This window comes from Heptranchias perlo, chromosome 17, assembly GCF_035084215.1.
Source record: "Heptranchias perlo isolate sHepPer1 chromosome 17, sHepPer1.hap1, whole genome shotgun sequence".
NCBI classification, from domain to species: domain Eukaryota; kingdom Metazoa; phylum Chordata; class Chondrichthyes; order Hexanchiformes; family Hexanchidae; genus Heptranchias; species Heptranchias perlo.
The window spans coordinates 53183866-53255954 of NC_090341.1; the positions used below are offsets into that span (position 1 = coordinate 53183866).

Below are 72089 nucleotides of genomic sequence, written 5' to 3' on the forward strand. Positions count from 1 at the left end.
AATCACTGACACTCATACTGTGACCCTCAATCACTGACCCCCATACCATGACCCTCAATCACTGACACCCATATTGTGACCCTCAATCACTGACACCCATTCTGTGACCCTCAATCACTGACCCCCATACCGTGACCCTCAATCACTGAACCCCATACCGTGACCCTCAATCACTGACCCCCATACTGTGACCCTCAATCACTGAACCCCATACCGTGACCCTCAATCACTGACCCCCATACTGTGACCCTCAATCACTGACCCCCATACTGTGACCCTCAATCACTGACACCCATGCTGTGGCCCTCAATCACTGACACTCATACCGTGACCCTCAATCACTGACCCCCATACTGTGACCCTCAATCACTGACACTCATACTGTGACCCTCAATCACTGACACTCATACTGTGACCCTCAATCACTGACCCCCATACCGTGACCCTCAATCAATAACCTCCATACCGTGACCCTCAATCACTGACACCCATACAGTGACCCTCAATTACTGACACCCATACAGTGACCCTCAATCACTAACACCCATACTGTGACCCTCTATCACTAACCCCCATACCGTGACCCTAAATCATTAACACTCATGCCGTGACCCTCAATCACTGACACCCATACCGTGACCCTCAATCACTGACCCCCATACCGTGACCCTCAATCACTGACCCCCATACTGTGACCCTCAATCACTGACACTCATACTGTGACCCTCAGTCACTGACACTCATACTGTGACCCTCAATCACTGACCCCCATACCATGACCCTCAAACACTGACACCCATTCTGTGACCCTCAATCACTGACCCCCATACCGTGACCCTCAATCAATGACACCCATACCGTGACCCTCAATCACTGACTCCCATACTGTGACCCTCAATCACTGAACCCCATACCGTGACCCTCAATCACTGACCCCCATATTGTGACCCTCAATCACTGACCCCCATACTGTGACCCTCAATCACTGACACTCATACTGTGACCCTCAATCACTAACCCCCATACCGTGACCCTCAGTCACTAACACTCATGCTGTGACCCTCAATCACCGACACCCATACGGTGACCCTCAATCTCTGACACCCATTCTGTGACCCTCAATCACTAACCCCCATACCGTGACCCTCAATCACTAACCCCCATACCGTGACCCTCAGTCACTAACACTCATGCTGTGACCCTCAATCACTGACACCCATACGGTGACCCTCAATCACTGACACCCAATCACTAACCCCCATACCGTGACCCTCAATCACTAACACTCATGCCGTGACCCTCAATCACTGACACCCAGACCGTGACCCTCAATCACTGACACCCATACGGAGACCCTCAATGGCTGACACTCATACTGTGACCCTCAATCACTAACCCCCACACCGTGACCCTCAATCACTAACACTCATGCCGTGACCCTCAATCACTGACACCCATACCGTGACCCTCAATCACTGACACCCATAACGTGATCCTCAATCACTGACACCCATACGGTGACCCTCAATCAATGACCCCCATACCGTGACCCTCAATCAATGACACCCATACCGTGACCCTCAATCACTGTCCCCCATACTGTGACCCTCAATCAATGACCCCCATACTGTGACCCTCAATCACTGACCCCCATCCCGTGACCCTCAATCAATGACCCCCATACTGTGACCCTCAATCATTAACACTCATGCCGTGACCCTCAATCACTGACACCCAGACCGTGACCCTCAATCACTGACCCCCATACCGTGACCCTCAATCACTGACCCCCATACTGTGACCCTCAATCACTAACCCCCATAGCGTGACCCTAAATCATTAACACTCATGCCGTGACCCTCAATCACTGACACCCATACCGTGACCCTCAATCACTGACCCCCATACCGTGACCCTCAATCACTGACCCCCATACTGTGACCCTCAATCACTGACACTCATACTGTGACCCTCAGTCACTGACACTCATACTGTGACCCTCAATCACTGACCCCCATCCTGTGACCCTCAATCACTGACCCCCATACCATGACCCTCAAACACTGACACCCATATTGTGACCCTCAATCACTGACACCCATTCTGTGACCCTCAATCACTGACCCCCATACCGTGACCCTCAATCAATGACACCCATACCGTGACCCTCAATCACTGACTCCCATACTGTGACCCTCAATCACTGAACCCCATACCGTGACCCTCAATCACTGACCCCCATATTGTGACCCTCAATCACTGACCCCCATACTGTGACCCTCAATCACTGACACTCATACTGTGACCCTCAATCACTAACCCCCATACCGTGACCCTCAGTCACTAACACTCATGCTGTGACCCTCAATCACCGACACCCATACGGTGACCCTCAATCTCTGACACCCATTCTGTGACCCTCAATCACTAACCCCCATACCGTGACCCTCAATCACTAACCCCCATACCGTGACCCTCAGTCACTAACACTCATGCTGTGACCCTCAATCACTGACACCCATACGGTGACCCTCAATCACTGACACCCAATCACTAACCCCCATACCGTGACCCTCAATCACTAACACTCATGCCGTGACCCTCAATCACTGACACCCAGACCGTGACCCTCAATCACTGACACCCATACGGAGACCCTCAATGGCTGACACTCATACTGTGACCCTCAATCACTAACCCCCACACCGTGACCCTCAATCACTAACACTCATGCCGTGACCCTCAATCACTGACACCCGTACCGTGACCCTCAATCACTGACACCCATAACGTGATCCTCAATCACTGACACCCATACGGTGACCCTCAATCAAAGACCCCCATACCGTGACCCTCAATCAATGACACCCATACCGTGACCCTCAATCACTGTCCCCCATACTGTGACCCTCAATCAATGACCCCCATACTGTGACCCTCAATCACTGACCCCCATCCCGTGACCCTCAATCAATGACCCCCATACTGTGACCCTCAATCATTAACACTCATGCCGTGACCCTCAATCACTGACACCCATACCGTGACCCTCAATCACTGACCCCCATACCGTGACCCTCAATCACTGACAGCCATACTGTGACCCTCAATCACTGACACTCATACTGTGACCCTCAGTCACTGACCCCCATACTGTGACCCTCAATCACTGACCCCCATACCATGACCCTCAAACACTGACACCCATATTGTGACCCTCAATCACTGACACCCATTCTGTGACCCTCAATCACTGACCCCCATACCGTGACCCTCAATCAATGACACCCATACCGTGACCCTCAATCACTGACTCCCATACTGTGACCCTCAATCACTGAACCCCATACCGTGACCCTCAATCACTGACCCCCATATTGTGACCCTCAATCACTGACCCCCATACTGTGACCCTCAATCACTGACACTCATACTGTGACCCTCAATCACTAACCCCCATACCGTGACCCTCAGTCACTAACACTCATGCTGTGACCCTCAATCACCGACACCCATACGGTGACCCCCAATCACTGACACCCATACGGTGACCCTCAATCACTAACCCCCATACCGTGACCCTCAGTCACTAACACTCATGCTGTGACCCTCAATCACTGACACCCATACGGTGACCCTCAATCACTGACACCCAATCACTAACCCCCATACCGTGACCCTCAGTCACTAACACTCATACCGTGACCCTCAATCACTGACACCCAGACCGTGACCCTCAATCACTGACACCCATACGGAGACCCTCAATGGCTGACACTCATACTGTGACCCTCAATCACTAACCCCCACACCGTGACCCTCAATCACTAACACTCATGCCGTGACCCTCAATCACTGACACACATACCGTGACCCTCAATCACTGACACCCATAACGTGATCCTCAATCACTGACACCCATACGGTGACCCTCAATCAATGACCCCCATACCGTGACCCTCAATCAATGACACCCATACCGTGACCCTCAATCACTGTCCCCCATACTGTGACCCTCAATCAATGACCCCTATACTGTGACCCTCAATCACTGACCCCCATACCGTGACCCTCAATCAATGACCCCCATACTGTGACCCTCAATCACTGACCCCCATATCGTGACCCACAATCACTGACCCCCATACCGTGACCCTCAATCACTGACCCCAATACCGTGACCCTCAATCACTGACCCCCATACTGTGACCCTCAATCACTGACACTCATGCCGTGACCTCAATCACTGACACCCATACCGTGACCCTCAATCACTGACACTCATACTGTGACCCTCAATCGCTGACACTCATACTGTGACCCTCAATCACTAACCCCCATACCGTGACCCTCAATCACTAACACTCATGCCGTGACCCTCAATCACTGACACCCATCCCGTGACCCTCAATCACTGACACCCATACCGTGATCCTCAATCACTGACACCCATACGGTGACCCTCAATCACTGACCCCCATACCATGACCCTCAATCAATGACCCCCATACTGTGACCCTCCATCACTGACCCCCATACCGTGACCCTCAATCAATAACCCCCAGACCGTGACCCTCAATCACTGACACCCATACGGTGACCCTCAATCACTGACACCCATACAGTGACCCTCAATCACTAACACCCATACTGTGACCCTCAATCACTGATACTCATACTGTGACCCTCAATCACTTACCCCCATACCATGACCCTCAATCGCTGACACTCATACAGTGACCCTCAATCACTAACACCCATACTGTGGCCCTCAATCACTAACCCCATACCGTGACCCTCAATCACTAACACTCATGACGTGACCCTCAATCACTGACACCCATACCGTGATCCTCAATCACTGACACCAATACGGTGACCCTCAATCACTGACACCCATACCGTGACCCTCAATCACTGACACTCATACTGTGACCCCCAATCACTAACACTCATACCGTGATCCTCAATCACTGACACCCATACCGCGACCCTCAATCACTGACACTCACACTGTGACCCTCAATCACTGACACCCATACCGTGACCCTCAATCACTGACACTCATACAGTGACCCTCAATCACTGACACCCATACTGTGGCCCTCAATCACTGACACTCATACAGTGACCCTCAATCACTGACCCCCATACTGTGACCCTCAATCACTGACACTCATACTGTGACCCTCAATCACTGACAGCCATACTGTGGCCCTCAATCACTAACACTCATACCGTGACCCTCAATCACTGACACCCATACCGTGACCCTCAATCACTGACACCCATACCGTGACCCTCAATCACTGACACCCATACTGTGGCCCTCAATCACTGACACTCATACTGTGACCCTCAATCAATGACACCCATACCGTGACCCTCAATCACTGACCCCCATACTGTGACCCTCAATCACTGAACCCCATACCGTGACCCTCAATCACTGACCCCCATACTGTGACCCTCAATCACTGACCCCCATACTGTTACCCTCAATCACTGACACTCATACTGTGACCCTCAATCACTAACCCCCATACCGTGACCCTCAGTCACTAACACTCATGCTGTGACCCTCAATCACTGACACCCATACGGTGACCCTCAATCACTGACACCCATTCTGTGACCCTCAATCACTAACCCCCATACCGTGACCCTCAATCACTAACCCCCATACCGTGACCCTCAGTCACTAACACTCATGCTGTGACCCTCAATCACTGACACCCATACGGTGACCCTCAATCACTGACACCCAATCACGAACCCCCATACCGTGACCCTCAATCACTCACACTCATGCCGTGACCCTCAATCACTGACACCCAGACCGTGACCCTCAATCACTGACACCCATACGGTGACCCTCAATCGCTGACACTCATACTGTGACCCTCAATCACTAACCCCCATACCGTGACCCTCAATCACTAACACTCATGCCGTGACCCTCAATCACTGACACCCATACCGTGACCCTCAATCACTGACACCCATACCGTGATCCTCAATCACTGACACCCATACGGTGACCCTCAATCAATGACCCCCATACCGTGACCCTCAAACAATGACACCCATACCGTGACCCTCAATCACTGACCCCCATACTGTGACCCTGAATCAATGACCCCCATACTGTGACCCTCAATCAATGACCCCCATACTGTGACCCTCAATCAATGACCCCCATACCGTGACCCTCAATCAATGACACCCATACCGTGACCCTCAATCACTGACCCCCATACTGTGACCCTCAATCACTGACCCCCATACTGTGACCCTCAATCACTGACCCCCATACCGTGACCCTCAATCAATGACCCCCATACCGTGACCCTCAATCACTGACCCCCATACCGTGACCCTCAATCACTGACACCCATACGGTGACCCTCAATCACTGACACCCATACAGTGACCCTCAATCACTAACACCCATACTGTGACCCTCAATCACTGACACTCATACTGTGACCCTCAATCACTGACCCCCATACCATGACCCTCAATCGCTGACACTCATACTGTGACCCTCAATCACTGACACCCATACTGTGACCCTGAAGCACTGATACCCAGTCTGTGACGCTCAATCAATGACACCCATGCTGTGACCCTCAATCACTGACACTCATACTGTGACCCTCAATCACTAACACTCATACTGTAACCCTCAATCACTGACCCCCATACTGTGACCCTCAATCAATGACACCCATACTGTGACCCTCAATCACTGACACTCACACTGTGACCCTCAATCACAAACACTCATACTGTGACCCTCAATCACTGACACCCATACTGTGACCCTCAATCACTGACACTCATACTGTGACCCTCAATCACTAACACTCATACTGTAACCCTCAATCACTGACACCCATACTGTGACCCTCAATCAATGACACCCATACTGTGACCCTCAATCACTGACACCCATGCTGTGACCCACAATCAATGACACCCATACTGTGACCCTCAATCAATGACATCCATACTGTGACCCTCAATCAATGACACCCATACTGTGACCCTCAATCACTGACACTCATACTGTGACCCTCAATCACTAACACTCATACTGTGACCCTCAATTACCGACCCACATAATGTAACCCTCAATGACCCCCATACTGTGACCCTCAATCACTGACACCCATACCGTGACCCTCAATCACTGACACTCATACTGTGACCCTCAATCACTAACACTCATACCGTGATCCTCAATCACTGACACCAATACGGTGACCCTCAATCACTGACACCAATACGGTTACCCTCAATCACTGACACCCATACCGTGACCCGCAATCACTAACACTCATACAGTGACCCTCAATCACTGACACCCATACTGTGGCCCTCAATCACTGACACTCATACAGTGACCCTCAATCACTGACACCCATACTGTGACCCTCAATCACTGACCCTCATACCGTGACCCTCAATCACTGACACCCATACTGTGGCCCTCAATCACTAACACTCATACCGTGACCCTCAATCACTGACACCCATACTGTGGCCCTCAATCACTGACACTCATACCGTGACCCTCAATCACTGACACCCATACCGTGACCCTCAATCACTGACACCCATACTGTGGCCCTCAATCACTGACACTCATACTGTGACCCTCAATCAATGACACCCATACCGTGACCCTCAATCACTGACCCCCATACTGTGACCCTCAATCACTGAACCCCATACCGTGACCCTCAATCACTGACCCCCATACTGTGACCCTCAATCACTGACCCCCATACCGTGACCCTCAATCACTGACCCCCATACTGTGACCCTCAATCACTGACCCCCATACTGTTACCCTCAATCACTGACACTCATACTGTGACCCTCAATCACTAACCCCCATACCGTGACCCTCAGTCACTAACACTCATGCTGTGACCCTCAATCACTGACACCCATACGGTGACCCTCAATCACTGACACCCAATCACTAACCCCCATACCGTGACCCTCAATCCCTAACACTCATGCCGTGACCCTCAATCGCTGACACTCATACTGTGACCCTCAATCACTAACCACCATACCGTGACCCTCAATCACTAACACTCATGCCGTGACCCTCAATCACTGACACCCATACCGTGACCCTCAATCACTGACACCCATACCGTGATCCTCAATCACTGACACCCATACGGTGACCCTCAATCAATGACCCCCATACCGTGACCCTCAATCAATGACACCCATACCGTGACCCTCAATCACTGACCCCCATACTGTGACCCTCAATCAATGACCCCCATACTGTGACCCTCAATCACTGACCCCCATACCGTGACCCTCAATCAATGACCCCCATACTGTGACCCTCAATCACTGACCCCCATACCGTGACCCTCAATCAATGACACCCATACCGTGACCCTCAATCACTGACCCCCATACTGTGACCCTCAATCACTGACCCCCATACTGTGACCCTCAATCACTGACCCCCATACTGTGACCCTCAATCAATGACCCCCATACTGTGACCCTCAATCACTGACCCCCATACCGTGACCCTCAATCAATGACCCCCATACTGTGACCCTCAATCACTGACCCCATACCGTGACCCTCAATCACTGACCCCCATACCGTGACCCTCAATCACTGACCCCCATAATGTGACCCTCAATCACTGACACTCATACTGTGACCCTCAATCACTGACACTCATACTGTGACCCTCAATCACTGACCCCCATACCGTGACCCTCAATCAATAACCCCCAGACCGTGACCCTCAATCACTGACACCCATACGGTGACCCTCAATCACTGACACCCATACAGTGACCCTCAATCACTGACCCCCATACCATGACCCTCAATCGCTGACACTCATACTGTGACCCTCAATCACTGACACCCATACTGTGACCCTGAAGCACTGATACCCTGTCTGTGACGCTCAATCAATGACACCCATACTGTGACCCTCAATCAAAAACACTCATACTGTGACCCTCAATCACTGACACTCACACTGTGACCCTCAATCAAAAACACTCATACTGTGACCCTCAATCACTGACACTCATTCTGTAACCCTCAATCACTGACACCCATACTGTGACCCTCAATCAATGACACCCATACTGTGACCCTCAATCACTGACACCAATACTGTGACCCACAATCAATGACACCCATACTGTGACCCTCAATCACTGACACTCATACTGTGACCCTCAATCACTAACACTCATACTGTAACCCTCAATCACTGACACCCATCCTGTGACCCTCAATCAATGACACCCATACTGTGACCCTCAATCACTGACACCCATACTGTGACCCTCAATCAATGACATCCATACTGTGACCCTCAATCAATGACACCCATACTGTGACCCTCAATCACTGACACTCATACAGTGACCCTCAATCACTAACACTCATACTGTGACCCTCAAGCACTGACACTCATACCGTGACCCTCAATCACTGACACCCATACTGTGACCCTCAATCACTGACACCCATACAGTGACCCTCAATCACTGACACCCATACTGTGACCCTCAATCACTGACACTCAGACCGTGACCCTCAATCACTGACACTCATACTGTGACCCTCAATCACTAACACTCATACCGTGACCCTCAATCACTGACACCCATTCTGTGACCCCCAATCACTGACACCCATACGGTGACCCTCAATCACTGACACCCATTCTGTGACCCTCAATCACTAACCCCCATACCGTGACCCTCAATCACTAACACTCATGCTGTGACCCTCAATCACTGACACCCATACGGTGACCCTCAATCACTGACACCCAATCACTAACCCCCATACCGTGACCCTCAATCACTGACACCCATACCGTGACCCTCAATCACTGACCCCCATACTGTGACCCTCAATCACTGACCCCCATACTGTGACCCTCAATCACTGACCCTCATACCGTGACCCTCAATCAATGACCCCCATACTGTGACCCTCAATCAATGACCCCCATACCGTGACCCTCAATCAATGACACCCATACCGTGACCCTCAATCACTGACCCCCATACTGTGACCCTCAATCATTGACCCCCATACTGTGACCCTCAATCACTGACCCCCATACCGTGACCCTCAATCAATGACCCCCATACTGTGACCCTCAATCACTGACCCCATACCGTGACCCTCAATCACTGACCCCCATACCGTGACCCTCAATCACTGACCCCCATAATGTGACCCTCAATCACTGACACTCATACTGTGACCCTCAATCACTGACACTCATACTGTGACCCTCAATCACTGACCCCCATACCGTGACCCTCAATCAATAACCCCCAGACCGTGACCCTCAATCACTGACACCCATACGGTGACCCTCAATCACTGACACCCATACAGTGACCCTCAATCACTGACCCCCATACCATGACCCTCAATCGCTGACACTCATACTGTGACCCTCAATCACTGACACCCATACTGTGACCCTGAAGCACTGATACCCTGTCTGTGACGCTCAATCAATGACATCCATACTGTGACCCTCAATCAATGACACCCATACTGTGACCCTCAATCACTGACACTCATACTGTGACCCTCAATCACTAACACTCATACTGTGACCCTCAAGCACTGACACTCATACCGTGACCCTCAATCACTGACACCCATACTGTGACCCTCAATCACTGACACCCATACAGTGACCCTCAATCACTGACACCCATACTGTGACCCTCAATCACTGACACTCAGACCGTGACCCTCAATCACTGACACTCATACTGTGACCCTCAATCACTAACACTCATACCGTGACCCTCAATCACTGACACCCATTCTGTGACCCCCAATCACTGACACCCATACGGTGACCCTCAATCACTGACACCCATTCTGTGACCCTCAATCACTAACCCCCGTACCGTGACCCTCAATCACTAACACTCATGCTGTGACCCTCAATCACTGACACCCATACGGTGACCCTCAATCACTGACACCCAATCACTAACCCCCATACCGTGACCCTCAATCACTGACACCCATATGGTGACCCTCAATCGCTGAAACTCATACTGTGACCCTCAATCACTAACCCCCATACCGTGACCCTCAATCACTAACACTCATGCCGTGACCCTCAATCACTGACACCCCATACTGTGACCCTCAATCACTGACCCCATACCGTGACCCTCAATCACTGACACCCATACCGTGATCCTCAATCACTGACACCCATACGGTGACCATCAATCAATGACCCCCATACCGTGACCCTCAATCAATGACACCCATACCGTGACCCTCAATCACTGACCCCCATACTGTGACCCTCAATCAATGACCCCCATACTGTGACCCTCAATCACTGACCCCCATACCGTGACCCTCAATCAATGACCCCCATACTGTGACCCTCAATCACTGACCCCCATACCGTGACCCTCAATCAATGACACCCATACCGTGACCCTCAATCACTGACCCCCATACTGTGACCCTCAATCACTGACCCCCATACCGTGACCCTCAATCACTGACCCCCATACTGTGACCCTCAATCACTGACCCCCATACCGTGACCCTCAATCAATGACCCCCATACTGTGACCCTCAATCACTGACCCCCATACCGTGACCCTCAATCACTGACCCCCATACCGTGACCCTCAATCACTGACCCCCATACTGTGACCCTCAATCACTGACACTCATACTGTGACCCTCAATCACTGACACTCATACTGTGACCCTCAATCACTGACCCCCATACCGTGACCCTCAATCAATAACCCCCAGACCGTGACCCTCAATCACTGACACCCATACGGTGACCCTCAATCACTGACACCCATACAGTGACCCTCAATCACTAACACCCATACTGTGACCCTCAATCACTGACACTCATACTGTGACCCTCAATCACTGACCCCCATACCATGACCCTCAATCGCTGACACTCATACTGTGACCGTCAATCACTGACACCCATACTGTGACCCTGAAGCACTGATACCCAGTCTGTGACGCTCAATCAATGACACCCATACTGTGACCCTCAATCACTGACACTCATACTGTGACCCTCAATCACTAACACTCATACTGTAACCCTCAATCACTGACCCCCATACTGTGACCCTCAATCAATGACACCCATACTGTGACCCTCAATCACTGACACTCACACTGTGACCCTCAATCACAAACACTCATACTGTGACCCTCAATCACTGACACTCATACTGTAACCCTCAATCACTGACACCCATACTGTGACCCTCAATCAATGACACCCATACTGTGACCCTCAATCACTGACACCCATACTGTGACCCACAATCAATGACACCCATACTGTGACCCTCAATCACTGACACTCATACTGTGACCCTCAATCACTAACACTCATACTGTAACCCTCAATCACTGACACCCATACTGTGACCCTCAATCAATGACACCCATACTGTGACCCTCAATCACTGACACCCATACTGTAACCCTCAATCAATGACATCCATACTGTGACCCTCAATCACTGACACTCATACTGTGACCCTCAATCACTAACACTCATACTGTGACCCTCAAGCACTGACACTCATACCGTGACCCTCAATCACTGACACCCATACTGTGACCCTCAATCACTGACACCCATACAGTGACCCTCAATCACTGACACCCATACTGTGACCCTCAATCACTGACACTCAGACCGTAACCCTCAATCACTGACACTCATACTGTGACCCTCAATCACTAACACTCATACCGTGACCCTCAATCACTGACACCCATTCTGTGACCCTCAATCACTGACACTCATACTGTGACCCTCAATCACTGACACCCATTCTGTGACCCTCAATCACTGACACTCATACTGTGACCCTGAATCACTGACATCCATACCGTGACCCTCAGTCACTAACACTCATACTGTGACCCTCAATCACTGACCCCCATACTGTGACCCTCAATCACTGACCCCCATACCGTGACCCTCAATCAATGACACCCATACTGTGACCCTCAATCACTGACACTCATACTGTAACCCTCAATCACCGACCCACATAATGTGACCCTCAATGACCCCCATACTGTGACCCTCAATCACTGACACCCATACCGTGACCCTCAATCACTAACAGCCATACTGTGACCCTCAATCACTAACACTCATACCGTGACCCTCAATCACTACCAGCCATACTGTGACCCTCAATCGCTGACACTCATACTGTGACCCTCAATCACTAACACTCATACTGTGACCCTCAATCGCTGACATCCATACCGTGACCCTCAATCACTAACACTCATACTGTGACCCTCAATCACTGACCCCCATACCGTCACCCTCAATCAATGACACCCATACTGTGACCCTCAATCACTGACACTCATACTGTGACCCTCAATCTCTAACACTCATACTGTAACCCTCAATCACTGACACCCATACTGTGACCCTCAATCAATGACACCCATACTGTGACCCTCAATCACTGACACTCATACTGTGACCCTCAATCAATGACACCCATACTGTGACCCTCAATCACTGACACTCATACTGTGACCCTCAATCACTAACACTCATGCTGTGACCCTCAATCACTGACACCCATACTGTGACCCTCAATCACTGACACTCATACTGTGACCCTCAATCAATGACATCCATACTGTGACCCTCAATCAATGACACCCATACTGTGACCCTCAATCACTGACACTCATACTGTGACCCTCAATCACTGACACTCATACTGTGACCCTCAATCAATGACACCCATACTGTGACCCTCAATCACTGACACCCATACTGTGACCCTCAATCACTGACACTCATACTGTGACCCTCAATCACTAACACTCATACTGTAACCCTCAATTACCGACCCACATAATGTGACCCTCAATGACCCCCATACTGTGACCCTCAATCACTGACACCCATACCGTGACCCTCAATCACTGACACCATACCGTGACCCTCAATCACTGACCCCCATACTGTGACCCTCAATCACTAACAGCCATATTGTGACCCTCAATCCCTCACACTCATACCGTGACCCTCAATCACTGACACCCATACAGTGACCCTCAATCACTGACACTCATACTGTGACGCTCAACCACTAACACTCATACTGTGACCCTCAATCACTGACACCCATACTGCGACCCTCAATCACTGACACCCATTCTGTAACCCTCATTCAATGACTCCCATATTCTGACCCTCAATCAATGACTCCCATACTGTGACCCTTCATGACTCCCATACTGTGACCCTCAATCACTGACACCCAGTCTGTGACACTCATTCAATGACACCCATTCTGTGACCCTCATTCAATGACACCCATATTGTGACCTTCACTTCCGGTTGTTAATTCTCATCGATCCAGTTCCCTTTTAACGGACTTGCACAACTGCAGTGGTTTTGTTCATTCATAGTCTGGAGCACGATTATGGTGCTTAGCCACTAGAATGGAGCTGTGCTTAATCTTGCCTGTCCCTTTTAGACTACCCTTTGGGGATGTGGCATAACTCGGGCATTGCAGACAATTTCAACAGTTTTTTACCGCCTGAGGTCAGTTGGGAGGCTGTTGTAGAACCTTGTACATTTCTGGCTCCAGATCAGAAGAACCAGCATGAAGATTGTTTTCTATCTGTACCAAAGAGTGACGCATGTAAGTGTGGTGTCCGGGGTGTGATGGATGCACACAAGATGCAAGAATTGATACAAGCTAATAGACTCCCACATGTGCCCGCACATGCTGATCTCCTGTGGCATTGCTCATGGTCAGTCTGAGTTTACGCCATTTTCCAACACTTATGGTATCATGGTATGTGATGCACGATGTGTTAATAGAGCTGCTGATTCACGGTGACTGATTAAGAAGATACTGGTTACATTAAATGCTACTTTGGTATTTTTAATTAGTGTTTTGGCATAACAATTCGCAACTTTTTTTAAATTCATTCATGGGATGTGGGCGTCGCTGGCAAGGCCAGCATTTACTGCCCATCCCTAATTGCCCTTGAGAAGGTGGTGATGAGCCGCCTTCTTGTTCATTTTTCTATGAAACTGTAAATCAGGGGCCTTGATTATTCTCATATTTGTAAGTGAATGACCTCTATTTCATATATTCTTTTACCTATTTATTTAACTTTTATCCCTTACATTTTGGAAGGCTGGGGACATGTAGAAACATGTACCAGCTAAGGGTATGTTGAACTCGGAGTGATCATGTGGTTTAGCAGGCTTAGGGGGCGGTCCTGTGCTATTCTAATACTGGGGTTGTGGTCCTGGGCGATGCTAGTAAAGAGGTTGGGGTCCTGGGCGATGATGGTACTGGGGTTGGGGTCCTGGGTGATGGTAGTAAAGGGGATGGGATGCTGGGCGATTGTGGTACTGGGGTTGGGGTCCTGGGCGATGGGAGTATTGGGTGATGGGAGTATTGGGGTTGGGGTTGTGGGCAATGGGATTACTGGGTTTGGGCTCCTGGGCGATGGGAGTACTGGGGTTGGGATCCTGGGTGATGTGGTACTGGAGTTGGGGTTCTGGGTGATGGGAGTACTGGGTTTCGGATCCTGGGCAATGGTGCTACTGGGGTTGGGGTCCTGGGCAATAGTGGTACTGGGGTTGGGGTCCCGGGTGATGGTGATATTGAGTTGGGGTCCTGGGAGATGGCGGTACTGGGGTTGGGGTTCTGGGCGATGGGAGTACTGGAGTTGGGGTCCTGGGTGATGGGGGCACTGGGGTTGGAGTCCTGGGTGATGGGAGTATTGGGGTTGGGATCCTGGGCGATGGTGGTACAAGGATTGGGGTCCTGGGTGATGGTGGTACTGGAGTTGGGGTCCTGGGCGATGGTAGTAATGGCGCTGGGGTTGTGGACAATGGTAGTACTGAGGTTGGGGTCCTGGGCGATGGTGATACTAGGGTAGGGATCTTGGGCGATGGTGGTACTGGGGTTGTGGTCCTGGGTGATGGGAGGACTGGGGTTGGGGTCCTGGGCGATGGTGATACTAGGGTAGGGATCTTGGGCGATGGTGGTACTGGGGTTGTGGTCCTGGGTGATGGGAGGACTGGGGTTGGGGTCCTGGGCTATGGGATTATTGGGGTTGGGGTCCAGGGCAATGGTAGTAATGGGGTTGGGGTCTGGGATGATTCTAGTACTGGGTTTGGGGTCCTGACCCATCGGAGAATTGGAGTTGGGGTCCTGGGCGAAGGAAATACTGGGGTTGGGGATCTGGGAGATATTGATACTGGGGTTAGGGTCCTGGGTGTTGTTAATAATGGGGTTGGGGTCCTGGGCAATGGTAATAATGGGGTTGGGGTCTTGGATGATTGGAGTACTGGGGTTGGGGTCCTGGGCGAAGGGAATACTGGGGTTGGGGCTCTGGGAGATATTGGTAGTGGGGTTGGGTCGTGGGCGATGGTGCTACTGGAGTTGGGTTCCTGGGCGATGGTGGTACTGGAGTTGGGGTCCCGGGCGATGGTGGGACTGGGGTTGTGGTCCTGGGCGACGGGAGTACTGGAGTTGGGGTCCTGGGCAATGGGAGTACTGGGGTTGGGGACCTGGGCAATGGGAGTACTGGAGTTGGGGTCCTCGGCGATGGGATTACTGGGGTTAGGATCCTGGGCGATGGTAGTAATGGGGTTGGGGTCCTGGGCGATGGTATTACTGGGTTAGGGGCCCTGGGCGACGGTGGTACTGGGGCTGGGAATACTGGGGTTGGGGGTCTGGGAGATACTGGTACTGGGGTTGGAGTCCTAAGCGATGATGGGACTGGGGTTGGAGTCCTGAGCGATGGTGGTACTGGATTGGGGTCCTGGGCAATGGTGGTACTGGGGTTGGGGTCCTGGGCGTTGATAGTAATGGGGTTGCGGTCCTGGGCGATGGGACAACTGGGGTTGGGGTTCTAGGCGATGGGAGTACTGAGGTTGGGGACTTGGGAAATGGGAGAACTGGGGTTGGGGTCCTGGGCAATGCGAGTACTGGGGTTGGGGACCTGGGTGATGGTGGTACCGGAGTTGGGGTCCTGGACGAAAGGAATACTGGGGTTGGGGGTCTGGGAGATATTGGTACTGGGGTTGGGTCCTGCGCGATGGTGGTACTGGGTTTGGGGTCGTGGACGACGGTGGTACTGAGGCTGGAGTCCTAAGCGATGGTGGACTGGGGTTGGAGTCCTGAGCGATGGTGATACTGGAGTTGGGGTCTTGGGCGATGGTGATACTGGAGTTGGGGTCTTGGGCGATGGTGATACTGGGGTTGGGGTCTTGGGCGATGGTGATATTGGGGTTGGGGTCCTGGGCAATGGGAGTACTGGAGTTGGGGTCTTGGGCGATGGTGGAACTGGAGTTGGGGTCTTGGGCGATGGTGATACTGGGGTTGGGGTCTTGGGCGATGGTGATACTGGGGTTGGGGTCCTGGGCAATGGGAGTACTGGAGTTGGGGTCCTGGGACATGGGATTATTGGGGTTGGAGTCCTGGGCGATGGTAGTACTGGGGTTGGGGTCCTGGACGATCAGAGTACTGGGGTTGGGGTTCTTGGCACTGTTAGTAATGGGGATGGGGTCCTGGGCAATGGGAGTACTGGAGTTGGGGTCTTGGGCGATGGTGGTACTGGAGTTGGGGTCTTGGGCGATGGTGATACTGGGGTTGGGGTCCTGGGCAATGGGAGTACTGGGGTTGGGGACCTGGGCAATGGGAGTACTGGAGTTGGGGTCCTCGGCGATGGGATTACTGGGGTTAGGATCCTGGGCGATGGTAGTAATGGGGTTGGGGTCCTGGGCGATGGTATTACTGGGTTAGGGGCCCTGGGCGACGGTGGTACTGGGGCTGGGAATACTGGGGTTGGGGGTCTGGGAGATACTGGTACTGGGGTTGGAGTCCTAAGCGATGATGGGACTGGGGTTGGAGTCCTGAGCGATGGTGGTACTGGATTGGGGTCCTGGGCAATGGTGGTACTGGGGTTGGGGTCCTGGGCGTTGATAGTAATGGGGTTGCGGTCCTGGGCGATGGTGGTACTGGGGTTGGGGTTCTAGGCGATGGGAGTACTGGGGTTGGGGTCCTGGGCGATGGGACAACTGGGGTTGGGGTTCTAGGCGATGGGAGTACTGAGGTTGGGGTCTTGGGAAATGGGAGAACTGGGGTTGGGGTCCTGGGCAATGCGAGTACTGGGGTTGGGGACCTGGGTGATGGTGGTACCGGAGTTGGGGTCCTGGACGAAAGGAATACTGGGGTTGGGGGTCTGGGAGATATTGGTACTGGGGTTGGGTCCTGCGCGATGGTGGTACTGGGTTTGGGGTCGTGGACGACGGTGGTACTGAGGCTGGAGTCCTAAGCGATGGTGGACTGGGGTTGGAGTCCTGAGCGATGGTGATACTGGAGTTGGGGTCTTGGGCGATGGTGATACTGGAGTTGGGGTCTTGGGCGATGGTGATACTGGGGTTGGGGTCTTGGGCGATGGTGATATTGGGGTTGGGGTCCTGGGCAATGGGAGTACTGGAGTTGGGGTCTTGGGCGATGGTGGAACTGGAGTTGGGGTCTTGGGCGATGGTGATACTGGGGTTGGGGTCCTGGGCAATGGGAGTACTGGAGTTGGGGTCCTGGGACATGGGATTATTGGGGTTGGAGTCCTGGGCGATGGTAGTACTGGGGTTGGGGTCCTGGACGATCAGAGTACTGGGGTTGGGGTTCTTGGCACTGTTAGTAATGGGGATGGGGTCCTGGGCAATGGGAGTACTGGAGTTGGGGTCTTGGGCGATGGTGGTACTGGAGTTGGGGTCTTGGGCGATGGTGATACTGGGGTTGGGGTCCTGGGCAATGGGAGTACTGGGGTTGGGGACCTGGGCAATGGGAGAACTGGAGTTGGGGTCCTCGGCGATGGGATTACTGGGGTTGGGATCCTGGGCGATGGTAGTAATGGGGTTGGGGTCCTGGGCGATAGTATTACTGGGTTAGGGGCCCTGGGCGACGGTGGTACTGGGGCTGGGAATACTGGGGTTGGGGGTCTGGGAGATACTGGTACTGGGGTTGGAGTCCTAAGCGATGATGGGACTGGGGTTGGAGTCCTGAGCGATGGTGGTACTGGATTGGGGTCCTGGGCAATGGTGGTACTGGGGTTGGGGTCCTGGGCATTGATAGTAATGGGGTTGCGGTCTTGGGCGATGGTGGTACTGGGGTTGGGGTTCTAGGCGATGGGAGTACTGGGGTTGGGGTCCTGGCCGATGGGACAACTGGGGTTGGGGTTCTAGGCGATGGGAGTACTGAGGTTGGGGACTTGGGAAATGGGAGAACTGGGGTTGGGGTCCTGGGCAATGCGAGTACTGGGGTTGGGGACCTGGGTGATGGTGGTACCGGAGTTGGGGTCCTGGACGAAAGGAATACTGGGGTTGGGGGTCTGGGAGATATTGGTACTGGGGTTGGGTCCTGCGCGATGGTGGTACTGGGTTTGGGGTCGTGGACGACGGTGGTACTGAGGCTGGAGTCCTAAGCGATGGTGGACTGGGGTTGGAGTCCTGAGCGATGGTGGTACTGGAGTTGGGGTCTTGGGCGATGGTGATACTGGGGTTGGGGTCTTGGGCGATGGTGATACTGGGGTTGGGGTCTTGGGCGATGGTGATACTGGGGTTGGGGTCTTGGGCGATGGTGATACTGGGGTTGGGGTCCTGGGCAATAGGAGTACTGGAGTTGGGGTCTTGGGCGATGGTGGTACTGGAGTTGGGGTCTTGGGCGATGGTGATACTGGGGTTGGGGTCTTGTGCGATGGTGATACTGGGGTTGGGGTCCTGGGCAATGGGAGTACTGGAGTTGGGGTCCTGGGACATGGGATTATTGGGGTTGGAGTCCTGGGCGATGGTAGTACTGGGGTTGGGGTCCTGGACGATGGTGGTACTGGAGTTGGGGTCTTGGGCGATGGTGATACTGGGGTTGGGGTCCTGGGCAATGGGAGTACTGGGGTTGGGGACCTGGGCAATGGGAGTACTGGAGTTGGGGTCCTCGGCGATGGGATTACTGGGGTTGGGATCCTGGGCGATGGTAGTAATGGGGTTGGGGTCCTGGGCGATGGGGGTACTGGGGTTGGGGACCTGGGTGATGGTGGTATTGAGGTTGGGGTCCTGGGCGATGGGATTACTGGGGCAGGGCTCTGGGGCGATGGTAGTAATGGGATCATTTATAAAACTAAACGTCACCAGCACCAGAACACCACGAGTGACACCAACAGTAGTCAATCAAGATAAAGATGACCATCTGTGCTTTCACAGTATCGGGGTAGCATTCTTACCTCTAAGTCAAGAAGGCTGTGGGTCCCATAGGATGCACATAGTCTAGGCTGACATTCCAGTGTGGTACTGATTTTCAGTCTGTGATTTTCTGCCTATTATATGAATGGCAAATACAAGAGGCCCTGGGCCTAATGTTCAGGTTTGCAGGTGATGCCAAGCTCAATGGAAAATCATCTTGTTTATAGGAACATAGCATCCACAGCCTTTTGGGTGAGAGAGTTCAAGATTTCTACTACCCTTTGTGTGAAGAAATGTTTCCTGATTTCCCTCCTAAATGGCCTCGCTCCAATTTTAAGATTATGTCCCCTTGTTCTGGATTCCCCCACCAGACGAAATAGTTTCTCTGTATCTACCCTATTGATTCCTTTTATCATTTTAAATGCCTCAATTACATCACCTCTCAACCTTGTAAACTCAAGGGAATACAAACCTGGTTTATGCAACCTGTCCTTACAATTTAACCCTTTTAGCCCCGGTATCGTTCTGATGAATCTGTGCTGCACCCCCTCCAAGGCCAACATATCCTTCCGGAGGTGCGGTGACCAGAACTGAATGCAATTTTGCTACTGGATCCTTCCAAGCCACTCCAGGAGATATCAGCTATATCAGGCAGTCTGCAGTGCATGCGTGTATTAAAGAAAGGGCAGGCCGCTGTTTGTAAGGGGCAACAGTTTCATCACTTTTCCTATGGAAAGGTGGCATCAACAGATGAGATGAGGAGAATTTCTTTTACGCAGCGAGTTGTTATGATCTGGAATGCAGTGCCTGAAAGGGTGGTGGAAGCAGATTCAATAGTAACTTTCAAAAGGGAACTGGATAAATACTCGAAAAGGAAAAATTTGCAGGGCCATGGGGAAAGAACAGGGGAGTGAGGTGAATTGGAAAGATCTTTCAAAGAGCTGGCACAGGCACGATGGGCCGATTGGCCTCTTTCTGTGCTGTATGATTCTATGATCTAGACAGGGTGCACAGCTTTCAACAGGAGGCAGGTTTCCTTCAAGGATCTAGAGTCACATGTCAGGGCTCGTCATATCAAAACCGTGGTCTTCACGAGGAGAAAGAGTTTGGAGTCAATTATTGTTCAGGTACTCTGACCACAGAAACAGCATCAAAAAGAAAAGAAATACTTGCACTTATAGAATGTCTTTCACACCTCTGGATGTCCCAAAGCACTTTACAGCCAATGAAGTACTTTTGAAGTGTAGTCACTTTACTGTAGGAAGAATGGCAGCCAATCTGGGCACAGCAAGGTCCCACAAACAGCAACATCATCAACTTGCATTTATATAGCACCTTTAACGTAGTAAAACATCCCAAGGCTGTTCATAGGAGCGTTATCAAACAAATTTTGACACCGAGCTACATAAGGAGGTATTAGGACAGGTGACCAAAAGCTTGGTCAAAGAGGTAGGTTTTAGGGAACGTCTTAAAGGAGGATGGAGAGGCGGAGAGGTTTATGGAGGGAATTCCAGAGCTTATGTCTAGGCAGCTGAAGGCACGGCCATCAATGGTGGAGCGATTAAAATCGGAATTGGCCCAACCATCTTCAGCTGCTTCATCAATGACCTTCCCTCCATCATAAGGTCAGAAATGGGGATGTTTGCTGATGATTGCAGTGTTCAGTTCCATTCGCAACCCCTCAGATAATGAAGCAGTCCGTGCCCGCATGCAGCAAGACCTGGACAACATCCAGGCTTGGGCTGATAAGTGGCAAGTAACATTTGCGCCAGGCAAGTGCCAGGCAATGACCATCTCCAACAAGAATCTAACCACCTCCCCTTGACATTCAACGGCATTACCAATGTCGAATCCCCCACCAGCAACATCCTGGGGGTCACCATTGACCAGAAACTTAACTAGACCAGCCACATAAATACTGTGGCTACAAGAGCAGGTCAGAGGCTGGGTATTCTGTGGCGAGTGACTCACCTCCTGACTCCCCAAAGCCTTTCCACCATCTACAAGGCACAAATCAGGAGTGTGATGGAATACTCTCCACTTGCCTGGATGAGTGCAGCTCCAACAACACTCAAGAAGCTCGATACCATCCAGGACAAAGCAGCCCGCTTGATTGGCACCCCATCCACCACCCTAAACATTCATTCTCTCCACCGGTGCACCGTGGCTGCAGTGTGTACCATCCACAGGATGCATTGCAGCAACTCGCCAAGGCTTCTTCGACAGCACCTCCCAAACCCACGATCTCTACCACCTAGAAAGACAAGAGCAGCAGGCACATGGGAACAACACCACCTGCACATTCCCCTCCAAGTCACACACCATCCCGACTTGGAAATATATCGCCGTTCCTTCATCGTCGCTGGGTCAAAATCATGGAACTCCCTACCTAACAGCACTGTGGGAGAACCTTCATCACAAATTACTGTCGCGGTTCAAGGCGGCTCACCACCACTTCTCAAGGGCAATTAGGGATGGGCAATAAATGCTGGCCTTGCCAGTGACGCCCACATCCCATGAACGAATAAAAGAAAAACTTCTAGTAAAAGCACAGATACCAGCTGAATGGAGGGAGACTGGTCACCAAGTTAATCTGGTATTCCAGGTCCCTGCTATCTGGCCTGCAAATGAGGCAGAAGTATGCTGGTATCAGGAACAAGGTGAAGTGAGTGTGTTCCTCACTTTTTGCACACATTTCTTGCCCAAGAATGGCACAAATCTAAGTTGGGAACTGCCACACTCTCTGGGAGGTACCATTTCAAGCAATGTTTTTAACCATTGCCCTTTTGCACTCACTCTCTCATTTTGTACCACAGCTGCACAACACACTTTTCTTGAAGGTGGAGGAAACATCTAAGGAACGGCAAACAGATGGTGAGGCATCCAAAGTTTGGCTGGTAGGGAGGGGCATTCTCAGGGGAATGAGCAGCTATGGATGCAGAGATTAACTCTGATCTTTGAAGAACCGGCCACCCAGTGACTCTTCACACAATGGTGACACTGTGGATTCTGCTCTATGAAGGCACTGACGCTGTTTCCTGGGTAATGGTCACTGATGTGCCTGATAGGTGTCAGCTGTAGCTCAGTGGGCAGCACTCTCACCTCTTAAGTCAGATAGGTTGTGGGTTCAAATCCTACTCCAGAAGTTTGAGCACAAAATCTGAGTTAACACTCTAATGCAGTACTGAGGGACTGTCAAAGATGCCGTATTTTGGTATGAGATGTTAAACTGAGGCCCCATCTGCCCTCTTAGGTGGATGTAAAAGATCCCATTGCACTGTTTCACAGTGCCCTGGTTAATATTTATCCTTCAAGTAACATCACTAAAAACAGATTATCTGGACCTTATAACATTGCTGTTTGTGGGACCTTGGCTGCTGTGTTTCCCTACATTACAACAGTGACTACACTTATCAAATAAAGTACTTCATTGGCTGTAAAGCGCTTTGGGACGCCCCGAGGTCGTGAAATACAAATGCAAGTTCTTTCTTTAACTGCAGGAGAGATGTGCAACTTTGGTTGCACTCCTGAGAACCAGATAAAAGCAGCTGTAGAGTCACGGGCTTGTTGGTTACTCCAACATTCCAGATCTTCAGTGGGTATACGGTGTTAAATCGCCAGGAGCCTGCACATAAACTTCTGTTTGACTAGTAATAGAATAGGCCCCATCCATCATATCATCATGATAAACACTGAACTTGCCGAATCAGACAGGCTCTCTTCAAGCCTCCAGTCAATCACAGAACATTAGAGACCAAAACTTGGGTGAAGTTGCCAGTCCTCACCGTCTCCTGTTCCACCTGAGCGAGGTGACATGGCAGCAAACAGCCCAATATAACAGAGGAATAGTGTCTAGTGACGACTATGAACATCACTGAGATTCAATGAGCTGAATTTCTTCTACAGTCACCAGACCATAGAACTTCTGATGCAGCTGGCCAGGAAGACCTGCCCATCAATTCCCCGTCCGCCCCCAACACCTCCCCCTGGGGAATTATGCAGCCTCCACTCAAGTTCCTCGCCACTGCTATGGTTAAACCGAGTGAAAATCCACATCTCTTACAAGTATGTGACACAGCACATTGAATCAATAAAACGCTTGCACCACTGCCCCCACTCATTTTCAGAGCTGAGTTCTGCCTCTTTGAGAGCTCACCGACAGCTTCATACAGGAAAACAACTTGCATTTGTACAGCACCTTTAACGTAGTAAAACCTCGCAAAATGCTCACAAGAAGCACAAAGAAAATGGATTCCAAGTTAAAAGGAGAGATTAGGAGGGATGACCAAAAGCTTGGTCAAAGAGGTAATTTTTAAGGACAGGAAGGTAGAGAGGCAGAAGGGTTTATGGAGGGAATACCAGTTTTGGACCAAAGCAGCTGAAGACACAGGGGTTAGGTTAAAGGACTCGAAGAGGTTACAGGGACGGGTGAGGCTATGCAGAGATTTAAACACAAGCACAAGAATATTAAATATGAAGCAATGGGAAACCTACAGCCAGCGAGGACAGGGGTGAGACAAGATACATGCAGCAGAGCTGTGGATGACTTGGAGTTTATGGAGGGTGGAGGATGGGAGGCCGGCCAGGAAAGCACTGCAATAATAGAGTATGGAAGTAACGACAGCATGACTGAGGGTTTCAGTGGTAAATGGACTGAGGTAGAGGCCCGGGTGGAAGTGCCTGTTGTGATGGAAAGGATGTCAGGTGCAGTAACGTGTGGCCAAATACCAGGCACAAACCTGTAAGTAGAGCTGCTGTTTTTGCGGCAGGAAGGTCATTCTCTCTGAAGATGCTGATTTGTGCTGTGGTGCAGTTCGTGTATCACCTAAGTCACAATTTGTTTATGAGGCCTAAAGAGTGAATGTTGGCAGACTGTATAATCCTGGGGGGGGGGGGGGGGGGGGGGAGGTGGTAAGGGTAATCACAGACAAGCCATTATATAATGCATCTCAGACAAAACGAAATGATCAGTGCTACATAAATGTTTTATTTAAAAAATTGTTTAATGATCAAGGAAAAGAATTTTGTAAACACAACAAAAGGTATAGTGGGTTAGTAGATGACTGCACTGAACAGGGAGCTCCGTCTGATGGACTCAAACGGGACAAAGTTTGGCTATTTTTGGTGGGGGGGGGGGCGTGAATAGTGGTGCCCAAAGCAAAGGGCATCAGTGCCAGGCAAGGAAAACAATGCCAGCACTAGCCACCCCAGGTCAACAGTAGAGTAAAGCTCCCTCCACGACTTAGGAGGAACTGCCACAACTTCACTAGTGTGAATTCAGCTTCCTGCACCAGCCTTGCACCTTCTCCAAATTTTTCCTCTTACCCCTTCCTCTATCATTTCCCCCATGCCTATGCTGGGGTAGTCTCTCTATCCTCCTCCTCCCCACCTATGCAGTTCCTCAAAGGGACTGTCCCTCATACTTTGGCCAGTCTTTATGTGCAAGTTTGTCACCGAGCCTCACCAAGCCATGACTGTATTTGGGTGGGGGGGGGGGCAGGGGAGGGGAAGAAAGAGAAAGAGAAGAGATCACAGCCAAGCCTAATCCTGTATTTCCTCAGTGTATACAACATACATTTTCCAGCAAGCATTGTTGTACAAATCAAGATCGCAGATTCGTGCTGATTTTCCCCATCCTAGTCCAGGGGCACCAAAGTCAATTGCCAATCCTTCTTTCACCCCATAGATCAGCTAGCTCAGTGCAGAGCAGAGATTGGAAGTTCCTGGGCTTTATGGCTCATTGCCACAGTGCCTCTCTGAACCGGAGTGCCAATTAATATCCAACTACTGAAAGTTTTGTGCTCAGCACCCTTGCCTGCAGAAACTAAGTTCAGTCTGCCCCAAACCAGTTTCACATGGGATCCTTACTGCAAAAGAGCAGCAACAATCCAATCAATCAGGTCTAGATTTGAACCAAGGGCCTAGAGGATAAAGCATTGTAGAACTGGGCTAACAATGCCGCTATACCCTCAGGCATCTGCTGATGTGACCGCCTTTCACATCGCTGCTCAGAAAACTACTCAACATAAATTTTGGTCCAATCTTTACAAGCATTGCTATGCCTTCCTAACTTTTTTTTCCCCCTCAAAACACCACAAGCTCTACAAGCAGTACTTCCCAAGAATCAGTTTATTTTATAGCAAATCTCAAGACGTTAAAGTCCCCTTTTTATTAATAAATACAAAAAAGGCAAGTGAAAAACCAATGGAAATGTACAATAACGAGGTGGTGGCAGGGCACATTCAGGCTTCACTAGAGCTCACTCCGTGATTTGGCAGCAAGGGGGGCGTATTTCGGCATCAGATCAGTGATTTTCCGGATAAAGTCCGATTTTTCCACGCAGCCTTTACACGACTCGCCCCACTCATCTAGGATCTTCTTCAGCTCCTTCACTCGCAGCTTCTTCAGATCGACCGTGCTCAGGTCCACCTGCTTGTCTGCCGTTTGGTACAGCGGAAAGGAAGAATGGACACATGGTCATTGGCACCATTCTCAACCCCCTTCCCCAATTCCTCCCTCCCACAGCACAATTCTCCATCGGAGATGACAATCTTCTCTCTGTGTACACTAAGGGTTGGCTCACCTTTCTGTGGAACCACCCTACCTCCATCTAACAACCACCTCTGCTAAAATCAAGAATTTATAATGTCAACACACACACACACACACACACACTTTTGGTGCAGTGCAGTGGTACTAAGCCTCTGGAAATAACTGGATCAAACCATCTCCCACCTTCAGCAAGATGTAGCAGCCCTTTGGTCAGCAGCTGCCTGCCAGTGCAGATATGGTTGGTTAAAGAAAGACTTGCATTTCTACAGCACCTTTTATGATCTCAGGACATCCCAAAGTGCTTTACAACCAATGAAGTACTTTTGAAGTGTAGTCACTGCTGCAATGTAGGAAACAGCAGCCAATTTTCAAACAGCAATTAGATAAATGACCAGATAATCTGTGTTAGATTTGGTTGAGGGATAAATACTGGCCAGGACACTCTCTTACTCGTCTATGAAATAGTGTCATGGCATCTTTTACATCCACCCGAGAGTGCAGTCAGGGCCTCGGTTTAACATCTCATTTGAAAGGTGGCAGCTCCAACAGTGCTGCACTGGAGTGTCAGGTTAGATTATGCACTCAAGTCTTTGGAGTGGGGCTTGAACCCACAACCTTCTGAATCAGAGGCAAGGGTGCCACTAGTGAGCCAAGGCTGACACAAAAAAACACAAACAAACATCGAAGCTTCGGTCCCTGAGTGGTTATGAGGGGGCATGGTTAAACCAGGGAGGAGCTGGGTGACTTTACTCTCCCTTCATCCAGAGAGGAGGTACAGAGAAAAAGTCTACTTGGAAATAAATGCTTGTAGCCTCGTAGTTACTGTTAATATTAGCAGGCGAGTGCTAAACTAGTCTGTGTGATGTTCCTCTTCTGTTTAAATGCTTTAAAAAGGACAGTTCTCCTGGAGCCCTGGCCAACATTTATCCTTCAACCAATGCCACTAAAAAAGATTATCTACTCACTCATTCACCTCATTGCTGTTTGTAGGACCTTGCTGTGAGCAAATTAGCTGACAGGTTTCCCTTCAGTGACTATACTTCAAAAGGTAATCTATTGGCTGTGAAGCCTTTTGGGATGTCCCAAAGTTGTGAAAGGCACTATAATGAGCCAACGTCTCTGTTAAAACAGCAGATCAAGGAGTGCAATAAGGATGTGTTGTGTTAATAGTTGATCCACTAATATCATTAATAGTAATTTCTAGCCTTGTACTGGGGAGTGGATTTTGGATTTTTAAAAAAAAAACATTTAGATCACATACACTGTTGTTACACTCCCATACTCCAAAAGTACAAGCATTACAAACACCAGCCAATGCAGTTATTGCACACCATCTGTGTCTGTTTAAATAATTCTAATTAAAGTGAATTAATTCTGTGGATTTGCAATATTTTTCTGTGAACGGCGTGTGCTGATAACTGTTCTGGGATTTCCAGGCGGATGTTGCGAGGGAGTGCAATGGTCCTGTGTACAGCTGGAACAGAGATTACTGGAGCTTCTCAGGTCATTGAGTGACTGATGGTAGTTTCGCTCAATAACTCTCCTCTTATCCCCCATACCCAGCACACAACAAAAGTTGTTACATTTGTTTGTGCTTTTTATGGGGTGGGGTGAGAAATGTTCTATAATATTTGACACAGCAGTGATCGTACGGTGTACGATTGGGTCAGTTTACACAGAGTAGATTAGGAATAAAATACAAGGAAGAAGCCATTAATTGGTTAATACACGGGTATGTAGAACTCAAAAGGAAAACCACCAATAAATTAAAACCAGTCGACTTGATCTCAATACAGAAAAGAGGAAGAGCAGATTCATTGCATCATCTCCTACTCTAATTCTTACCCAGGACCTCTTAACACTAACCCCTCAATCCTCCAAGCTAGGTGTCACTTAACCAGTCCTGGATTTATCCTGACTGCTGTCCTCCCATTTCTACCCCTGGTGATGTTCTGTACTATGGGCCTGAGCTCAATAAAATAAACTATACTGATTAATGAATCCCCATCATCCTCAGGAGTCAGTTTGACACTGGCAGCAATTCAACTACATGCACCTGAGATTACTAAAGCAGCCTGCTGATCCACACTAATTTCCATATACAGAGCCCCAGTTACACATCATTACCGAGGAAATAGTGGCTTACTCACCAGATCAGACTTTGCTACCATATAAAAAAGGGTCAGGAGATCAGCGTTGAACTGAAGCCTTGAAGCAAATCTCAACTCAACAGCAACACCAGCTTGAATTTATAATCACACCTTTGACATGGTAAAGCATCCCAGAGTGTTTCATAAGAGCGTTATCAGACAAAAAATTGACACCGAGCCACATAAGGAGATACTAGGTCAGGTAACCAAAAGCTTGGTTAAAGAGGAAGGTTTTAAAGAGGGTCTTAAAGGAACAGAGAGAGGGGCAGAAAGACAAAGAGGTTTAGAGAGAGAATTCTAGGGCAGAGCAGTCAGCAAATCCCAAATTAGAAGCAGTGTTCAATAATTTACAGCCCAGAACATGCAATGCGAGCAAGGCTCAGCTGCCCCTGTGCATAATGGCCCGTGTGGACCTTCCCAAGCCTCAGGAACCCAGTCATGGGTCCAACTGGGCATCAACTGGCACATGCACAATTGGCAGCGGTGCCCTGAATCCTACTCGGCAATGTAAATAGGACAGATTCACGGCACCACGAGCCACAAGCTATTGCAGAACCACCTCCAGTGGGTGACAATTAGTCAGAAGCCAAAAACACAAGTAAATACACATCACCCAGGGAATTTGCCCCATGGTGGGAAAAGTTTTTAAATTAATATTTTATGGAAAAGGGCTGAATAGATGGCAGCGATCTAGGGGAAAGCTCTAATTTGAAATGCTATCATTGCTTCAGATAGAAAAGATACAACTGTAAAACCAACACTAGTAACTGCAATTAATATTATACCTAAAGATCTATCGATCTCAGTCTTGAAAGTTCTTCAATTGACCGCCAGAATCCACAGTCTTTTGGGGGAAAGGGAGTTCTAGATTTTCACTACCTTTTGTGTGAAAAAGTGTTTCCTGATATCCCTCTTAAATGGCTTGGCTCTAATTTTATTATGCCCCTTTGTTCTGGACTCTCCCACCAGAGGAAATAGTTTCTCTGTATCTACCCTATTGAATCCTATCAATTTAAACATCTCAATCGGATCGCCCCTAAATTCAAGGAAATACAAATTCATGCAAACTGTCGTCATAATTTAAGCATCTGGCTTTGTATGTCAGCCCATACCATATTTCAGATCGCAAATCTGACTGTCTGTCTTCTTCAGTTTCTCACAAATTTTATTGACCGGCACGTGATTGCTCATGGGTCTGGAGACTTCTTTAACTATTTTGGTGGCGGCGTCACTCGTTGCTCCAATATAATAGCACTGAAAACAAAAAGGTGAATTAGTGACTTTTATACTTCCAATTCACCCCCCTCTTCCAGATTGCCTTGCCGCTTCAATCACTAACTGCCACACTTCCTTATTCAGCAGTCAACTGATGTACTGTTCAAAACAAATACAGCTGTTCCTAAATAAACCCGTAACAGCTGGAAATAATCTTGGATTTAGTCAGGATTGATACGATTAATGGATCCAAAATGAAGACAGTCCGAAGGTCTTCGATCAAATACAATTCTGTTGTTGTTGCTAAAATAACATGGGTGAGTCATTCAGAGTTACATTTAAATTAAACCTCTCCCATTCGTCAGGGTTTATGCGAGACATTAAACTGCTCCTTGCACTAAAACTGGCAAGGCTGTGGGTTCAAACCCTCACCTGCAGTAGGGAGCCTTGTAAACACCGACACTCTCCTGACTGGTCCTCTTGGCTGCAGTGGACTGGAGGTGAAAAGAGGAGCTTTAATACTGAGCGTTCTCCTGATTCATCCCATTGCCTGCAAAGGTGGGGGGGGGGGCTGGGGGGAAAGAGAAGGGCTTCAATGATGAAGCAGCTTTTATGGAGCTGTGGAAATAGCCCTGGAGGAGCTGGCCTTAAATTGAAAGGTAATACTGCATCATCCATCATCGGTATGTTTTACAGCAGGCAGACTGCACAATCACAGACTCAACACATCAAACTGAATCAATACATGCAAGTCATGACATCGTAAACACCCGATATCAACCACTTACGAATCTATTCTCCTTGCCCTTGACATCCTTGCATGTCTGGATTAGTTGTTCCTCTATACTGTCAGGAGTGAAGTTTACATCTTGCTCATTTAGTGAGTTGTAAAACCGCCCCAGGAATGACAAACACACTGCAAGAAAGAAAAACAAAATCTTCATGAACACTTGGCTCAACACTCAATACCAAACTAATCTTTTAGCTCCCATAGGAACAGGAGTAGGCCATTAAGCTCCAATTGTCCCAGCATCCACAGCCTTTTGCAGGAGAGTTTCAGATTTCCACTACCTTTAGTGTGTAAAAGTGTTTCCCGATTTCACTCCTGAATGGTCTAGCTCTGACTTGCATTAGGGTACAGTTCCATAAGGGTGTCCAACCCCATTTACCATTATCCATGCAAGAGTCTGGACCCTGTCCCTGTCCTCACCCAATGCCTACTTTCCAGCAAGGTTACTAGATAGTGACCAGGAGTGGAAACCCCAGCTGACCATTTACCTGCCTAGCCTGGAGGCCAAATCAGACTGCTCTTAAGCTTGGGTCAGCTAACCCAGAGATTAAACCCGGGACCGTCTCTGGTCTGTATGGCTCTGTGCATTGAAGAGTCGTGAGGGAGATGGTGGGAGGGCGGGGAGAAATCCTTCATTTTAAAATTGATTAACTTCCTATTCCTGGTTTTGCCTGCTGTCACGCTCCGTTTTCTGGCCAGACAGGTGCCTGCCAATGTTACTGTACTCTGATATTACTTTGATTTGCCCTTTCTTTTTTTAAACTACAGTTAAACACAGCAATGTCCCTCTGAATACACAGTACATCAGAGTTCACCTCAAGCAAGAAAGGTGGAGAATGAAATCTTGTCACATCTGGAAATGTCCATCAGTCTGGTGGTTTAGGGTACTGGAGGCAATGGCCTTAAGCTGCAGCATTCCTTTGAGAGCCAGTTTGGCTCAGTGGTTGCACACTCACACTGAGCTTGAAGGCCATTAGTTCAAGCCCCACTCCAGGAAATTGAACACACAATCTGGGCTGACACGTTAGGGAGTGCTGCAGGGAAACCTGCCTGTAGTTGATGGGAAAGATCTAAAGCCAGGGAGTTCTCCTAGTTTATCATTTATCCTAGTTTATCATTTATCCCTCAATCAACACCACTAAGGTAAGATTTTCACAATAATATGGTAGAGTACTTACTTTGCCTTGACTTTTCTCTTTTTAAACTACAGTTAAACACAGCAAAGTCCCTCTGAATACACAGTACATTAGAGTTCACTTCAAGCAGGTAAGATTAACTGGTTATTCATTTAATTTGCTGTAAGTGGGACCGTGCCATACAAATTGGCTACCACGTTTGCCGACATAACAGTAACCATACTTGAAAGAGTTATTTACTGGCTGTCATCAATTTGGGATATCCTGAGGACACGAGGTGCTTTAGAAATGCAAGTTCTTTCTTTAAACTACTCCATATGGACCGTAGCATTTCTCATTAATCAAAAGCTCATTCTCGCCTGATAATCTTCTATTTTGTGTGTTAGTCATTACAATCATCAATGGGCACAGAATTTGGTCGACAGTTAGAGCTGGAATCATGTTTGAAAGTTGCAATTACCAGCTTCGTTTTCTTGCCACTGGCTTTCCGTGACATTTTCATATATATTGGTGCACTGAATGTGGGCGATGCTGGCAAGACGGGCATTTATTGCTAATCCCTAGTTGCGGTGAGCTTTCTTGAACCACTAGTAATTGTTTACAACTGAGCCACGTCAACCACGCTGTGATGTATAGGCCAGACTGGGCAGGGGTGACACGTTCCTTTGCCTAAAGGACATTAGTGAACCAGTTGGTTTTTTACAACAATCCAGTGGTTTTCATTTATCTGGTGCCAGCCCACAAATAATCAGATTTAATTAATTCAATTTCACAACTTGCTATGCTGGGATTTGAACTCAGGACCTCTGGGTTGCTAGTCCAGTACTATAACTACTAGGATACCAACCCTGATGTTGACAAAAGCTCATGGCCAGAAACAAGATGCTGCCAGTGCCTTTGCTGACTGTTTACATTTGCTGCTGGCGACCCTGCCATCTCTGGAGAATTGAGAGGGAGAACCACTGGTGATGCAGCGGCGCCTCATTTATACGGTAGAACTGAGCAGCCCTGTAATATAAAAGGAGTACTGCACACCTCATGGACCCTGGGACACACGACTTCCACTGACTGTTCTGGAGGTGCTATCTTTCAGATATAATGCCACTGTTCAAATAAGAACAGGGGTATTCTCCTGGTGCCCTGGCCAACACTGCTCCCTCAACTAACACCATCAAAGAGAGATTATCGGGTCACCTACCTCGTTGCTGTTTGTGGGAACTTGCAGTGCTCATATTTGCCTACAACAGTGACTACACTTCAAGAATAATTCATTAGCTGTGAAGCACTTTGGCATGTCCTATATGAATACAAGTTCTGTCTTTATTTAAAAGTCCCCCTACGGTAGAGACAGCTCAAACCTTGGCTATCTCTGGCGCACTAGTTTTGAGATGGCACTGATGGTCACCTGGACACAGCAGAGAGGTGCATGCAGCTGTGATGCAAGGAGTCAGTCGAGAGCTCCAGTACAGCCGGTAGAGACTGAGATGAGTTTCTGGGGTGAGGGTCTCCCAATTGTAACTTTGGTGGCAAAGGTAGACTCTCCATGGAAATTCGCTTCCAATGTCTCTCCCAGTCAGCTGCATTGCCTGCTGTAAACATTCCCAGATCACTTATCCCGATGGCATTGTGGGAGTTGGTGCACGGTATCAGTTTCACACAACACAAACTAAAGCAGCAGGAAAAGCAGGGGACCCAAGGGAGAAACAGGAGATAAGTGGGGACAGAACTTGTGTTGGACCTACTCAACGAGAAAACAGAAGAATGCCTGTTCTTTTGTACAATTAGCATCCCACAAACTGCAGCTTCAGAAATAACATTTTAAGACTGCACATTCCTGGTTTCATTACTCCATCCTTCTTTAAAAAGAAACCCCAGCAATCTAGAGTTCATCCATTAAAGGGGGAATTTTAACCATTCCCTTTTACAACCCATCCACCAAACTCTCCCAATCTCTCAACTTGCTCCAACACTCTCACCCAACCTCTAGAACATCCTCTCCATCTCATCCAGCTCCCTCCTAATTCCCCCACTTAGTTCCCCCTCCTTCACTCCATTTCCCACCTACTCCCCTCCCCACTTCCCTGCCCCTATCCTTAACTGCCCCCTCTCCCTTCTCTGATTAACCCCCTCCTCATTACCAAGTCAATCCCCTCCCTCCCTCCACTCCCTCATCCCCATTCCCCTCCTTGATTATCTACTCTCCCTAGTCAATCCCCTCCCTCCCTAGTCCCCTCCCTGATTACCCACATTCCCCTACCTGACCTCCCATTCCCCTCCCTTCCCTGATTTCCCCATTCCCCTCACTGATTACCCTCCTCTTCTCCCCTCACTAATCACGTCCCCTCACTGATTACCCCCCTCTTCTCCCATGAGTCACTCCCCTCCCCTCCCCGACTCCCCAGTCCCCCACTCCGCGGCTCCTACCTTCACACTCCCCCTCCTTCAGTGCCTCAGATGGTACCACCAGTAAAACGAAAGCCGCAGCCACACTACTCGCCAACAGCATTTTGCCCATCTTCCGCTCCATCTCTACGCTGCGCTGGACCGCCCCTCGGTATCCACCGACAACACTCCGCACCGGGCAACCAAACTACCACTTCACACACCTATTGGTCCACGTCCTACCCACACAGAGGCCCACCTCTCAAATACTCTCCGCTGTATGGTCCATTTGGATGTCACTCAGGTGACATCACCGGAGCGTCACGCTATCACGTTAGGTTTCGCCCGGCGAAGTCTCCCAGCGGCTAGTTGGCGCCTCACGATTGGCCGAGGAACAATCAGCCAATCGGAATCATACACCAGGACCCTAAAGTGGACGTCACTTCCTGGAGACGACTTGCGGGGCGAACGCGAGCCGCTATGTATACGTCAGTGCGGGGCAAGTGACGTCGGTGTGAGGGCGGCGGATTTACACAGGAAAGTGAAGCCTGCAGGGCGGCCATTTTGCGAGTGGAAATACATGGCAAGAAATTCCATCATGGAAACAGGCCATTGGACCAAACCAGCTTCTGTCGACGTTTATTACCCACCCTGTTCCTATATTCCTTCATCCAATCTAATCTTGATTGTTGATATAGTTTCTATCTCAACCACTAACCCTGGAAAAAAGTGAGTATATAAACGCTTGAAAAACAAGCCTGCATTTATATAGTGCCTTTCATGCCCTCAGCACGGCCCAAAGTGTAGTCGCCATTGTTATGTTGGCAAACTTGACAAACAATTTTCCACACAGTATAGCTCCACAAACAGCAAATGAAATATACAGCCCTTTGATCTGTTTTTGGTGGTGTTTGTTGAGGGATGAATGTGATGCATGACACTGGGAGGTGGGAGGTGGGAGGTGGGGGTGGGTGGGGGTGGGGGTGGGTGGGGGTGGGGGTGGGTGGGGGTGGGGGTGGGTGGGGGTGGGGGTGGGGGTGGGTGGGGGTGGGGGTGGGGGGGGTGGGGGAGGGGGTGGGGGGGGGAGGGGGTGGGGGGGGGGAGGTGGGGGGGGGGAGGGAGGGGTGGTGGTGGGGGTGGTGGAGGGGGGAGGGAAAAAATTTGGTTGATGGGCTAAATGGACTCCTTTTGTGCTATCATGTTTGTGCTGGCTCTATGGTAGTATAATCCAAAACTAATTCTACTGCTCTACTTTCTCTCACCATCGCCTTGCCCCTTGCACTGTTATAAGGTGCAATGGACTCGGCCATAACCACTTGCTAGGGCAAAGTATTCCATGCTCCAACAGCCCTCTGTGTAAAGGAATTTCTTTTGGGCCTGGATTTTCTCCATCGGGCTTACGCTTGCCATTCTGACCCTGCTGCAGAGCCTGGCCCAGTTTCCTCCATCGGGCTTAATTAAAAATGCAGGTTGGGCATCAGTGGGATCGCTGGCACCAAATGGGAGCCTGCTGCTGTGAAGGAGGAAAGAGCTGGTGCTGCGGTGGGACCAAACCATTTGTTTCCTGTCTATGAACCAATTTTCTAAAAAATCTGCTCTATTTCCTTATATCAAACATTTGAAATTTTCTAACATTGCTTCTTGTGAGGCAACATTGCATCTTATCAAATGCTTTCTGAAAATCTGTATACACATCTACTGCATTTCCATTATCTAACCAGCCATTTCTTCAAAAACTCTTAAATCTATCAAACATAACTTTCCATTAACAATTCTATGCTGCCATGATTAACCCATGTATTTCTAAATGCTCACAAATGATAGATTCTAAGATTACCCACAACTGTTTTGGGTTTATGGGATGGTCATTTATCCTTACCCTTAATACAAGTTTGAGAACCAGGAAACACTGAGACATCTAATAAATATCTTTCATTCATCAAAACATTGATAAACCCATTACATGCAGTGCCCATGAGACTGGTACTGAAATTAACACACATGCAATGGACTCATCAGATCTCATCAGCATGTCATCTTGACTGCTCCTAAACAAGAAGTATGTGGCTTCCTTATTCTTCCTACCAAAATGTATCACCTCATATCACCTATATTGAAATTACATGCCCATTTTGCAAGTTTATTGTTTCTCACTGTATTTCGGCGCAGTCCTCCCCAGTATACCTCCCAATTTGGTGTCGCTGCAAATTTTGAAATTGTACTTCCGATTCCAGAGTCCAAATCGTTTATGTAAATGGTGAACAACAGTGATCCCAGCACTGATCCTTGTGGAACACCACTTCCCACCTTGTGCCAGTCTGAGTAACTATCTTTAATCCCTACTCTCTGTTTTCTGTTTTTGTAGCCAGCTTGCTATCCATTCTACTACTTATCCCCTGACTCCACGTAGTCTGTCTGTAGTCATGAGTTTACGGTACCTTATCGAAGGCCTTTTGAAAATCCAAATATATTACATCTACTACATTACCCTTGTCTACCCTTTCTGTTACTTCTTCAAAGAATTCTATAAGGTTGGTCAAACATGACCTTCCCTTTTGAAATCCGTGCTGACTATTCTTTATAAATATTTTCAGTTTCTAGATGTTTTTCTATTTATTTTTGAGTAAAGATTCCATTATCTTTCCTACCACCGACATTAAACTATTTGGTCTATATTCAGGCCTCAATGTGAACACATGTTTATCGCAATGAGTACATAAATTGGGGCCACAGTGAGTACATGAATTAGGGTGTAATGTTTTGAGATTTTTACCAATTTGGCCTAGAAGGGATTGTGATTTAATTTATATTACGATATTGCAATGAAGTTAAATTCCATTTACAAAGGAAAGGCCTGGTGCGCAGGAAGGCCTCAGACAGACACACATTATCTGGGATGTTGTTTAGGAAAAATTAGTTGGAATACTAGATGAATTAGCCACCTCAGAATTGTATATTCCCCACATATGTTCAGCCGTGGCTCAGTGGGTAGCACTCTCGCCTTTGAGTCAGAAGGTCGTGGGTTCAATTTCCACTCCAGAGATTTGAACACAGATTCTAGGCTGACACTTCAGTGCAGTACTGAGGGAGTGCTGCACTGTCGAAGGTGCTGTCTTTTGGATGAGACTTTAAACCAAGTCTCTGCCCCTTCAGGTGGATGTAAAAGATCCCATGGCACAATTTTGAAGAAGAACAGGGGAGTTCTCCCAGCATCCTGGCCAACAGTTATCCCTCGACCAACACCCAAAACAAATGATCTGGTCATTTATTTAATTGCTGTTTGTGGGGCCTTGCTGTGCGCAAATTAATTGCAGTGTTTTCCTACATTACAACAGTGACTACAGTTCAAAAGTACTTAATTGGCTGTAAAACACTTTGGGACGTCCTGAGATTGTGAAAGGTGCTTTATAAATGCAAGTTTTTTTCTTTCTTCTATACCATATCAGCTTGAGACAGTGAGTGGGGGGAGTGCAGTTGTCTAACACATTGTTAGCATCTTTACTGTTCTAATGGTTTCCATTCAAAGGTGCTCAGATAAACAGGCCATGTAATTGCCATATCCCACACTAAGCGTGAGGTTTCTCATTCAAGGTGGTAACATTGATTGGCATCCCAATGAACCAAGTCTCAACACAAAGAACTAAAGGAGAGATCAGAGGTCAGCCTTCATCTTTCTCTCTCTGGAAAAGGTAGCCTTGATCAGTCTATGCCTAGAAGAATCAGAGTGAGATGTGGAAGTCTTGCTTTTCCAAGGTTAGTGCCAGTCAATTCAGAGATTGCTGACTTATAAAATTAGTTAGGTCCAATTCAAAGGGCAAAATCACCTCTCGTTATTTTGATGGTACGAGGAGCGAAAGGAAATTGAACCTTGTTGTGAAAACTGTATTCTGTTCATTCATATGTCACATGTAAAATAAACCAGTTTGTTGGCTTACACTTGGTCTTGTCTCATTAGCTAACTTTTCAGTCTGCCTTCCATAAATGTAGAACATGTGGCGGTGCGCACAAGATCACAGTATCCATTATACACAATGAAGGAACATTGGGCCTCAGTGAATATACCACCTACCCACAACCATATCATTGTGATGCATCACTGCGCTGCAGTTTGGAGACTGTCCAGAAGTTTGCCTCGATTGGGTCTGTTGGTGTCCTTGAAATCAGCAAGTTGGGTCCAACTCAGGGATTCCATTTGTGCATGTTGTGCGGTTTCTCTTAATCTGCCCCTTTTTGGATTTGTTGCTGGTAGATAATGTGCAGAGTTTTACAGATGGGCTGCTATTAATCATACATTGGAGTTTGGCCATAAAGCTCTTTATTAAGCTCGTTTTCAGGTCATGTAGTAAACAAGCTTTTGTACCCCCACAAAACTTGATTTATTGTATCTTTGTGGTGTTGATTTCAGGGTGCGCAGGAAGGTCTCGGGTGTTGATTTCAGGGTGCGCAGGAAGGTCTCGGGTGTTTTCAGGGTGCACTGGAAGGATTTGTGTGTTGTGTTTGGGATGTGCAGGAAGCATTTGTGTGTTGAGTGAGTTTGGGATCCATAGGAAGGCATCTGGTTTTGGATGTTCAGGTGGCTCTATCCCAGTTGGAACATACAGGCTGGGAAGATCCTGGTTTCTGACCCAGGTCCAGTGCTGAGTTAATTGCTCTCAATTGTGTGGTGTCGAGGGATGTTATCATTGGCATTAGTGACCTTGGGTCAGGGAGGGAAATAAAATCAGCCAAGGCTGCTGCTCCAGATCACTATTCAGTGCTTCATGCTGGAAAGTGCATCTGTAGTCAGCAGGTTAGGAGGGGTCTGGGCTCAGCTGTGATTGCTGCTATGGTAAAGTAGCCTGCCAACACTCAAAGCCTAGGCTCATACATGGAAAGTAGCGACTAGTGAAGGCACTGGAAGGCAGTCAATACATTTGCAAACTTACACTTGTGTGACTTAGCACGTTCAGAGGAGAAGAAAGTGAAAGAAAGGAAGAACTTGAATTTATATAGCACCTTGCACAGACTCAGGATGTCCCAAAGCGCTTCACAGCTAATTAAGTACTTATGAGGTGTAGACACTGTTGTAAATAGGGAAACATGGCGACCAATTTACGCACAAGATCCCACAAACAGCAACATAACCAGATAATATGTTTCAATGATATTGACCAGGACACCAACTCTCTTTGAATAGTGCCATGGGATCTTTCACATCTGCTGATACTATACCAGCACTCCTTCAGTACTGCACTGAAGTGACGGCCTAGATTATATGCTTAAGACTCTGGGGTTTGAATCCACAACCTTCTGACTCAGAGGTGAGAGTGCTACCACTGTGCCACAGCTGAAAGGAAGCATTAAGATTTGTAAGTAAAATTGCTTAGATTGAATTGGAATTCAACTTTGAGGACTTTATAGGGCTGGATATAGATGCATTGGAAGGGCCTTTTTATGGGGCTAGATGGATATTGTCGATGAGTTGGGCAATTCTTTCTATGGGACTGGATGGATATTGGTGATGAGTTGGGCAATCCTTTCTATGGGACTGGATGGCAGAGCCTTCTTATCACCAAAATAGCACCAAAACTGCACTTCTGCCTAACTCTGCTGAGAATCAGCCCAATTTTCCTCAGTAAATATTCATGGCATTCTCCTGGCATTATTATTGCCTTCTATAGGAAGTCCGCCTCTGAGGGGGAAGGAATATCCAGTGGCGAGGGAACAATTGAAAGAGCCAAGGCAGCCATTTTGAGTCTGTATCACTGTGACTCACTGCAATGTCTGAATCAGGCTCTTCGGGGCACCGAGCCCACTAGTTTAACGACTCCTTAGTTGAGGTGTTACTGTCTCTAACCTAATAAAGGAGGAGCCATCTTTTTAACCCCAAGAGAAGGAGGCCCATGAAGGGTACGATCCAGGCCTGGTGTAAGGAGTTGGAATTGGCACCTCCCACAAAGCCCGCAAGCTACTCAAGGCTGGAAATTCACTGACCTCTCCAGGGTAGCCAAAGTAATGGGAGACAGTCATACCTTGTAACAATGCACTGTAATAAGGCATCCCGGTTGCAGTCACCATCATGCAATACCCTTCACATTCCCTTCCTTCTCCTGCAAATGTTCCTTTACTTACAGCTGAACACGTGGGACGTAGTGGAAAACTCACAGGATAGGTATTTTCATTGCCAGCACCCGTACTCGCCTTCTGACACCAGGGTTGCATCCCATATCATGGCATGCAGAGTGCTCTCACACGCTCTACTTTCTTCTTGACTACCATCAAAGACAAGGGGGTATCATCTCAATTCCCCATGGGTCCAGCTGCAAATCATCAGCCAGCAACCTCAGAACCCCATGCCACTGTAGGAGACTAGGATGGAAAGGGCACGCAAGAGTAGGCACCAAGGAGAGGCACAGTCTTGTTAAACAGTACAAAGGTTGTCAGAATTGTTTCTAGTGAGACATTTTTGTTGCTGATGGGATGTGTGTGGAATGATATGGCTGAGGAACAGGAGGGGGCCCAATGGAGACTCCATTGTTCCTGATGCCCAATCTGTAAGGTTAAACTTAAAAAAAACACTTGAAACATTTTTTAAAGTATATTTACATTTTTTTTAAAGAATTAACCTGCAGGATGCCTGTGGTTTCCTTGTGTCCTTTAACTGTGGCCATGAACAGGCTCTAACAGGTCCTGCTCCTACTTGTGTTCTTTAGATTTGAGGTTAGGATCAGATCAGCCATGATCTTATTGAATGGCGGAGCAGGCTCGAGGGGCAGATTGGCCTACTCCTGCTCCTACGTTCTTATGTTCTAACACCTAATTTGCTCAGGTATTGTTTACCACTGGCAGCCAATGAGCTATAGTGGGAGATGGGACCCTGCAACGAATCCCACCCAGCTGCTGTAATTTGCATGTGGCAGGCTGAGGGCTGAGGTCCTCCAGCTTTGGTAGGATTGGCAACTCTGGACGTATTCTTGCGGGTTTATAGAATCATAGAAGTTACAACATGGAAACAGGCCCTTCGGCCCAACATGTCCATGTCGCCCAGTTTATACCACTAAGCTAGTCCCAGTTGCCTGCACTTGGCCCATATCCCTCTATACCCATCTTACCCATGTAACTGTCTAAATGCTTTTTAAAAGACAAAATTGTACCCGCCTCTACTACTGCCTCTGGCAGCTCGTTCCAGACACTCACCACCCTTTGAGTGAAAAATTGCCCCTCTGGACCCTTTTGTATCTCTCCCCTCTCACCTTAAATCTATGCCCCCTCGTTATAGACTCCCCTACCTTTGGGAAAAGATTTTGACTATCTACCTTATCTATGCCCCTCATTATTTTATAGACTTCTATAAGATCACCCCTAAACCTCCTACTCTCCAGGGAAAAAAGTCTCAGTCTATCCAACCTCTCCCTATAAGTCAAACCATCAAGTCCCGGTAGCATCCTAGTAAATCTTTTCTGCACTCTTTCTAGTTTAATAATATCCTTTCTATAATAGGGTGACCAGAACTGTACACAGTATTCCAAGTGTGGCCTTACTAATGTCCTCCCTAACCTCCCATAACGTCCGGGATACATTTCATCAGGTCCCGGAGATTTATCTACCTTGATGCGCGTTAAGACTTCCAGCACCTCCCTCTCTGTAATATGTACACTCCTCAAGACATCACTATTTATTTCCCCAAGTTCCCTAATATCCATGCCTTTCTCAACCGTAAATACCGATGCAAAATATTCATTTAGGATCTCACCCATCTCTTGTGGTTCTGCACATAGATGACCTTGTTGATCCTTAGGAGGCCCTACTCTCTCTCTAGTTACTCTTTTGCCCTTTATGTATTTGTAGAAGCTCTTTGGATTCACCTTTGCCTTATCTGCCAAAGCAATCTCATGTCCCCTTTTTGCCCTCCTAATTTCTCTCTTAACTCTACTCCGGCAATCACTATACTCTTCAAGGGATCCACTTGATCCCAGCTGCCTATGCATGTCATATGCCTCCTTCTTCTTTCTGACTAGGGCCTCAATCTCATCCAAGGTTCCCTACTTCTACCAGCCTTGCCCTTCACTTTATAAGGAATGTGCTTACCCTGAACTCTGGTTAACCCACTTTTGAAGGCCTCCCACTTACCAGACGTCCCTTTGCCTGCCAACAGACTCTCCCAATCAACTTCTGAAAGTTCCTGTCTAATACCATCAAAATTGGCCTTTCCCCAATTTAGAATTTTAACTTTTGGGCCAGACCTATCATTCTCCATAGCTATCTTAAAACTTCTGTCACCTGCCCTTCCTTATTTCCCAAGAGGAGGTCAAGTTTTGCGCCCTCTCTAGTCGGGCCATCCACATACTGAATGAGAAATTCCTCCTGAATACACTCAACAAATTTCTCTCCATCCAAGCCCCTAATGCTATGGCTGTCCCAGTCAATGTTGGGAAAGTTAAAGTCCCCTACTATTACCACCCTATTTTTCTTGCAGCTATCTGTAATCTGCTTACATATTTGCTCCTCAATTTCCCGTTGACTATTTGGGGGTCTGTAGTACAATCCTATCAAAGTGATCTCTCCCTTCTTATTTTTCAGTTCTACCCATATAGACTCTGTGGGCGAACCCTCGGATATATCCCCTCTCACTACTGCCGTGATGTTCTCCCTAATCAAGAACGCAACTCCCCCTCCTCTCTTACCTCCTGCTCTATCTTTCCTATAGCATCTGTACCCTGGAACATTGAGCTGCCAGTCCTGCCCCTCCCTTAGCCATGTTTCAGTAATAGCTATAACATCCCAGTCCCATGTACCCATCCATGCCCTGAGTTCATCTACCTTGCCCATCAGACTTCTTGCATTGAAATAAATGCAGTTTAATCTAGACTTCCCTTGGTCTTTGCCCTGCTTTCTCAGACCATCTGTCCGGTCATGTTTTGTACACTCTCCCTTACTGCCTTTTGTTTCTGTCACCACTTTACTTCCCACTGACTTCCTGCATCGGTTCCCATCCCCCTGCCACTTTAGTTTAAACCCTCCCCAACAGCACTAGCAAACACTTCCCCTAGGACATTGGTTCCAGTCCTGCCCAGATGCAGACCGTCCAATTTGTACTGGTCCCACCTCCCCCAGAACCAGTTCCAATGGCCCGGGAATTTGAATCCCTCCCTCTTGCACCATCTCTCAAGCCACGTATTCATCCTAGCTATCCTGTCATTCCTACTCTGACTAGCCCGTGGCACTGGTAGCAATCCTGAGATTACTACCTTTGAGGTCCTACTTTTTAGTTTAACTCCTAACTCCCTAAATTCAGCTTGTAGGACCTCATCCCGTTTTTTACCTATATCGTTGGTACCTATATGCACCACGACAACTGGCTGTTCACCCTCCCCCTCCAGAATGTCCTGCAGCCGCTCCGAGACATCCCTGACCCTTGCACCAGGGAGGCAACATACCATCCTGGAGTCTCGGTTGCGTCCGCAGAAACGCCTGTCTATTTCCCTTACAATCAAGTCCCCTATCACTATAGCTCTGCCACTCTTTTTCCTGCCCTCCTGTGCAGCAGAGCCAGCCACGGTGCCATGAACCTGGCCGCTGCCACCTTCCCCTGGTGAGCCATCACCCCCAACAGTATCCAAAACGGTATACCTGTTTGAGAGAGGGATGGTCACAGGGGACCCCTGCACTACCTGCCTGCACCTCTTACTCTGCCTGGTGGTCACCCATTCACTTCCTGCCTGTACTCCCTTTACCTGCGGTGTGACCAACTCGCTAAACGTGCTATCCACGAGTTTCTCTGCATCGCGGATGCTCCACAGTGAGTCCACCCGCAGCTCCAGCTCCGAGATACGATCGGTCAGTAGCTGCAGGTGGACACACTTCCTGCACACGTGGTCGGCAGGGACACTGGTAGTGTCCATGACTTCCCACATCTTGCAGGAGGGGCATATCACGGGTGCGAGGTCTGCTGCCATGACTTGCCTTAGCTTAGTTACCCCTTTTAAATTACGTTGAAATTAGAAAATGTTAACTATACTAGGGACCTAGGTTCACTAAAAAAAACACTACCTGCTATAAAAGCTGCTTAGTTTCCCAGCTCTTAGTTTAAACCAATGCCCTAATTTAGAGAAAAAAAACAGTAATACTCACCAACCAATCACTTACCTGCTGTCCTGTGACGTCACTCCTTGGTTTTCTGTTGTTGTTTTTGACCCGTTCAGGTCCGCCGCCGCTCTGGTCTCGGGCCTCGGGCCGCCGCTCTTTATATCCCCGCTCTCGGTCTCTCTCCTCTGCTCCCGTTCAGGTCCGCCGCCGCTCTGGTCTCGGGCCTCGGGCCGCCGCTCTTTATATCCCCGCTCTCGGTCTCTCTCCTCTGCTCCCGTTCAGGTCCGCCGCCACTCTGGTCTCGGGCCGCGGCTCTTTATATCCCCACTCTCGGTCTCTCTCCTCTGTTCCCGTTCAGGTCCGCCGCCGCTCTGGTCTCGGGTCTCGGGCCGCCGCTCTTTATATCCCCGCTCTCGGTCTCTCTCTTCTGTTCCCGTTCAGGTCCGCCGCCGCTCTGGTCTCGGGCCTCGGGCCGCCGCTCTTTTATCCCCGCTCTCGGTCTCTCTCCTCTGTTCCCGTTCAGGTCCGCCGCCGCTCTGGTCTCGGGCCTCAGGCCGCCGCTCTTTTATCCCCGCTCTCGGTCTCTCTCCTCTGTTCCCGTTCAGGTCCGCCGCCGCTCTGGTCTCGGGCCTCGGGCCGCCGCTCTTTTATCCCCGCTCTCGGTCTCTCTCCTCTGTTCCCGTTCAGGTCCGCCGCCGCTCTGGTCTCGGGCCTCGGGCCGCCGCTCTTTTATCCCCGCTCTCGGTCTCTCTCCTCTGCTCCCGTTCAGGTCCGCCGCCGCTCTGGTCTCGGGTCTCGGGCCGCCGCTCTTTATATCCCCGCTCTCGGTCTCTCTCCTCTGCTCCCGTTCAGGTCCGCCGCCGCTCTGGTCTCGGGTCTCGGGCCGCCGCTCTTTATATCCCCGCTCTCGGTCTCTCTCCTCTGTTCCCGTTCAGGTCCGCCGCCGCTCTGGTCTCTCACATGATCGCCCACATCCAACCACCCCACCCCCACGCTCCCACCATTGGTCACCTGACATGTCAATCCTTGCATGTCTTCCCACACCAACTAGAAAGTGAATGCTGTTCATATAACACTTTTTTTTAATACCCCTATGATTTTTTTTCCCGAGTTACTGGCAACAGTGTCCTGGAGGTTAATCTTTAGTTCCTGGAGATGCCAGGACAATCCTGGAGGGTTGGTGAACCCACCCTTTGGGACAGAGGGAAATCTGCCTTTTGGTGCGAGGATTTGGTAGTAAGCTTCCGTGCTCCATTAATGCTCCAGAACCACACGTGAGAAAATCCAGCCCAAAGTTTTCCGCATATAAACATCTTGTTTTTCTGATCTGATAAAGCAAAGTCCCTGAATTAAGGAAAGAAAATAACTTGGAATATCAGGCCTAATTATTGTTCTTCACTGCTACACTGATACTGCAGTAGGTGATCTTTGGGATGTAGATTTTCAAACTTGCACTCTTTATGTTCCCAAAGTCATCCCATTTCTGACTGTCTGCTTTCGGATTTCTGCATTTGTTGACTTTCTAGCACAATATTTCTGCTGCTGTATATAATGAGAAATAGTAGTACTGTTTTTCTTTGGGTAGCTGGCACTGTCTTTTGGAAGTGTGGACAAGGGGTCTTCGAATTTGCAGGGGTCACCAGGAATTTGTCAATATTTGCAGGGAGTCTTCGGGAGTGTGTTGCAATTTGCAGGAGATCCCCTCACACAGAAGGGACTGAACAGCCCTATCCTAGAAACCTCTTCAGATTAACTGGCAATGTCGTTTCAGCAGATGTGCTGCCAACCTTGGTCTGAAATATTTCTCTGGATTCATTTCAGGGAAAGCAAGAAGGAAGTTTGATAGTAGGTTACTTAAGAACATAAGAAATTGGAGCAGGAGTAGGCCAATCGGCCCCTCGAGCCTGCTCCGCCATTCAATAAGATCATGGCTGATCTGATCCCAACCACAAATCTAAAGAACACAAGAAGTCGGAGCAGGACCCGGCCACATAGCCCCTGGGCCCTCTCCGCCACCCACAGGGCATTGACCGATCCGAACTCAGCTTCATGTCCAATTTCCTGCCCGCTCCCCATAACCCCTAATTCCCTTTACTTCTAGGAAACTGTCTATTTCTGTTTTAAATTTATCTAATGATGTAGCTTCCACAGCTTCCTGGGGCAGCAAATTCTACAGACCTACTACCCTCTGAGTGAAGAAGTTTCTCCTCATCTCAGTTTTGAAAGAGCAGCCCCTTATTCTAAGATTATGCCCCCTAGTTCTAGTTTCACCCATCTTTGGGAACATCCTTACTGCATCCACCCGATCAAGACCCTTCACAATCTTATATGTTTCAATAAGATCGCCTCTCATTCTTCTGAACTCCAATGAGTAGAGTCCCAATCTACTCAACCTCTCCTCATATGTCCGCCCCCTCATCCCCGGGATTAACCGAGTGAACCTTCTTTGTACTGCCTCGAGAGCAAGTATGTCTTTTCTTAAGTATGGAGACCAAAACTGTATGCAGTATTCCAGGTGCGGTCTCACCAATACCTTATATAACTGCAGCAATACCTCCTTGTTTTTATATTCTATCCCCCTAGCAATAAAAGCCAACATTCCGTTGGCTTTCTTGATCACCTGCTGCACCTGCATACCAACTTTTTGATTTTCTTGCACTAGGACCCCCAGATCCCTTTGTACTGCAGTACTTTCCAGTCTCTCGCCATTAAGAAAATAACTTGCTCTCTGATTTTTCCTGCCAAAGTGCATAACCTCACATTTTCCAATATTATATTGCATCTGCCAAATCTCCGCCCACTCACCCAGCCTGTCTATATCCCCTTGCAGGTTTTTTATGTCCTCCTCACTCTCTACTTTCCCTCCCATCTTTGTATCATCTGCAAATTTTGATATGTTGCACTCGGTCCCCTCCTCCAAATCGTTAATATAGATTGTAAAGAGTTGGGGACCCAGCACCGACCCCTGTGGAACACCACTGGTTACTGGTTGCCAGTCCGAAAATGAACCATTTATCCCAACTCTCTGCTTCCTGTTCGATAACCAATCCTCCACCCATGCCAGAATATTACCCCCAATCCCGTGATTTTTTTATCTTAAGTAATAATCTTTTATGTGGCACCTTGTCGAATGCCTTCTGGAAGTCTAAATACACTACGTCCACTGGTTCCCCTTTATCCACCCTATACGTTATATCCTCGAAGAACTCAAGCAAATTTGTCAGACATGACTTCCCCTTCATAAAGCCATGCTGACTTTGTCCTATTAAATTATGCTTATCTAAATGTTCCGTTACTGTCTCCTTAATAATAGACTCCAAAATTTTACCCACCACAGATGTTAAGCTAACTGGCCTATAACTTGTGTTGCTGTGGTTAATATCTTTCAACACTGGTGTGCGTACAATGAACATTAGTGTTTGGAAGAAGAGAAATTGAAATATGTGACTTAAAAAGTAGTGCTGAGACATTCCAACGTATAACAATGTCTGGAGCTTGTCTACCTCGTGTATCCTGCTGAGTTTCAATATCAGTGGTGCGGTCAGTCAGCGAGGGCCGTGTGCTGTCAGTCAGTCAGCGAGGGCCGTGTGCTGTCAGTCAGTCAGCGAGGGCCGTCAGTCAGTCAGCGAGGGCCGTGTGCTGTCAGTCAGTCAGCGAGGGCCGTGTGCTGTCAGTCAGTCAAACAGCACAGAGCTTGAGCGCAGAGGTTGGCAAAGTCAGAGAGTGAACCTCTAACGATGTGAATTGGTAACAGAGTGACATCTTTCAACTGGGAATTTGGTGAGTGTGGGAATTGGGTGCCAAGAGATTTAAACCAAGGGACTATAAATTAATCTATTAACTAATCTATTAACTTTTAAAACTTTTAAGACTTAAATAAAATTTAAAAAAAGACTAAGTAATTACTAATTATTTTGAAATCAAGCTGAATCCATTTACTAAATATAATCTAGATCTCAAGTGATTCTATTAGTCCTACAAATAAAATACTAGTTAAATAAATAAAAACTAGAAGTGGCAGTACAAGCTGTGTGTCGGGACTGTAATATGTGGGAGTTTGTGGACAGTGAGACTGTCCCGATTGCCACATGTGCAGTAAATATCTCTGGCTTGAGGCACTCCAGCTCAGTGTCTTTGAGCTGGAGTTTGAGTTAGAGACAATCCGACACATAGGGGAGTGAGAGGTAGAGAAGGAGATCCCGCAGACACTGCTCCTATCCAACAGGTACGAGGTACTTTTTAACCTGTGAGGATAAGAATGAAGGCTGCAGGGAGGATGCCCAGATGCTAACCATGGTACCGTGGAACAGGAGGCAGTCCGGGGTGTGGGGGGGTGGAGAACCAGATAGAAATGTTTTAGTCATAGGAGATTCTATAATCAGGGAGATAGATAGCGTCCTTTGCAGTCGGGACCGAGAGTCCAGGAGGGTGGTGTTGCCTACCTGGTGCAAGGATAAAGGACACTTCGGAGCAACTGGAGAGGAACTTGGAAAGGGAGGGGGAGGATCCGGTTGTCGTGGTCCATGTCGACACCAATGACAAGGGAAGAACAAGGAGGAGGTCCTGCTAAGAGAATATCCGAAGCTAGGAACTAAATTTAAAAATTAAGACCTCAAGGGTGGGAATCTCAGGATTACTACCCGAGCCACGTGCTAATTGGTATAGGGATAAGCAGATCAGAAAGGTGAAAGACTGGTGTGGGAGGGAGGGGTTCCATTTCATGGGACACTGGCACCAGTACTGGGACAGGAAGGAGCGGTACTACTGGGACAGCCTCCACCAGAACCGGAATGGGACCAGAGTCCGAGCGGAAAGGATAAAAAGGGAGGAGGATAAGGCTTTAAACTAGCAAGATGGGGGGAGGGACCTGGTAGCAATAATAAAAGCTTAAAGATAAAAGAAACAGGGGATGAGTGTAAAGGTCAGACCAGGGTAAGGAATAAAGATAATATAAACGGTCAAGGAACAAATAGAGTTATAAAACAGAAGTATAAAAGGACTGTTAAAGATAAAGTAAAAGGAACAACTATTAAAGATGAATTAAACTGCCTGTACAGCAATGATCACAGCGTCCAAAATAAAACCGGGGAATTGGAGGCAATAATCTGGAGTGAGGAAGCAGGTGTAGTCGGAATAACAAAAATGGTTACATAAAGAACGGGACTGGCAATTAAATATTGCAGGCTATAACAATCAGAAAGGATAGGGAAGGAGGAAGTGGGGGTGGAGTAGCTGTACTAATTAGAGATAACATAATGGCAGTAGAAAAAAGGGACATAACTAACAGAAAGGATAGAAACAGAATCCATATGGATTGAAATAAAAGATAAGGGATTGATCACGTTAATAGGGGTATACTACAGACATAAGAACATATGAACATAAGAAATAGGAGCAGGAGTAGGCCATATGTCCCCTTGAGCCTGCTCCGCCATTGAATAAGATCATGGCTGATTTCTACCTCAATTCCACTTTCCCGCCCGATCCCCATATCCCTTGACTCCCTTAGTGTCCAAATAATCCATCAATCTCAGTCTTGATGCTCAGTCGTTCAGTATATTCAACAGCCCTCCTGGAACAGAATTCCAAAGATTCACAACCCTTTAAGTGAAGAAATTTTTACTCATCTCAGTCCTAAATGGCTGACTCCTTATCCTGAGACTATGACCTCTGGTTCTGGACTCTCCAGCCAGGGGAAACAGCCTCTCAGCATCTACCCTGTCAAGCCCTCTAAGAATTTTGTATGTTTAAATGAGATCAACTCTCATTCTTCTAAACTCCAGAGAGTATAGGCCCATTCTACTCAACCTCTCCTCATAGGACAACCCTCTCATCCCAGGAATCAATCTAGTGAACCTTCTTTGCACCGGCTTTAAGGCAAGTATATCCTTCCTTAGGTAAGGAGACCAAAACTGTACACAGTACTCCAGGTGTGCTCTCACCAGAGCCCTATATAATTGCAGCAAGACCTCCTTACTTTTATACTCCAACCCCCTTGCAATAAAGGCTAACGTAACATTTGCCTTCCTAATTGCTTGCAGTACCTGCATGTTAACATTCTGTGATTCACGTACAAGGACATCCAAATCCCTCTAACTACCAACACTTCTTAGTCTCTTACCTTTTAAAAAATATCCTGCTTTTCTATTCTTCCTACCAAAGTGAATAACCTTACATTTCCCCACATTATATTCCATCTACCACCTTCTTGCCTACTCACTTAACCTGTCTATATCCCTTTGCAGACTCTTTGTGTCCTCCTCACAGCTTACTTTCCCACCCAGCTTTGTATCATCAGCAAACTTACACTCGGTCCTCTCATCTAAGTCATTGATATATATTGTAAACAGCTGAGGCCCCAGCACTGATCCTTGCGGCACCCCACTAGTTACGACCTGCCAATCCGAAAATGCCCCCTTTATTCCTACTCTCTGTTTTCTGTCCGTTAACCAATTCTCAATCCATGCTAATATATTACCCCCAATCCCATGAGCCCTAATCTTGTGTAACAACCTCCGTGTGGCACCTTATCGAATGCCTTTTGAAAATCCAAATATACTACGTCCACTGATTCCCCCTTATCTACCCTACTAGTTACACACTCAGAAAACTCTGATAGATTTGTCAAACATGATTTCCCTTTCATAAAACAGTGTTGACTCTGACTAATCATATTATGATTTTCCAAGTGCCCTGTTGCTACATCTTTAACAATAGATTCTAGCATTTTCCCTACTACTGATATCAGGCTAACTGGCCTGTAGTTCCCTGTTTTCTCTCTCCTTCCTTTCTTGAATAGCAGGGTTACATTTGCTACCTTCCAATCCACGGGGACTGTTGTAGAATTTAGGGAATTCTGGAAGATCAAAACCAATGCATCCACTATCTCTGCAGCCACCTCTTTTAGAACCCTAGGATGTAGGCCATCAGGTCCAGGGGATTTGTTGGCTTTTAGTTCCATTAATTTCTCCAGTACTTTTTCTTTACTAATATTAATTACTTTAAGTTCCTCCACATTAGATCCTTGGTTCCCCACTATTTCCGGTATGTTTTTTGTGTCTTCTACTGTGAAGACAGATACAAAATATTTGTTTTAAATCTCTGCCATTTCCTTATTTCCCATTATAATTTCTCTGTCTCTGTCTCTAAGGGACCCACATTTACCTAATAGTGGAAAGGAGGTGGAGGAAGAAAGATGTAAACAAATATATGAAATGAGTAAAGGACATAGAAGAATAATCATGGGAGATTTTAACTGTCCTCAAATAAACTGGCAAGAAGAGGTTGGTAAAGGGGTGCAAGGAATAGAGTTTTTACAATGTGTGCAGGACTACTTTTTTACCCACTATGTAAAAAGCCGAACAAGAGAGGAAGCACTGCTGGATCTAATAATGGGAAACGAACCAGAACAGATAAGAGAAGTAAGCGTAGGGGAACATCTAGGCAATAACGATCACAACATAATAAGGTTTAGATAAAGATTGAGAAGGACATAAGTAAGACAAAGACCAAAGTAATAAATTGGAAAAGAGCTGATTTTTAGGGGATGAGAATGGAACTAGGGAAAATAAATTGGAAAAATATACTGATAAAGAAAGAAATAGAACAGCAGTGGGAAACATTTAAAATGGTGATCGAGAGTGTCCAGGAGAAATATATCCCACTAAAAAGCAAGAATAAACTAGCCAATAATGATACACCATAGATGAATAAAGAAATAACGGCAAACTAGAAACTAAAGAAAAGGCATACACGAAGTGCATAGACAATAAAGAAGAGGATGACAAAAGGGAATGTGGAAAAGTTAGGAAAGAAGCTAAAAAAACAATTAGGAAGGCAGAGAGAAACTACAAAATTAAATTATCAAGGAATATAAAAAGAAATAGTAATGTATTCTACAGATACATAAGTAACAAAAGAAAAATCAGGACAGGGATAGGCCACTAAGGGATGCACAAGATAAACTCACAGGTAACGACAGCGAAATGGCAGAAATATTAAATAATTACTTTGCCTCAGTATTTACCAGGGAGACTGGTGGGCATGACACTAGAAGAAGAGATCAAAAAAGATATAAAAACATTTAAGATAGAAATGCGGGGAGATAATTGATAAAGTAATCAAACTTAGAGAGAATAAAACCCCTGGTCCGGATGGATTGCATCCGCGAATATTAAAAGAATTTAGGGAGGAAATAGCAGAAGCACTATTATATATATATATAAAAATTCATTCGGAAAGGGAATAGTGCCAGGGGACTGGTGGACAGCTAATGTCATTCCCGTATTTAAAAAGGGAGCTAGAACAAGTCTAGGGAACTATAGACATATTAGCTTAATGTCGGTGGTAGGAAAGATAATAGAATCCTTACTTAAAGATGTGATAGAAAAACATCTGGAGAATGAAAATATAATAATAATAAAAAGAATCAACCTTATTGAATTCTTTGAAGAAGCAACAGGAAGGGTAGAGAAGGATCATGTAGCCGATGTAATGGCCCCGATATTAGCGGGGAGGCGATGGTAGCGGGGGATGAATGGGCGCGTGGGTAACCCGCCCAATAAAATCTGTCCGTTCCCCACGTGATCACGGGTAAATTGGAGCCACTTAACGTGGCTTCCGGGTTTGGCGTCCGAAACCTGCGCAGCGGGCGGACTGCGCACCCACATCACAGGCTGTCAGCTGGAGGAGCCCTATTTAAAGGGGCAGTCCTCCAATGGCTGGGAGCAAACACCAAAATAGCACAATGGAGCAGCCCAGGGGAAAGGCTGCACCTAGATTCAGTGATGCCTCACTCCAGGCGCTACTGGATGGGGTGAAGAGGAGGAGGGATGTGTCCTACCCGGCAGACGGGAGGAAGTGCCCTCCCTCTGCCACCAAGGCCTGGCTCGAGGTGGCAGAGCAGGTCACCGGCAGCAGCAACATCTTCCGCACCTGGATCCAGTGCAGGAAGCGCTTCAATGACCTAACTAGATCAGCCAAAGTGAGTACACTTATTCATTCTCCTACACTCCGTCTTTCACATCACCGCCCCCACCCCCCAACTCATTGTGTACTGCCAACACTACTCTATCACATCACTCCTCACACCCACTCAAAGCTTATACTCAACTTACCTGCACTTCCTCATCACTTCCTTACCTCCCCATTACTCACCCCACCACTACCACTCAACCCAATCCTCATACAATCCGTCTGCAGTTAGTTGGGGTCGCACATAGTGAGTTACCACACACACGTGAGCACGAGCAGACACTGATGGCAGGGGCAACTGTGGAGAGATCGCGTCGGTGGATGCACTCCTCTCTAGGCTCTGCTCAGCTGGACACAGATGCTAAACCCTGGGGGGCCGTCCTTTAAAAGGAAAATGATCGAGGGGCGGCAGCACATTTGCGAGGTACTGAAACAAGTGCCACGCGCACTCTCCACAATAGTGCAGAGGATGGAGGAGTCCAACTCCTGCATGAGTGGAATGGTGGCACAGGTATGGGAGGGAATCTCTGAGATAGTGTCGTGGGTAAGCGTGGGAATGTCTGCGATGGAGAGAAGGCTAACCTCTGTTAGACTCGAATTTTTGGAGCAAAACCAGACGGAGACAGAACTGCCGACCAAGTTAAAGTTTATTAGAAAACCTTGTGCACAAAGGGAGAGTGGCAAGCTTCCTCAAGCTCGTGACTAACTCTCAAAGGAACATCAGCACTACAAGCATGTTTATACCCTTCAATAAGCAACACCCACCTGCTGTGGAAGGTGGTACAGGTCTACGTAACTACAGTGGGTTTCATTGGGTGGTATAGTCTGCCACTCACTTGTCAGGGCTACCTTGGGTCGTCCCATAACATTAAACATCTCACATTCCTGAGGAGGACCCTTATCAATAAACACAAGTCCCAGACATTGAAACTACACAAAGGGTCTTCACAAAGTCCTGAGCAGCTGTTCCTATCTGACTTCCTTTTGAGCTGGGGTAACCTTGGAGACATCCACCGCTCCTCCCTTAATCATCCGAAGTGAGCTAGTTAGGATAAACAATGTCGACTTTGGCCTTGGGTAAACTTTCCCAAGTATGTTCTGGAGATAAGCGAGGGGGTGGCCATAAATCCAACAAACCTGCCTTTGTCAGCTCTTACAGTGTGAGTTACGAACTGCTCCCACAATGGTCAAGTATCCCATCATGCTTTGCTGCTACCTAAATGCTACATGTGTGATTTAACTACTTATGTGTGTGAGGATAAGAGTGGCTAATCATTCTTTAATATATATATATAATATATCAGGTTAGGTGAGGGGGGGCCGGAGGTTTTGGATTTCTGTTCACAAGCCTATTTTTCCAGTCCAACACCTCCATTGAGCTTCAAGCACGGCTCACAAATGAGTCCATTCAGGCCCTGACAACGGCCTTTCGGACTCACGGTGAACAACATTCTACCGCCTTAAACGGGCAGGCAGATATACTAGCACTGGCCTTACAAGGCATCACACTTTCCTCTAAAGTGTCGTCCAGCAGAGTGTAGGAGTGGTGTGGGCCTGGCCCCAGGGGAGGGATGATGGCGATAGGGGACATAGAAGTGGGGATGCCACTCAAAGCGCCCCCGCATCTCAACCGTTGCCCCCCTCTCAACCAGTACCCACAATGCTGCCTCCTGTCCAGGTGGCCGAGTCTGCCCCTGCACAGGTGCAGGTGGAGCAGTCTTTGGAGGGGCCCTCACGGGCACAGAAACCCAGAGGGCGTAGGCCCAAAGCATCTAATCGGTCAGGGCATGAACGGGAGCAACCTGCCACTACCTTTGCTGCAGCCACAGGGGATGCACCACGTAGAAGTAGTCGGAAGCGAAAGGCGAAAGTCTTGTAAACACTAAGAGGATGCACAAGGGTGTTTGACGGTTGGTCATGTTTTTTATTTATATTTGCTTTTTGTTAAATGCACATTAAATATTATTGTCCCCACTGCTGCCACGTCTTGGCCATTCTTGACTGGTTTCTGTAATAAGGCCTTTTCATGAGGTTCACCATGAAGGCCCACACTTGATGACATCCATTGGGTCACTCCACAGTGGGCATATGTGTAATTGCAGGACTGTTTTGTGCGTGGGGGTGTGGGAGGGGGGGGCTGGTATGGCCGCTCTATCCAGGTAGTGAGGACTGGACTCTTCACACGGTCTGATGTTAGGAGAACCGTTCACATATCAGTGAGTCCCTGGCCTCATGAGCAGCCAGGTGAGCCGCTGTTCTACCCATGGGTTGCTCCTCCTCCTCCTCAATGTGGATGGCAGATGTAGATGGGGCCTCCTCAAGCGGCACCCCTCTCTGTTGTGCCTTGTTGTGCAGGGCACAACACACGCCTATAACGCATCCCACTTGTATTGAAACGCTCCCCCAGAACAATCAAGGCACCTGAAGCGCATCTTGAGCAGCCCTATAGCCTGCTCAATCGTAGACCTGGTAGCGATGTGGCTGTCGTTGTATCGATGCTGTTGCTCAGTGATGGGGTTCCTCAGAGGTGTCATGAGCCACTTGTGGAGGGGGTATCTCTTGTCCCTGAGGAGCCAGCCCTTAAGGGTGTTCGGTACGTGGAAGAGGGGCGGGATGTTGGACTCCCGGAGGATGAAGGAATCGTGGAAGCTGTCAGAGTATCTGGTGCACACGTGAAGGAATCTCTTGCGGTGGTCACAAACGAGCTGAGTGTTGATGGAGTGATAGCCCCTCCTGTTGATGAACAGTCCTGGCTCGTGTGGAGGTGCTCGTGTTGCTATATGGGTGCAATCGATTACACCCTGCACCCGTGGGAAGCCAGTCACAGAGTGGAATCCCACTGCCCTCTCCGACTGGCTGAGGCCGTCCATGGGGAAGTTGACGTAGTGCGAGGCCCTGCGAAACAAGCTGTCAGTGACCTGCCTTATGCACTTGTGTGCAGACGACTGAGAGACCCCGGCAATGTCCCCGGTGGCACCCTGGAATGATCCAGAGGCGAAGAAGTTGAGGGCAGTGATGACTTTGACAGCGACAGGTAAGGAGATGCTGCTCAGCCCTGCCGGGAGCAGCTCAGCATAAAGGAGGCTGCAGATGTCTGCGACTACCTGGCAACTGACTCTGAGCCTCCGTATATGCACTGTTCCTCAGAGAGGTCCAGGAAGCTGAGCCTCAGTCTGTGGACCCTATGGCGAGGGTAGTGCCTCCTGCGATGTCGTTCTCTCTGTTGCCCTCCGTGCTCTGGTGCAGGTGCCTGTGTTATGGAGGTCCACGTGGCGGAGGTGGACGCCATGCCTGGTGATCTTGCTCGTCCTCGGATGTAGTCGTGAATGCAGCCATGGTGCCCCCCTCATTCTGACGATGTGAGTTTGAGGGGGTCCACAAAGTAGGTAAAAATGTTTGCACAGCAGAGTTTTGGGTGGAAAGTAAGAATTTTGAGTTAAAACACAAAGGTCTTGCAGCCAAAACTTTGTCTGAACTGACAGAGTGCCCTGCTGCAATAAATTAGGTTTTCTCCCCACTTGTCAAATAATCATTTGCACCTCCCACTGGCTGCTGGCTGAAACACGTCTGCTCCAACAGGGAGTGCTTCCCACAGCACGGGAAACACGCTCAGGATCCTTCAAAATTGCACCCCTGCCAAAATGTCTACTCGATCAAGTATTTCAAGTACTTTAACTATCTGTCAAGGTATGTAAATGATGATCCCGCCGGCTTTAATTGCCGGTGGGACTCCTGCATTCGGGAGCCGCGCGCACACCCGGACGCGTCATTGGAAGTCAGCGAGTCGGAGCCGGGCTCTGAACCTGCCCCGGATTTCTACGATTTGAGGAGCCCCCCCGCCCCCGCTTCGCCATCCGAAAATCAGCCCCAATATATTTGGATTTTCAAAAGGCCTTCGATAAGGTACCATATCGTAGACTCATGACTAAGGTCTGAGCATGTGGAGTCAGGGGACAAGTAGTAGAATGGATAGCAAGCTGGCTACAAAACAGAAAACAGAGAATAGGGGTTAAAGATAGTTACTCAGACTGGCAAAAAGTAGGAAGTGGTGTTCCACAGGGATCAGTGCTGGGATCACTGTTGTTCACTATTTACATAACCGATTTGGACTCAGGAATCGGAAGTACAATTTCAAAATTTGCGGTGACACCAAATTGTGGGGGAATACTTAATACCGAGGAGAACTGCGACAAAATACAGGAAGATATTAATAAACTTGCAGAATGGGCGTGTAATTGGCAAATGAATTTCAATATAGATAAGTGAGAGGTATTACATTTTGGTAGGAAGAATAAGGGGGGCACATACTGCTTAAATAATAAGTCTAAATGGGGGAGAGGAGCAAAGGGGTCTGGGGGTACAGACACACAAATCACTAAAAGTAGCGACCAGGTTAATAAGGCCATAAAAAAAGCAAACCAAGCACTGGGGTTCATTTCTCTAGGGATAGAATTGAAAAGCAGAGAAGTTATATTAAATCTGTGTAGAAACTTGGTTAGATCACACTTGGAGTACTGTGAACAGTGCTGGTCCCTATTTTATAAAAAGGATATCGAGGCACTGGAAAAGGTGCAAAAAGGATTTACTAGGATGATCCAGAATTGAGAAGTTATACCTATCAGGAAAGATTGAGCAGGCTGGGGCTCTTTTCTCCAGAAAAGAGAAGACTGAGGGGTCTTTAAGATTATGAAAGGATTTGATAGGATAGACTTAGAGAAGATGTTTCCATTTGTGGGGGAGACCAGAACTAGGGGCCATAAATATAAGATAGTCACTAATAAATCCAATAGGGTATTCATGAGAAACTTCTTTACCCAGAAAGTGGTTAGAATGTGGAACTTGCTACCACAAGGAGTAGTTGAGGCGAATAGCATAAATGCATTTAAGGGGAAGCTAGATAAACAAATGAGGGAGAAAGGAATAGAAGGATATGTTGATGGGGTGAGATGAAATAGGGAGGAGATTCGTGTGGAGCATAAACACCGGCATGGACCTATTGGGCTGAATGGCCTGTTTCTGTGCTGTACATTCTATGTAATTCTATGTAAGGACTGCGAGTTGTCATTCACTCAGTCAGACATCAAAGACTGCGAGCTGCCAGTGTCAGTCAGACAGCACGTGTTGCAAGATAGCGAGGGCTATGAGTTGTCAGTCAGACAGCAAGGACTGCGAGCTGTCAGTCTGACTGACTGATAGAAAGCGCTGTGAGCTGTTAGTCAGTCAGTCAATCCGATATCAAAGGCTGCATGTTGTCAATCAGTCAGACAGCGAGGGCTGCGAGCTGTCAGACTGTGGGATGCAGCAACAGACTGTGAATAAATAAGTGGATGTGGAGGATGATGCTGGCGTCAGTCCCACTTGGGCGAAGTGTTTTCCTTTTTCCTGATGCTCTGGTCGGGAATCTTGTAAACCTACAGGAACCTGCATGCAGAATAGTTCAACAAGTTAGTATTTCTTATCCCCTCTGGAAATGGAAATTTAACGTATTGCCACTCCAACGGCAGGCTGGACTTCGCCGCTAACATAGTAAATTTAACTGTCCTACTGACATTAGAGCAACACTTACTGGGGTACAAAACGGGTAAGGATGGGTTCCACAGCTGCAAAGCCCAGCGCACAAGAACAGTTCTGCACTGCTTCAGTTTACAAAATGATCACTGACCTGCAGATTTTACTGAGAAACGGACAGAATCGCAAACGATCGCCCAAAACACCAGTGAAATCCTGGAATTGCACGTATTAATAAACATTTGCCTTATTTCTCACTGTGAAGCAGTGGTCCTGCTCACTGTATTTGGGACGATGCTGTTGGCCGACCGTCCTTGTCATTTTTACTCCTTCAGCTGTATGGGGAATAGATTGCTACCCAACTCAAAAGCAGAGACGGAATTACTTGTTAAATCAAGACTTTTATTTTAGGCATTAAGGAATTACACATCACAGCAATTTGGTGAATAGGAAAACGAACTGCGAGTATTTACATCTAAAATTCACGTCACATATTCTGACATGCTAACACGATATATACAGTAAAATCCCACTATGTACTTTCACCGATGCGTCCTTGCTGCTCCCCTTACAAAAACGGTAAGGGGCATTTCTATTAAGTACACGAAAAAAGGAGTGGAATTCATCTTTTAAGAGTACAACTGAACCTAACCATGAATCTGGTGAAAGGTCATTTACCATTATGGTCAAGTGCTTTTTTTAAGCCTCTACCCACTCCCCACCCCAGCCTATAAAGCCAATTTGGCTTTAAGAATCCTCCCTTAGTTAACCCAAATGAGATTTGCTCAAAGTAGCGCAAATTAGTAATTCCGCCATGCCCCCCGGCCACCTGTTGCCATGGCGACGAGCTGGTCAGCGGAGGCCCAGCTAGGCCCAAACACAGCTTTCCAGCTCCTGCCGCATTTTCCCAAGCCAGGGACACAAGTGGTAAGTGTCCACAGTTAGTTACTGACCTTCCAGCCCAAGCCAGTCACAGCCCCGGGTGTGTAGTGTGGGCCATTGAAAGCCACAGAATGGCAGTTCAAACTTCAGTGTTAAAGAAAAACCCTTTACACAACAGGCCGACATCTCATCAGCCCTCTCTCTGCCCTTTTTGTAAAATTCATAAATACACAGCATTCAAAAGGGAAGATTTGTACAAGGAGCGAGATTATTCGGGCACTGACATGGTCCAATAGAGACAGACACAATTTGAAAAGGGGGGGACAGCTTCACGTCACTGTACGGATAACTGAACGCATCGGAGACAGGGTTTAAAACCAGAGCAACCCATGGTTACAACAGGCGGCTTAAACTCCATCATCTCAAACATTGCTGCTGTACAGAAAACGGGACTGTAAATTACAAGGCTCACAAAAATACATCTGGCATGCTTTAGTTACAGGACACACTCCAGGGCTTGTGTACTGCGAAGAAAGCTCTGCAATAGCTTGGTAAATATTAAATAAGAACAGTGCCTTTTAAGAGGCAAGTTACTGTTATACATCAAAATTTATTTTTTATTTTACAGATTCTTTTCACATTTTATTTTCTTTTCCTCAGTGGGACTCTCGACTTTTTGACAGGCATGAAAGAAAGTTTAGGTTGAACGAAAAAAGTTTAAAAAAAAATACAAATTTAATTTTTTCAAAGAAGAATTAGATTTTCTGTCTTGCAAACATCCCGACTGGAAATATCCAGTAAACGGATGGGAGTGTTGATCGTGCTCAGTGCGCGTGCACTAAATGGTTAGCACGCATGTTCTCAGCAACATCGGGAAGCAAGATGAAAGAGGGTGACAGCTGGTTCTCCTTCAATAGCCCTTTCACATTTTCCCTGGACAGCAGCTGTCTCCAACTCAAATCCCAATGCTGGATAGTTACTGTGATATATTGGAAGATTTCATTGATCACCCCCTCTCCCCACTTCCTCACCTGGAAAAATAGCACAGTACCAGTAGCCTGGAGACTGTCTCATCACCAGGACACAGAATAGTGTTTCTGTACAAGAGTGATTCGTTACAATTCTTTATCCTGGAGAATTTACTTCAGGCCATCCAGGTTTACTGAGTCTTGCAGTGTTCAGCCTTCACCCTCTATCATCAACAGAGAGGAAAGTTGGATCAATGAATACTCAATGATACAGGTAGAATTACAATCACTTTTAAATTCTCTTCACCACTTAGTCCAAATTTTAGCTGCACTCTACTTTTTGTTGTTTTTAATACTTATACTATCCTTTCTCAACAATTCTCAGACATACCACTGCCTCTTGCTTTATTTACAGCTCACTCTCAATAGCACACCCTCCTCTCCAATATCCCACATCCCTGCTATAACATGGAATCTTCAGCTCATTTGTTAATAAACAGTGTAGAACACCTTTATAACCCTGCCCTTAGTATGATATGCACTCCAATTCTTTCATTAATAGATAAACTGTCAAAGACTTACTTTAGAAGACAGTGGTCAGTTAAAAGACAAATTTTGTACAGCTCCCAAACTGTTGGATGGGATTTCAACTCTGTCTTTGTACTTGCTGCAGTATGGCTTGTAAGGACAGTGCTATATAATGCTTTAATTTGCAATCCTCCTTCAGGTGCATGATAGCCATGAGAACAGAAACATCCTGAATTCCTACACGAAGCAGATGGTAAAGACCAATGTAATGTGTTATGATTGGAATGGGAAGTGTCTGTTGCAGGTGTAAAATGGCAATGAGGTCACACCATCCCAGCGAAGTGTGTGGAAATCCCTCCGCAGGTATTGTGAAAAACAGTTTAAAAAAAAAGTGCAAACAGGAATGATAGTAAAGGTTTGAAAATAAGAGTGGGCTCTTTACAGATTCTTCTGAAGTCATTCTAACTGTATAAAATGTCACTAAATGGGCCAAACTTAAATTGGTAACAGATTTTACATCCTCCCCCAAAGTATGTGAGTATTATGGTAATTGAGTATGAGCGAGAGAATGAGAAAAAGAGCAGGAAAACATACACCTTTTAAAAATACAAATCTGCATCTATTGTTTACACTTCCTGACACTTTTCCATCATCTGTTTGATTAAAAAATTGCTGCAGGTCTCCTCAGATGGGCTTGTTTAGGAACTACATCGGCAGGTAATTACTGGAGCCACGTAGAGTAGGTTCAGTCCCTGCTCTGAGTTGTGTAGGCTGATCTCAGTCGGGGTAGTGGTAGGGCTGCTGCAATGGCCTCCAAACCCCTGCACCAAGGAGGGGAAGAATCAGCCAGGGTTCCTGCTTCTGATCACTAACCAGTGACTCCTGCTGGGAGATGTGTACATACGTGTACACATTGGATGAAGACAGGATTGGGCTGTCAATGATGTCATCCCATGGTTAGATAGCCTGCCTGGAGAAATTGCTTCAGAACTTTACATCAAGGTGAGGGATGTTAATGCCAGGGAATGGAACTATTCCCATTTCAAGCACCCAGTGTCAGCATCAAGAACGCCCAGGTGAGGCACTGCACAGCCAGAGGCCGGGTAAAGCTCCCACTATGCTGCCCCAACAACATGCCTCAGTTCTAACATCAGAAGATATCCCTAACTGCAGTGTGACCTTTTTTTCCATTTCCCACACCAGCCAAGCTGTGGCCTCTCTGAGGATATTGCTAGCTAAGTACTGAATTGGGCACAGTTTTGTTTTAAAGGCCCATGCTATTAAAAGCTGGATTGAGATTGCTCAGCCTCAAATATAATAGGATCAAAACACAACAGAGCCCGAACCGGTCCTTGCTTAACCCCTGCTGAAAAGTGTTTATTAATAGATGGTAAGCAGGAGCTCTTGCTAATTCTAACCCCCTAGTCCAGGGACACAGAGACTAATTGTAGTGCCCCAACTGTTTCCCCAGCTGAGAGCAGCCGAGTCAGCAGAGAGCGAGAACAGGACCTGGAACCTTCCTGCTCTGTGTGATTCAATATTAATGTGTGCAGTGTGCTCACCTGCTGAGAAACAGCCGCAGGTTTATTGGCAGATATCAATCTGTTGAATAAATACCGTTCCTCTGTATCAAAATTCTATTCACTTTATTTAAAAGAACATTCTGATGCAGGTTTCCACCAGTTTATTCTGAATGGGTTTACGCCTGTGTGAAAAAATAGTGGGTCGGTGATTGAGATACAATCGCTTCATGCAATCCACTATTGTAAGGAAGGTGTAAACCCAATTCAAATATACAGGTTTATGCCTGCATCAAAACAATGAATAGTTTTATCCACTAATATCACCAACAGAAACCTGCTGGCTGCTGTCTTCCACCCCTAATTTACCCAGCGTGTACTTTCTCCCCTTTTCCTGGCTGCTTTTCCTCCAAGCTTTTCAGAATCCTTGGAGACATTCAAAGCCATTGCTAAACCACACACTGAGCAATAGGGATTATCTGCCTTTCCCACTGTGGGCGGCTCTCAGTTAATAACCTAACAGGAGAAAAGAGAGCCCATGTCAGCCATGCCGTATGGGAACACTGGTGCCTCAGGTGTACCTTTACTATCAGCATTTAAACAGGACTCAAATGTCATGGGCAACCGAAGGGACTGAAATAGTTTATAAAATGCCCTGACTAGACAGATGGCAGCAGCAGATACTACAAGTACTGTAATTTTAAACTGACATGCTATGGAAATAAAGCTACCTGATGCTTGAAGGGAACGTAACTGCGTTTATAGATGCTCTCGTTGGGAAATTGGTACAGAAAGTGTTTCTGCCAATTTTTTTGTGCCAGCCTCCTCCAAAACAAGATGGCTATCACTGGGGTACTATTTAAGGGGCACCCCCCCTCCTGAAGGAGCTGGCTGTTACCGGGGTACTGATCCAGGGGCACTCCCCTCTCCTGAATGAGCTGGCTGTTACTGGGGTACTGGCCCAGGCCCCCCCCCCCCCTTTGAAGGAGCTGGCTGTTACTGGGGTACTGGCCCAGGCCCCCCCCCCTTTGAAGGAGCTGGCTGTTACTGGGGTACTGGCCCAGGCACCACCCCCCCTCCTGAAGGAGCTGGCTGTTACTGAGGTACTGGCCCAGGCCCCCCCCTCTCCTGAAGGAGCTGGCTGTTACTGGGGTACTGGCCCAGGGCACCCCCCCCTCCTGGAGGAGCTGGCTGTTTCTGGGGTACTGGCCCAGGCCCCCCCTCTCCTGAAGGAGCTGACTGTTACTGGGGTATTGGCCCAGGACCCCCCCCCCCCTTGAAGGAGCTGGCTGTTACTGGGGTACTGGCCCAGGCCCCCCCTCTCCTGAAGGAGCTGGCTGTTACTGGTGTACTGGCCCAGGAACCCTCTCCCGAAGGAGCTGGCTGGTACTGGGATACTGGCCCAGGGCACCCCCTCTCCTGAAGGAGCTGGCTGGTACTGGGGTACTGGCCCAGGGCATCCCCTCTCCTGAAGGAGCTGGCTGGTACTGGTGTACTGGCCCAGGAACCCTCTCCTGAAGGAGCTGGCTGGTACTGGGATACTGGCCCAGGGCACCCCCTCTCCCGAAGGAGCTGGCTGGTACTGGCCCAGGGCACCCCCTCTCCTGAAGGAGCTGGCTGGTACTGGGGTACTGGCCCAGGGACCCTCTCCCGAAGGAGCTGGCTGGTACTGGGGTACTGGCCCAGGGCACCCCCTCTCCTGAAGGAGCTGGCTGGTACTGGGGTACTGACCCAGGGACCCTCTCCCGAAGGAGCTGGCTGGTACTGGGGTACTGGCGCAGGCCCCCCCCTTCTCCTGAAGGAGCTGGCTGGTACTGGGGTACTGGCCCAGGGACCCTCTCCCGAAGGAGTTAGCTGGTACTGGGGTACTGGTCCAGGGCCTCTCTGCTGAAGGTAATGGGGTACTGTCCCCCAGGGGTCCTCTCCTGAAGGAGCTGGCTTGTACTGGGGTTCTGTCCCCCATGGGACTGTTCTTCAGTGATTGTTGGTCGCTGTCTCACCATGGAGGACAAGTGGGGCAGCATTAACCTCGCTCATGTCCTCACCTGATCTACACACTTTCCAGCTGTGGTCACTGGATATTTATCAGCACTTTTTTTCCCTGCCCTTGCTAAGGGGCACTGAGGCCCTTACATATATTATACGTGATTCAAGGATTTGGTAGAATAATTTGGCTGATCTCTATCATGGATACTTTTAGAGAATGACGAGGTTGGACTGTAAAGGGATTGGCCCATCATTGTTCGGTATCTGGTTGAAAGGAACCCATTGCAAAATGATTAAAGAACGATTAACAGACTTTAATTAAAGTTGCATTTTACAGGGTGTATTTTGTCAGAAGTTTTTGTCTCGCAGTTCAAAAATAATTCAGGGTTGTGGCTGTATTTTACACTGCCTGCCTATATATAAAATCACCCAAACCCTCCCCTCACCCAGTGCAGCTGGAGCCAGTCAAAAAAAAAATCAAACAATCGTCAACTTTCTCATCCCAGAGAATTAACTGGACCAGCACTTTTAATGAAAATTAAACCTGAAATTCTTCACCACTAGAATATATGAGACGTTGAGTTTAAAGAGAATCTATGCTGATTTTAGACCTTCCTTGTCAGAACCCAAGAGAGTCTATAGTGTGCTGCTTTACACTGGACTACACCTTCCAAATGGTTTTCGATATTACTCTTATGCATTTCTCTCTGGGTTGCCATGACATCTCTTTCCTGCTTTTCAGGTATAGCTCTCATACACGAAGTACGTGACCTCAGTGACCAGCAGACAGAAATATAAAGTGCTCTCACCAGAAGAAACAGCAAATAGAATGTACAAGTAAAGCAAAATGGAGAGAAGAGACAGAAATATAATGAAATGAGTGATACCCTTTGAGGTTCCCAACCCTTGTAAATTCATCAAATGCCTCGTACATTCTTTGCTTTCCCAATAATCAAGTGAAGCGCGTGATTGTGTCAGGAAATTTCCCCAAATTTGACCTGAAGGGTTGAGACTCTTCAAAACACTCCAGTACTTTCCATACAGGGCCCTCCAACTGCAAATGCAATCATAGACCAGCCAGACCAGAAACTGAAAGGCCTCCCTTCTCACAGAAACAAAGTATTAGTCGAAAGCAAATCATTTCTCAAATGAATGTAGTCTGTTCGCAATAAACAGAGGTGGTCAGGTGGCTGACACCCGTAGGATGAACCAGGGAACACCTTGATTTTCAGTGCCTGTTGTGGCCTATTCTTGACTGATGCCATGTTCCCATGGTACCTTGGCCTGGTCCTCTTTACCACTGTGACTGGACTGAGACAGTTTGCGAGTGAAAGCCTTTGGCCTGCTATCTTCCTCAAGCGCTTCTTCATTGTCTGTGTACGCTGGCCTGGGGTGATACGGTTTGGGAGGCAAGGCTGGGATCTCTGCAGGCTCCTTGGGAATGACCCCAGTAGGAGCAGAGTGGCTCCGGCACGGGTGAGCTTTCACCGATTCAATGACATCTGGTTCAGACAGGCTGTACCTTACTGGTATATAGGGGGCTTCTCCATCCTCGTCCGGGTTCCAGGTCTGACTGGGGACAGAGTCTGTCGTGTCAGTGCGCGGTGGCTCTGTTGATTGACCAAAGTTGCTTTCACTCAAAGAGGACACACCGCTGCTCGCGCTGCCAGACAGTGTGGAGTTACTGCCATCGAGACCCGAGTGTGGGCTGGTAGGTGATGCAGGAATGGGATGCAGCGAAGACTACGGGGGAGAAAAGCAGGAAAAAAAGTTAGTATTTGCAATCCTTTATCATTTAAAATCTGTGTGTCCAAAAAAGAGCTCTTTCAGCTTTGTTCAGGTGGGACAGTCCAGGCAAGTAGCTGCCCCATGACTGCGGTCAATGACAAAGTGATGTTAGAATCGTGGCTATGAGTGTCGGCAGACTATTCAACTGCAGAGGGCATCACAGACAAACCTGATCCTCTCCGACCCCAAGGCACAGAGATGCACACTTTGCTGCAGGGTCCATGGATAGCGATCAGGAGCAAGAATCAATGCTATTTTCCCCCCATCCTTATCTATTGTATTGAGGCCAATTGCAGCTGCCCTATCGCTGCCCTAATTGAGATCACCTAACTCAGCACAGTCCAGGGATTGAAAGTGAAACTTCTGGTCTAAATGGCTCAGAATCACAAAGGATCATATATCTACCACTGAACCATCGGGGACCTAAGCATAAAAGATCCCATGGCACTATTTGAAGAAGAGCAGGGGGTTCCCCCCGTGTTCTGGCCAATTTTTATCCCTCAACCAACATCACTAAAAACAGATTATCTGGTCACTTATCTCATTGCTGTTTGTGGGGCCTTGCTGTGTGCAACATGGCTGCTGTGTTTCTCTACATTACTACAGTGACTACACTTCAAAAGCACTTCATTGGCTGTAAAGCACTTTGAGCGTCCTGAGGTCGTGAAAGGCGCTATATAAGTGCAAGTCTTTTTTGCTTCTTTATAGGGAATTCAGGGAATAAAGCTGTATCCGATCACTCGGTGGCACAAGTTTATATTTCTCTATCCTTGACATTTCCTTTTCCATTTGTATTAATGTACACTTCAACATCACAGTTGAGGTATCCAAACATTTCGGTGGAAAGATGAATTCATTCTTGAACAGAATCTTTTTTCTTTGTGGAGCTACCATGTTAACATTGACCAGTTGTAGAGCACTAACCTTGCGTAGGGTTCGTGCGGGCAAGGCAGGCGGTATATCACTGATCTGATGATGGAAGGCATCAAAATTCATAGAAAAATGACCTGGGTAAACAAATGAGAAGACATCACCAATATTACCAAATCATCAGTCACACCATAACTATCGCCACCAACATCACCGCCATCATTACCATCTTCACCATCACCACTACCATTAACAACATCACCGCCATCATTACCATCTTCACCATCACCACTACCATTAACAACATCATCACCATCATGGAATCCTCGAATCTTATAGCACAGAAGGAGGACATTTTGCCCATCGAGCCTACACTGACTCTCTGAAATAGCTATCTCTTTAATCCTATTCCTCTCCCCTTTTCCCACTCCTTTTTCTTTTTTTTCTTAAAATATTTATCCATTTCCCTTTTAAAAGCAATTATGGATTCAGCTTCCCCCACTGTTTCTGGTTGGGGATTCCATGTCCTAACAACCCTCTGCATAAAGAAATTTCTCCGAACCTCTCCCCTCGTTCTCTCTAGTCTCCGCCTATAACGAAAGCCTCTCATTCCTGGTATCATCTTAGTAAATCTTTTCTGCACCTCTCCGTGATTGATATCCTTCCTAAATTAGAGTACCGAAAACTGGTCACAATTTTAAGTTGTAAAGGTTTAGCGTTACCTTTCTGCTTTTGTACTCTGTTTATAAAATCTAGGATCTCAAATGTTTTTTTTAAAAAAATGACTTGTCCTCCCATTTTTAAAGATTTCTCTGCTCTTTTACTCCTTTTATGGTTTTACCATTCAGTGTATATTTCTTCTTATTTTTCCTCCCAAAATGTATCATCTCACATTTCTCCACATTAACTGTCATCTGATGTTTACCTGCCCAATCTATTAATCTGCCTGTGTTCTCAGAAGCCATTTATTGTCCTCTTCACAGTTAATCGTGCTCCCTATTTTTGTGTTGTCTTGGGTATGTGCCTCCATACCCAAGTCCAGAACTCTTAAAACACAAAAGCAAAATCCTGGAAATCTGAAATAAAAACAGAAAATGCTGATAACATTCAGCAGGTCAGGCAGCATTTGTTGAGAGAACAGAGTTCTGATGAAAGGTCACTGACCTGAAACAGTAACCTTATGTTTCTCTCTTCACAGAGGCCTGCTGAGTGTTTCCAGCATTTTGTGTTTTTATTCCAGATCACTGACATAGACTGAGAAGAGCAATGGTCCCAAAGATCATCATCACTATCATATCAACACTCTCATCATTATCACCAACATTACAGAACTTGCTTATACTCCTGGACCAGATACAACAAAAGCTTGTGAAGGATTTTTGGACTTTTCAATACCAATTTTAAGGAAAATAAAGGATTGACTAGAACCCCAGATTAATTAACCTGCTAAAAGAGCTGAGTTTGATTAAAAGAACTGAAAAACTGACTGTTCAAGGTGGCATGCTGGGAATGTTGGTCAAATTCGAAAAGTCTTATGCAGCAGACTGTCTAGAAGATTAAAGATAAGACCTTGACTGTGAGAAGCTGTTGTAAACATCAGATGCTGCAGCATCAATCTGGGTAACCATGGGAAAAAGAGTGAGACATTACTGAAAAAGCTTGCTTTGCACCAGCAAGAAGGGTATAAAACCAGCTATTTTAGTAAGTGCGAGGAGACCGACCGGAGACAGTCCGCGAGACCGACCGCGAGACAGTCCGCGAGACAGTCCGCGAGACCGACCGCGAGACCGACCGCGAGACAGTCCGCGAGACAGTCCGCGAGACCGACCGCGAGACCGACCGCGAGACAGTCCGCGAGACCGACCGCGAGACAGTCCGCGAGACCGACCGCGAGACAGTCCGCGAGACCGACCGCGAGACCGATGTAAAAAAGGTAATGCAATAGTCATAGGCGATTTTAACTTTCACATAGATTGGACAAATCAAATTGGCAAAAATAGCCCTGAGGAGGAGTTCGTAGAGTGTATTAGGGACTGTTTCTTAGACCAATACATCGGAGAACCAACCAGGGAACAGGCCATTTTGGATCTGGAAATGGGTAACAAAACAGGATTAATTAATGATCTCAAAGTAAAGGATCCCTCGGGAAGCAGTGATCATAACATGATAGAATTTCACATCCAGTTTGAGAGTGAGGATCTTGGGTCTGAAACTACTGTATTAAACTTAAATAAGGGCAATTATAAAGGAATGAGGGCGGAATTGGCTAAAGTGGACTGGGTAAACAGATTAGATGGTATGATGGTGGATAAGCAGTGGTAAACATTTAAAAAGATATTTTACAACTCGCAACAAAAATATATCCCTGTGAGGAGGAAAGACGCCACAAAAAGGGTGAATTAACCATGGCTAACTAAGGAAGTCAAGGGTGGTATCAGGTTAAAAGAAAAAGCATACAACATGGCAAAGATTACTGGTAAGCCCGAAGATTGGGAAAACTTTAAAAACCAGCAAAGGATGACTAAAAGAATAATAAAGAGGGAGAAAATAAATTATGAGAGTAAACTAGCAAGAAATATAAAGACAGACAGTAAAAGCTTCTACAAGTATGTAAAAAGAGGGTAGCTAAAGTAAACGTTGGTCCCTTACAGGATGAGAGTGGAGAAATAATAATGGAAAACAAGGAAATGGCAGAGGAATTGAACAGATATTTTGTATCTGTCTTCACAGTAGAAGACACTAATAACATATCAATAATAGTAGAAAATCAAGGGGCAAAGGGGAGGGAGGAACTAAAAACAATCACTATCACTGGAGAAAAAGTACTAGGTCAACTAATGGGTCTAAAGGCTGACAAGTCCCCATGACCTGATGGATTGCATCAGAGGGTCTTAAAGGAAGTGGCTACAGAGATAGTGGATGCATTGGTTATAATCTTCCAGAATTCACTAGATTCTGGAAAGGTCCCAGCGGATTGGAAAACCGCAAACGTAACACCCCTATTCAAGAAGGGAGTGAGACAGAAAGCAGGTAACTATAGACCAGTTAGCCTAACATCTGTCATTGGGAAAATGCTAGAATCCATTATTAAGGAAGTAGTAGCAGAACATTTGGAGACTCAAAATACAATCAAGGAGAGTCAACATGGTTTTATGAAGGGGAAATCATGTCTGACAAATTTATTAGAGTTCTTTGAGGAAGTAACGGGCAGGGTGGATAAAGGGGAACCAATGGATGCAGTATATTTGGATTTCCAAAAGGCATTCGATAAGGTGTCACATAAAAGATTACTGCACAAGATAAGAGCTCATGGCATTGGGGGTAATATACTGGCATGGATAGAGGACTGGCTAACTAACAGAAAACAAAGAGTCCGGATAAAAGGGTCATTTTCAAAATGGCAATCTGTAACTGATGGGGTGCCGCAGGGATCAGTGCTGGGGCCTCAACTATTTACAATATATATCAATGACTTGGATGAAGGAACAGAGTGTTTTGTGACCAAATTTGCTGATGATACAAAGATAGGTGGAAAAGCAAGTTGCGATGAGGACACAAAGTGTCTGCAAAGGGATATTGACAGGTTAAGCGAATGGGCAAAAATTTGGCGGATGGAATATAATGTGGGAAAATGTGAAGTCATCCACATTGAGAGGAAAAATAAAAAAGCAAAATATTATTTGAATGGAGAAGTACTACAAAATGCTGCAGTACAGAGGGATCTGGGTGTCTTCGTACATGAAACACAAAAAGTCAACATACAGGTGCAGCAGGTAATCCGGAAGGCAAACAGAATATTGGCCTTTATTTCTAGGGGGATGGAGTATAAAAGCAGGGAAGTCATGCTACAACTGTACATGGTGCTGCGTACAATTCTGATGCCCTTATTTAAGGAAGGATATACTTGCATTGGAGGCAGTTCAGAGAAGGTTCACTCGGTTGATTCTGGGTATGGAAGGGTTGTCTTATGAGGAAAGATTGAACAGGTTGGGTCTATGCTCATTGGAGTTTAGAAGAATGAGAGGAGATCTTATTGAAACACACAAGATTCTGAGGGGACTCGATAGGGTAGATGCTGAGAGGATGTTACCCCTCATGGGGGAATCTAAAACTAGGGGGCGTCTGTTTAAGATGGAAATGAGGAGGAATTTCTTCTCCCAGAGGGTTGTGAATCTTTGGAATTTTCTTTACCCCAAAAAGCTGTAGAGGTTGAGTCACTGAATACATTCAAGGCTGAGTTAGACAAATTTTTGATCAGCAAGGGAGTCAAAGGATATGGGGAAAGGGCAGGAAAGTGGAGTTGAGGTAAAAATCAGATCAGCCATGATCTCATTAAATGGCGGAGCAGGCTCGAGGGGCCGAATGGCCTACTCCTATCTCTTATGGTCTTATTACAACCGGAGACAGTCCAGGAGGCCGACCGGAGAGAGTCCAGGAGGCCGACCGGAGAGAGTCC

General features: G+C 47.5%; 2 protein-coding genes and 1 long non-coding RNA gene across 3 annotated transcripts in view; 1 reads left to right on the forward strand and 2 right to left on the reverse strand.

Moving 5' to 3' along the window:
- Positions 1–26431: 26431 nt before the first annotated feature.
- Positions 26432–34743, reverse strand: manf (mesencephalic astrocyte-derived neurotrophic factor). The gene is made up of 4 exons (XM_067999006.1): positions 34588–34743; positions 31026–31153; positions 30135–30276; positions 26432–26757 (listed from the first exon to the last, which is right to left on the reverse strand). The coding sequence occupies exons 1-4, from the start codon at positions 34688–34690 to the stop codon at positions 26573–26575; spliced, it is 558 nt and encodes a 185-aa protein (XP_067855107.1). The 5' UTR covers positions 34691–34743; the 3' UTR covers positions 26432–26572.
- Positions 34744–35052: 309 nt separating this feature from the next.
- LOC137333916 (uncharacterized) lies at positions 35053–38481 on the forward strand. Its single transcript, XR_010966013.1, has 2 exons — positions 35053–35274; positions 38137–38481. It is a non-coding gene; the product is annotated as an uncharacterized lncRNA (long non-coding RNA).
- Positions 38482–64280: 25799 nt separating this feature from the next.
- The window catches only part of dock3 (dedicator of cytokinesis 3), a 1008697-nt gene continuing 1000888 nt past the window's right edge, over positions 64281–72089 (reverse strand). The window contains exons 52-53 of the mRNA XM_067999007.1: positions 67688–67770; positions 64281–66718 (exon numbers count right to left, since the gene is read on the reverse strand). Of these exons, the coding sequence (XP_067855108.1) occupies positions 66221–66718; positions 67688–67770 (581 nt within the window). The 3' untranslated portion in view covers positions 64281–66220. The remainder of the gene's footprint in view (positions 66719–67687; positions 67771–72089) is intronic.

What these genes read in the sequence shown, in the direction of transcription:
- manf (XM_067999006.1), bottom strand. Translation starts at nt 34,690, where the DNA reads ATGGAGCGGAAGATGGGCAAAATGCTGTTGGCGAGTAGTGTGGCTGCG. An exon ending in AGGGCAAGGAGAATAGATTC is followed by an intron (nt 30,277 to 31,025) that starts GTAAGTGGTTGA and finishes TTTTGTTTTCAG; the next exon opens with TGCTATTATATTGGAGCAAC. An exon ending in GATTTGCGATCTGAAATATG is followed by an intron (nt 26,758 to 30,134) that starts GTATGGGCTGAC and finishes ACCAAACGGCAG; the next exon opens with ACAAGCAGGTGGACCTGAGC.